The 72,089-nt window shown below is 37.4% G+C and overlaps 3 protein-coding genes across 4 annotated transcripts in view; 2 read left to right on the forward strand and 1 right to left on the reverse strand.

Annotated features, from left to right (window-relative positions):
* Positions 1-12,953: 12,953 nt before the first annotated feature.
* Positions 12,954-60,284, reverse strand: nnt (nicotinamide nucleotide transhydrogenase). Its single transcript, XM_048165542.1, has 22 exons — positions 60,137-60,284; positions 56,979-57,175; positions 53,132-53,361; positions 51,267-51,484; positions 50,547-50,634; positions 50,273-50,361; positions 47,284-47,471; positions 45,908-46,041; positions 42,893-43,084; positions 41,812-41,965; positions 40,223-40,384; positions 37,012-37,122; positions 34,686-34,831; positions 34,085-34,280; positions 33,421-33,654; positions 31,858-32,018; positions 29,004-29,183; positions 27,732-27,891; positions 25,439-25,520; positions 16,689-16,807; positions 16,482-16,597; positions 12,954-14,494 (listed from the first exon to the last, which is right to left on the reverse strand). The coding sequence occupies exons 2-22, from the start codon at positions 57,130-57,132 to the stop codon at positions 14,354-14,356; spliced, it is 3,255 nt and encodes a 1,084-aa protein (XP_048021499.1). The 5' UTR covers positions 57,133-57,175; positions 60,137-60,284; the 3' UTR covers positions 12,954-14,353.
* A 2,343-nt stretch (positions 60,285-62,627) lies between these two features.
* ccdc80l2 (coiled-coil domain containing 80 like 2) lies at positions 62,628-69,165 on the forward strand. Its single transcript, XM_048165986.1, has 7 exons — positions 62,628-65,181; positions 65,265-65,418; positions 67,475-67,608; positions 67,698-67,852; positions 67,934-68,037; positions 68,139-68,219; positions 68,320-69,165. The coding sequence occupies exons 1-7, from the start codon at positions 64,024-64,026 to the stop codon at positions 68,631-68,633; spliced, it is 2,100 nt and encodes a 699-aa protein (XP_048021943.1). The 5' UTR covers positions 62,628-64,023; the 3' UTR covers positions 68,634-69,165.
* A 145-nt stretch (positions 69,166-69,310) lies between these two features.
* Positions 69,311-72,089, forward strand: part of fybb (FYN binding protein b) — a 17,802-nt gene continuing 15,023 nt past the window's right edge. For both annotated transcript variants that reach the window (XM_048165984.1, XM_048165985.1), the window contains exon 1: positions 69,311-69,459. In XM_048165984.1, the coding sequence (XP_048021941.1) occupies positions 69,457-69,459 (3 nt within the window). In that variant the 5' untranslated portion in view covers positions 69,311-69,456. The remainder of the gene's footprint in view (positions 69,460-72,089) is intronic.

Consider the following 72,089-nt stretch of genomic DNA (forward strand, 5'->3'; position numbering starts at 1 on the left):
CGAGAAGAGGAAAACGGCATTTTTCAATCTTCATGGTCAAAGGAAAGGTAGGCCTACTCCTCTCAGAAAACGTACAAATAAAGATACTTTTAGATGTTAATTGTTATTTAGAGCACTGGGATCGCTAGACTAGGACTTGAACTCATTTTTTGTGAAAACCTAAATTTTGACCAAAATTGACATTTTTCACTTGTTTTGCCTGTAATTTGAAATAAGCCTGTGCGCATTCTGACTCATTTTGGCAGCATGGGTCACATATATTTGAGTGACTACGTTATATTATGTTTATTTCAAAAACCTTGAAATAAAAAAATGTATGTCCTAACCCAAATTTATACCTATGATGTATGATAGCTCTGATCCAATGACCCACAACTAAACATTAAGTATTATACTAAATAGTGTTACCAGTGACTAGCACTCACCCGTCACATAAGTAGCCCAGCAGGCTGTGTCAACAATGACACTAAGCTTGTAATCCCCATAACACTGATGTGGTGTCTAATGTACCTCTAATGCATCTCAAATGTATCTTTTATCTGCCGAAGTCCTTGAGCAGTAGCAGACAGCCACAAGCTTGGGTCCAAAGAGGCCAGACGTGTAAACACAGTAGTGTTCTACTCCCGCTGTACATTCGCCATCATCCTATGACTCACACAGAGACCTCTGACATATAAACAATTATCGGAATGTTAAGTTTATTTGATGGTTCTCTCGTCTATCTGTGGGCTGATAGTTTGAACTCAAATTTTGTTTGTTTTACAATTTGGCTTTGCTGTGTCAGAGTAATATGTATTGCTTAACCATTTTTTGGAAATGGCAGCTTTCACGTTTTCCTGTTGTGACCTTTAAAGGATTAGTTCACTTTTAAATAAACTTTTTCTGATAATTTACTCACCCCCATGTCATCCAAGATGTTTATGTCTTTCTTTCGTCAGTAGAAAAGAAATTAAGATTTTTGAAATTACGCCTTTCCCATTCTACTTACGGAACAAATGCGGCGCCAGTTTCGTTTTTTTCCGTAAGTAGAATAGGGAAGGCGTAGGACACACAGCATAAGCGTTTTGAAGAATGCGGAAACCGGAAGTACGTTCAAGGCGATATTTTGTGTTTCTAAAGCATATACAGTTGTATTTTTTCGAAAATGACCTATCGTTTCATTAGATAAGACCCTTATTCCTCATCTGGTATCGTTTAAAGCCCTTTGAAGCTGCACTGAAACTGTAATTTTGACCTTCAACCGTTTAGAGGCCATTGAAGTCCAATATAAGGAGAATAATCCTGAAATGTTTTCATCAAAAACCTTAATTTCTTTTCGACTGACGAAAGAAAGACATGAACATCTTGGATGACATGGGGGTGAGTTAATTATCAGGAAAAGTTTATTTAAAAGTGGACTAATCCTTTAAGATGCAAAAGTTTTATGACTCAGACTTGGAAACATACATATAATTATTATTTGGGTTACATTATGAAATACATTCAAGAAAATTTGTAGCCCAGTATGTAAATAGATAGTAAATGTCACCAGGTTCTATTAATTTATTCTATTCTATTCAGATATTAGTTTATCCTACTTTAAAGTTCAAAATTGAAGTTTTTTAGCTTTTAGAATGAATATGTTAGCCTTAATGTTATGAATAAGCTGGTGTGTTCCAAAAAAATGACAGAATTCGCATTTAGAAGATGTAAGCATTCAAATCTTACAGTCTCTCACTTCTGCTAAAATGGATCACGGATTGTCACATTGCACTTCAGTTTCTCGTCAAATCTTCAGTCCAGTCAAATGCTCTCTAGAATCTGAAGTCCCACCTCCTCCTACACTCTTACAGACGCTGAAGCCTCGGCTGAAATCAGTCATTTGCTCACACATTTACTAGTTTCTACATGGTGAATGGCACATAGTGCAATATATAGAGAACAGGGAACGATTCAGACAGTGTAAATATGCTTTCCATTGACGCGAATGAAGTCCGTTTTCACGTTTAGTGTCACATGAACCGCCGCAACGGACACGAGAGCATAGAGCGGATCATATGCGCGAGTCGGCACAGACCACAAAAAGTATCGGACCCATTTGAATTCTGCACAGAATGCTGTATATAAGCAATATAAAGAAGGAGAAACCGTTATAGATTAGAAGGAAACAGAGGTTTTACTGAGTCTAACGGCTCTGGCGAGCTGTAACATAAACAAAATGCTATTGGCTATTTAAAAAAGGGGTGGGGCTGTTCGATATATCGCCTTGTCTTCCTGTTTCGGTTGAAATTACGTCAACACATTGAATAATGCTGTGCGTTCCAAGACACTTCAGCGGGCCTTTAAATAAGCACACAAAGGCATATGTGGCAGAAAAAGTTTTAAACATTCTAAAAATAATATATCACAGCAACAATAACATCTTATATAGTGTCCTTATACCAACACATACGAACTTGTATACAAGTTTGTGCAAGTGTAAAAGTATAATATGAATATTAGGGTTCTGAGGCACTGATACACTGACATTTCATACCAATCTGATTACAGCAACCTGGAGTTCAGTTTTAGTAGTTATTCAATCTTAGCCGTTAGATCCATGTGTGTTACCTGCACTGCTAATCATCGCCTCATAGACTTGGATTGCATTTCAAAACAGGATAAGGGCTGGGGTCAGTTCAAGGTATGAGCTGCCCTTATATGGTCAACACAATGAACTGAGACATAAAATGAGTAAGATGGTTAAATTGAAGGAAGAACGAGAAAATGAGTATAGGAAGGGTGGTGATTTGGAATGAAGTGAAGTAATCTGTCTTGTCTATTACCTAAGGTCATGATCCTTTTAATAATGTAGTTGTAATAAAAATCAGAGACTTAAATACACACAAGTGCCAGCACATGACTGATGCAGCATATCCATTTTCATCCTCTTTTTTTACCTTTTATCATTGTATTATTTTCCCTAAGACCAAATGCCTCATTCGTGTTTCACTTTAGCGTATCTTAATGACACTCTTGATAAATTACCCATTTGCCCAGATAAAATACTTAATGTTGCACCACTTGATGAGAGATGGGATCAATTTCAAAGGTAGTCCTGGTCATTAGCTTCACCTATGAGAGGAGACCTTAAGAGCACCACATGTTGAAATACTCACTTGCTGCAGAGTTTTCCTTTCGTTGGACATGTCTATTGTGTTGCTCGCTTCTGAGTGATATTCATATCGATCATCAGCATTTTAACAAAAATATTCCAATGATACAATACATTAAATGTGTCATAAAAAGCACTTTGGTTAGCCTCTGAAGCATCTGCATAATTTATACTGCAACGGCGTAGATGTTGCTGCGCACCTCTGTTTCGTGTGAGGAAAACGGCTTGAACGATTAGCTTTGATTGGAAACGTGAAACTAATTATGCAACATTTGTGTTTGATTGATTCAAACAATGTTTGTGTGATAGATTGTGATTGGTGCTGGTATTTCTGCTCATGTTACGCACATTTGATTCAGCGATTAATCAAACAGAAATTTTAGATCAGCACATGCTTCCAAGACACTGACACAATTAGTGAGCGAATCAAGTCGTTTAAGTAATAGCCTCATTTGGGGTTACAATGAGACTCTTACATATTAAACCGATCACATTAATCAGTCATTCGGTGTTTAGCTACTTACAACTGACAACATTAGGTCACAAACCCTTAAACCGCTGTATTTCCTATGTGGAATGAGTTTGTTTAGTAATCTGCTATCCTGTATAAAAAAAAGGGGGTGGATTAGAAACGAAAACATCTGCACTTTGAGAGAACTGACGTTGAAATAAATTTTTGGGACAAGTGGCAAACATAAATCTTCAGTGTTTTTGGCCACTGATGTTTGATTTGACTCAGTGCCTATAAATACGAATTCCAAACTGTATAATCTGTCAGTCGGGCTGATTTAGGTAAGATCATAGACAGATCGTTTTTTGTATAAAACGCATGATGTTTTTAGCAATTTGTGATGTTGGAATGGATCCTTGCTCGCCGCAGTCCCCTCCCACAGCACAGCTGAGGAATATCTAACACTGTCTCCAGCGTCAGGAATGCCGACCTTCTCGGGTTATGACCTGTAATTAATTGTTTTGAGGGTCTGGCTCCACGTTCTTGGCGTTTGGAGTTGCAGTATGGGAAGGGTATAGCGTTCTCTCGAATATCCAAATTAGATTTTCACTGTTGTTCCAGCGGTCACCGGGCAAATTGAGAGAATCCCCCTCCGGCCTTGAAACCGGTCGATAACTTAACGAGACGTCTATGACACGCAAACGTCTGACATGCTGTTTGAGTGAACGTAAAACACACTGTCTGATGGACAGCCGAGGTTCATGAGTGATAAAGCACAGGCCGGAGGTTTTGGAGTTGTGTTTTTCTATTTATTTTCGAAGGTGGGCAGCCAAGACAAATGTTCTAAATGCAATTCAATCTTAAAAATTCAAGGGAGCTTTTGCTTGGACTATCCGAAGCAAACCGTAGAAGCCTCAGGCCAAAATGTAAATCTCTCTCTGACAAATGTTCAGTGAGTCATCGTTTCTCAGCACACAGTTAGCGAAGGTTTTGATTGGCAAACACATAATTGTAGTCATTTAAATGTTTCCTACTAACAGAAGGTTGAGAAGTTGGCTCTCTGATTTGGTTTCTCTAAACGAAGATGGATGCATTACATCCATGTACACATATTCTCTCTTAGATTAGCACTCAAAAAACGTATAATTCTATTTTCGAATCATATTTTAGCCTGCTGTCTGACTTATATGCTGGTATGGCATGACTTTCAGCAGAAAGTGTCTGGTTAGCTCTCGTGTTGTGGTTACAATCAGCCATTTGCAACAGAGCAACGTAAACAAACAAATTAGACCTATTATGATTCCCACTGCCATGCATATGTGTTGTGTATATGTGTGTCTATGTTAATCCAGTCTTGGATGAGGTGGAGATCTCATTCCTTTGTGCTGTGTTCATGAACCAAGCCTTGCATGCTCAGGGAGGGACCCAGAATCCTACACTCTCTTCTCATGGCACGAAAGCCTATTGTATGTCCCCCACCTCTGAAAGAGGCCGACAGATAACCTCCCCACACAAAAGCCATGCGCGATGAGGGCAACACAAGCCTGCCGTGATTCCAAGCTTGCCTCTGGCCCGCTTCAGTCACCCGCGAACACAAAGGCGGCTCAGCTGGGATAAAAGCGCTGAGAAGTGTTGTTTTTGTTTTGGTTTTTAGCAGCCAACCTTACTGATTCATCCTTGACCCTTGACTCATCAAAAAATGCCTCCTTTCAATTAAAAGCGACACAAATGGATCCAATCACTCACTATAGTGGCCGTTTCAGAGAATACCATCAGCGCAAATTCTTCTAGTGGTGTTGCACCATGACCCGCATAAGGGGGCTGAGTTCTTTCACCGCCTGTGAACAAAACAGACGGAGAATGATGTTTTCCTTTTCATGCCCAGCCTCTGAAACCCCATCCCTCTTTTCTGGTGTCAGTCGTTCTTTTGTGTTGGCCAGCGGTGGCTCCCTTTGACACGGCGGTGGTTATCCTCTTGATACATGATTCCAAAGAGTCTGCGCACTCTGTCATTTGTTCTCCCATCACTTTTACTCCAGCCTGTGTGATTGCCAGGCTCTGAGACCCTCACCTACCTACCTGCAGGTCTACCTTGTCAGTTGTGGTCATTTACTGGCTCAACTTCTCACAATGGTTATTAACTTGTTCAGGTCATACGTTTCGGTTACATGTCAATTTATTTCGATGGTCCTCTTTAGACATTCTACTAACTATAAATGACTTTGCAACTACATGTCAACCAACTTTCATTGTAGTATTAGTAGACCGTTAGTCGTTAGGGTTCGGTTAGTAGAATAAATTGCATGTATTTCCAAAGTTACTTATAGCAAAGTCCCTTTAAGACAAGTCATTTCACTCAGCGGCTATCTTTGAAACGCCCCTCGGGCATCCAAGTGCAGCTCCTATCTCTTTGAATGGGGAAACATAAAATTCTCTAAAGCTGTTTGCCAAGCTTTCAATTAAATTTCATATTTGAAATCACCAGTGAAATGTGACAACAGTCTCATAAATTTGGTTTCTAAATGCTCAAATCATGACAAAAAAAAAAAAAAGGTATTTTTCAGGCTGGATCAACCTAATGCGCATGCAATGTAAAGTGTTACCAAAGTTTGTACAAACTGGTCATTAACTGGTGGTCTGTTTGGTAATTAGCTGGATCAAACTGCTCATTACCTTGTTCAGTTAGGTCATTAGCTGTTTCATGGTTAACTTGTTCAGTTTGGTCATTAGCTGGTTCAAGCTGGCATTAGCTGGTCCAAACATGGTTCATTCGGGTCCTTAGCTGGTACTAAATGGTTATTAACTGGTTCAATTTGGCCATTAGCGGTTTAAAAATGGTTATTAACTTGGTCAATTTGGTCATCATGATTAACTTCTCAACTTAAAACAGTAGGGTTTAACTATTGTCGAAGGATATGGATGCACTGGGGAAAAAAATCAAAAGTTGAGAACTTAAAAATTTAAGGCAACAAACTTAAGCAGATTTTCTCAACTTGATTTTTTAGGAGATTTTTGAGGTTTCTCAACTTTTTGTTGTATAAACTGAATACAACAAGTTGAGAAAACTCAACTCTGCTGAAGTTTGTTGCCTTAAACTTTTAAGTTTTCTCAACTTTTGATTTTTTACAGTGTGGGTGGGTTCAGTTTGGTCATTAGCTGTTTAATATTGGTTATTAATTTGTTCAATTTGCTCATTAGCTGGTCAAGCTGAATTTTGCAACATGGTGGCTGTTTTACCAGCTAATAACTCGCTTACACCACTTACACACTGCTTGGACCAACTAATAACCAGCTTAGACCAACTAATGATCACTTTGGACCACTTAAAAGTCAGCTAATGGTCAGTCTGGGCCATTTAATAACCAGTGTAAACCACTTAAATCAGTTTGGACCAGTTAATGGCTACATTGGAACAACTAAAAACCAGCCTAGAGCACTTTAAAACCAACTTGGGATCAGCTAGAAACCAGTTGTTCCAAAAGACAGCTACAAGTTTAAGCTAGATTTCCCAAATGTAACAGAAGGAAAAACAAGAAAGATTATTTATTTGTTGTTTGCATTCAAAGCTCTCCCCAACAACAAGATGAAATGGAGGTCATCTGTTCCACTTTACTCTTCAAATCTACCGTCACACAGACGCACACACACATACATACCTGAAGAACAGACACAAAGGGTGCTCTCCAGGCCTCCCAGATACAGGATACCTCTGGCAGATAAATCCTGTGGGATTTCGACTCCATTCCAAGGCTTCTTTTCAGGCATTTCTTGAGGGATTCTCACGGAAATCTTCTGAACTCGGCAGATAAGAGGCACCTCTCCTGACAATCCAAAGTGGCTGCCATGTCACGGAATGAGATAAGGATTGCGGAGATGTTGCTGAGGGACAGTGTTGAGTGATGGCATTGACTGGAAATAGCTAAACACTTCACAGCTCTTTAAACCACAAGACCAGCATTTCAACTGATTTTCACAATGAGCACATTGTCAAGGAATGTCTATCATAATTCATCTCTCACAATGTGTAACTAGCAAACATTCAAGAATGTCAAAATGTATCTAATAACAAAAGACCTGGATGTTACATGCCCAGTTTCTCAGGATTTAACTTAATAAACCCAACCTAAAAGCCATCCTCTACAAGCTATGAAGAAATTCAGTTTATCTTGACCACATCTGGAACAAGATGCTACCACAATACTAATGTCATGACATTCCTACAATTCATTGTTATTTCTGTTCATCTAGTCTTTGAGGCAACAAAACAAGCTTGCCAATTCCCGAAAAGATCCATTAATCCTTAATACACTTTTCGTATGAGTTGTTTTACGGAGTCTGGAGCTGGTTCAAACAGCTGTGCGGTTAGCTACGGCCCGTGTAAAACACCCTGGCCAGCGTCGATCAACTCCTCACTACTGTACAGATCCTGTATGTAAGGAAACAAACACAATGTACTGAGAAAAAAGCAGCAGTTTATGTTTCTTCACATCTCAGACATACTTCAAATAAGCCTTTAAATGCTGGGATGTAAAGTTGTCTTCATGAATTACCTATTTGTTTTTCTTAAGATGTACATTTAGCTTCTTGACAAACACAAAACAGAGGGGTTTAACTATTCTTGAAAGACATGGATGGTTCTGTTCATTCTGTCAACAAAGACATGGTTGGATTGTATCATTGACAGTGTATTTGCCGTATAACATAGATTTAAAGTCCTGTGAGTCCAATATTTAGAAGTCAAATATAGATGCTTGTCATGTTCTTAAAGCTGCAGTCCGTAACCTTTTTTGGGTTAAAAATGATCATAAGCCAGCCAGTGTATAAAACTATCTTTGTTTTATAATTTGAGTGGTACAAGTTAGTGTTGTCAAAGCGTCACATTTTTTAAATTTCAGTACCGACTAGGTACCGAAGTCGGTACTTTTGACAACACTAGTACAAGTAGGTTTCCACGGGAAATACCTACCTTTGCGTCATTACGTCAAGTCTGTATACAAAAAGGAGTCATAGTCCTATTCTCACAGCAACTGGAATAATTAAACTTGGCATTTTGATGGTGGATTATAATCCAAGAAAGGTCCAAAAGACAATCATTAGTGACAACTGGGGATTCATGTAGTCAAAAGCAAAAGATTCACACCAAATACATGTAGTCACACAATACTGATGTTGTTGACATTAACAATTTGAGAACACAGTATAACAACAATAATTTGGCATGGTTTGATGTGACATGAGCCAAGCGATCGTTAGATTTAATCACCATTGGTAGAGCGAGTTATTGTAATGCTTTTTTTCCTCAGTTTGTCAGAACAAAAGTGGCAGACATGTTACTTGTTCAGCTGACATTTTCCAGTGAAAATTCTTATTTTGGTCACACTTCAAAGACGAAGAATCTGTGATTCCGAAGTACAGTGAATATCCACTGGTGTAGTGACTGACAGCCACATACTCCTTAAAACATTAGATTCATCCATTCCGAAGAGCCGTGCTGATGCACAACCCATGTAAATAATAATTCCACAAATAACTGCAATTGCAGGTTTCAAGCAGAGATGGCGACAAAGAGGCAAAACGTACGGACTGCAGCTTTAAGTAACATTAGTGACTAATGTTTCATTCAAGACACTGTAGGAAGTCTATTATTTTTCTGGAAATGTGACATTTCAGGAGGTGCTGAAGAATTTATGATCTACAATTTTCATCAGTTCATCTGCACCTTTATTTGCTATTATATTGTCAACAAATATATTGCAGTTAAAATGCAGCGATCTGATCTTATTGCTAATAGAGCAAAAGCATGTGAAGAGGTAAAAGACACTGTCAATGAAAAAGCCATCTGTTTACAGCTCAGAAACAGCACTGCCTGCTGGTGAAGACTCAAAATAACCACTTGCCCTGTTCTCATAAAAGTGAGATGGTAAATTCAGTGACATTATCATTCTACGCTTCAGAAGAAGAAGAAAAAAAATTGCACACTTTTATGGTAATGTAACATAGACGTGTCTGAGGTTTGTGTGAAGGTCAGTCAGGCATTCTCTCTGAACTAACATCACAATGTGGCTCCAAGTTTAAAACAACCCTAACCATACTGGCGTAAATATTTTGTCCCTGGCTAATACTGCACAAACACTTTCAAGACCAGGAGATTTGCAGCCTGGACATTATAGTCCTGATCCAAACTTTACACACAACAAAACACCACAGCTGTGAACATCCGGCTATATGTAGCTACATAAACACAGCTATATATGATACACTACTGTTCAAAAGTCTAGGGTCAGTTTTTTTTTTTTTTTTAAAGAAATGAATACTTTTCAGCAAGGACGCATACATTGATCAAAAGCAACAAGCTAAAACTTCACCAAATCAGCATATTAGAATAATTTCTGAAGGGTCATGACACTGAATACTGGAATAATGGCTGCTGAAAATTCAGCTTTGCCATAAATTACATTATTAATAATAAAAAAAAATCAACATGAATTTCTGAATATTTGGTTTGCCCCCTTTTCAAGCTGCAAGGTTGCCTCGCAGTATTCAAACTGCATGATCTCCACAAGTTTGTGTAAAACCTGATGGTCATGTGATCCAGAAATATTTAGACAATCCAATTAAAGAGCATCTTGAGCTTCAATGGAAGCAAGAAAATCTGACCTTTAGTTTAAAGGAATTCATTTAAACGGTGTTACAAATTTGCTTATTTGATTTTTGACCTCAATCTTTATTTCACATTTTATTTTTTATTTTTTCCCTAAAACTCAAAATACATCCAGACTCCCAGATTTTCAACAGCCTAAGGCATGAAATTCAACAGCACCACTGAAGTGGGGTAGTTCAAAGAGACTGTCCTTATAGCACCTTTACATTTGTTATCTTTAGTTTATATACCTACAGTATGGAATAAGTACAAAGCGTTTACATCAATAAAACAGTCCACTATTAAATGACGACCTGCTATCAGACAACATGCACGCATAGTAACATGTAATATCCTCTCCACTTCTAATATACAAACTCACATACACCCTATTGCTGATAACAGTGCTGCCAAATACTGTGCGCTGTTTACTAAAAGCTCCTTTGTACAGAAGGCCAGAACTCCTCTGCAAAACCTCAAAAGGAAAAAAAAGAAAAGAAGAAAAGCTCTACATCTTTGACATTAACCGCTCCATTTTAACCATAGCTTCAGATTCAGGGAATTTAGACAATAAAAGTATCTTAAAAGGACACTTGAACAGTTTGTGTTTCTTAAACGTCAGGCCTAATAGCTAGGATATGGTACGACGAGGGTTGTACCTTGTCAACATTTATCTTTATTTTAAGAGTGATCTGGTTTGGACGAATGCTTTTAAGAGCATCTGCACAGCAGCTTAGAAGAGGACTTTGGAGATACTGTTTGTGCACAGCCATCCCCCGTGTTTTAAATCAGAGTAATGTTCAACCGGCTGGATGATGAAAGGGATTTGCATGCGCTGCATCTGGTGCTCTGTATACTTAAACTGTTAAAAGAGCTGAACAGGTGGAACAGGTGGGCATGATTCAGGACATATAGAGAAGTGATCAACTGTTAGACATCCCTTTTATCTGCAGTCGCAGCTTCCTTTGGAGATTAAGATAAGATGCCACCATACAAACTAAGAGATTCTGTGCAGGCATGAAACTTTTTAATAGTGCTTGCCAAGACAAGGCTAAAGTTTGGAACAAGTATCACCCCATACACGAACAATTCCCTAAATTATGTGGCTTGTTGAGGACAGATGTGCTGTTAACTTCACAGGCAAATAAAAAGCCCATAGGCTTACAACGAAGTATTGATCAGTATAGATTTTTTTTTTTTTTTTTAATTCTGCCATATTGTGTCAATTTTTGGGGGGGGTCTATAGAGCTGTCAGAAGAAGTCGGTACTGAAATTTTAAAAATGTGACATTTTGAGCGCTGTTGAGTGGATTCATAAACACCTTTGATTGGCCATTGTGTTCACGTGCTCATCGGATATGTCTGTGATTGGATTCAATGATCAACGCTTCAAAAACATTGTAAATAGTCAATGACACTCTTCGTCGAGCGCTTGCAAGGATACACACAGGAGTGTTTAAAAGCAGGCGTCTATCGCGGACCAGTCCGCTCATAGACGCCTGCTTTCAAATGCTCCTGCTCTCAAATTCAAACACTTCTGTGTGCTTTCAAACACTCCCGTGCATTGATCATTGTAGCCAATCACAGATATATCTGATGAGCGTGTGAACACAATGGCCAATCAGAGGTGTTTACAGCGCTCAAACCGTCACAATTTTAAAATTTCAGTACCGATTGGTACTGAAGTCTGTACTTTTGACAACTCTATCTACAAATATGCAGGTCACCAAACTTGGTACGCATGTGAATCCAGTGCATACCAAATGGAAGTGAATGGAGCACAAAGTCTAGTGTGAACACACTAATATGATGGAACTGGATCCTACTCAACCTACATCTCTGCTGCAGATAATCCATGGAAAGGAGCATCAGTGATGAGCTCCAGGAATGTAGATTGGGTAACAGTCCAGCAGGGGGAAAAAAAGCCACATCCTTTGACATCACTGAGACAAACCACACAATAATTTTCACATTTGTGGTTAAGAAACACAGTGTGCCTAGCTAGTTCCAATCATATTTCATCTGGTGTTGTTCAGCACTTTCAGCACTGGAGATAACTTTTAGGGTAATGAAACAGTCATGAAGGCCCATTTAAACTGCTTTCGGCACTGTTACAGAGAACGAGCGAGGAGAAACATCAGGCCAGAAATCCTCTGCAAAACCTATTAGCGTGGCCACAAACATCTACAAGACCTTCCAGGACACTGGAAATAAGAGATAAAGCACATAAAATGCTCAAACTGATAGATGGACCAGACACGGAGAACCAAAATAAAAATGAATGAACTTGTAATGGCTGGAATGTATTTTGCCATATAAGTCACAAATGTCCCATACCATTACAGAAAATAAATGAATAAAAGCTTGTTTGAAGCCTTTTATAACGCTTTGAAGCACTTTCCCAATAATCCCTCACCTCTTAAGAGAGATTGGGAGAAGATGCGTGGAGATACCATCATGTCTGAGAGTGCCACTTGTTGCAAAGGTGAAAGAACCCACATGTACTTGAGATCAGATCAAACATCTCAACCCTTAATTCTAGATGTAATCGGGAGGAAAAACTTCAGGTAACCACAAAACTGACAATGGGTAATCACTGTCACTTGTGCGCAGATATTCACTCATCAGAAGATGCAAGTGGCTTCTTCAACAGCCCAATCTAGGCATTGTGGTGCCCGCAACATTGAAGGCATGCGATATTGAGAAAAGAATGATCGTTCGTGCCATCAGTTCTCTTATCAGGATGTTTATTAAGAGGGATGCTCTGTGATACAGTGAAGAGAGAAAAAAAACATTTCACAGTATGACATTAATTCCTCACCATGGCACAATGAAACATCTGAAGATTCACCCTCTTCCCTCCCATGTATTGCGTCTAAGCAGAATTATCAAAGCATCGTTTCTACGCAAGAGCCTGTCAACACAAACACATCCTGAAGAAGCGGGAGGGAATGCAAAACTCTTTATTAACCCAAATGATGTTTGATAAATACTTCCTTTCCCTTGCAGCAATTGATTCCCTTCTCATATTAAAACATTCCTGAATCAAATGATATTCAGCATCTAAGCTGCAGCTTATTTGCAAAGAACGATGAACCTTCCTACATCCACATAATCTACATCGAAGAACAAACTATGTGCCCAATGCAGCCCAGCTCGAGGCGAACATTAGCGGAGGAGTGTGAGATCGGGGAGGTAAGGGATTGTTTTGGTCGAGTTGAAACTGTGGAGAGGTAGGGTCGTTGTAATGGTCTGTCTTGGTTCCTGTATCTCATGGGATCTATTTCATTAGGTCCCGGTTGGTAAAGTACAGTACATCTGTTCAAATCCCTGTCAAATACTGCAGAGGATTACTGCTGAGAACAAATTGGGAGCACAACAGGGCAGATATGCAGTAACTACTCATACTAACATCACCACTACAGTGACATTCGCTTGAATTAAGAGTGGTTGGGGGAATACAAATCATCTTGTGGAGGAGCCACAGGTGTTTGGGATTCTGTGCATAAATCTTTAGTGATATTAGCTAGTACTTTAATTAATCTCAGCAGCGATCCTGCTGGGAAATGTTGCGAAATGGTCCTCTGAAGCTGTATCTAAAAAGGTTTATTCCTTGCTTAGAACACCACCATATACCACCAGCTGGTCACTTAATGCACATGGTAAGTTCACAAGAAATAAACAATTAAGCAAGAAAAAGGGAAAAAAGCATACAGTATGGAGTTGTCTATAGCTTTCAAATGAGTCATATGTATGCTAACACTATCCAAAAAAAACTTTGTTTTTAAAAACAGATTGCTATGTTATATAAAAATTTAACTATAATACATACAAAACCAGATGAGAACTGGTTGGCTTCATTTATTAATGCTAATTAATGTGATGCTGTAATGCTTTTTTTCCTTTGAACTTGATCAACATTTAATGAAAAGAAAAATAAACAGAAGTTCTGGAAATACTGAATAAACTACATATATCTACAGCTTAATAATCAAAATGGGCAAAGAGTGTCATTAAGAGCTTGATCCTATTAGTGCTAATTTATATCTAAGGGTTTATTGGATTTGTTCGATCTCCTCATCTCTGTGACTCATCTGGTGCAAAGCAAGGTCAGATCTTCTCTTTTCTCTCTAGCCCTCGCGGACCTTGGCAGACAGAGCATCACAAGTCTTCTTGGCATCTCCCAAAAGCATGGATGTGTTTGGTTTGTAGAAGATAGGGTTGTCCACAGCGGCATAGCCAACTCCCAGAGATCTTTTCATCACGATGACCTGGAGGGATGAAAACAGATGTTGGATGCATTTTGTCTCATTGAGGAACAAAGAACGATACTTTATGGAATAAGCTGGAAAATTCACATTAAATAAAATCCTGTATGTTGCCTTTAAGATTATCAAATGGAAATTATCAGCTAATACAATCCGTTTCAGCATTATGTCTGTAAAAACACTGCATGCACCTGCACATGAAGTGGCGGAGAATGGCTTTAGGATTTGTACAAGAGGGCGCAAAAAGAGCCTAAGCTTCCAACATGTAATGGCTATTTAAGTATCTGCCATTTGCAAAATTAAGAGTCATTAGTGTCTCAAACACCAGTTTTTAGGCCGAGCAGTTTCTGGGAAAATCGTCGAGAGCAGCGCTTTGATTGGGAGCATCTGTTTGGGAAGGAGGAACACTTGGTAATTGAATAAGTAAAACCAGAGAGGAGAGCCCTTGCCGCTGGTCTAGCTTTAGTGTTATTCAATACACTGAAAGATATTTGGAACGAAATGACCCTCATCTTGAGACTTCAAAATCAGCAGGCGGATCCTTTTAATATCATCATCTGTCCCTCAAAAGCCCTGCAGATGTTCGATGCCAGGCAGGTGATCGGGATGGCGTTCAAACAAACCCAGCCCCTCTTCTCAAAGAGTCATGTGACCACTTTACCCAGGCTCAGCATCCCCCAGGACAGGACAACATCCTTTTGTTAAATTATTCATAGGGCAGCTGGTTTCATTTGGGAATGAGGTTACACATGAAGGTCTCTAACAAGGCTGGGAGCAATCAGCAGGGGTGGATGTTGCACGAGATTGAGGATAACAAAATCAACGGAGACCATTGACAGGGAAACTTCAGATTCGGCTGCGCTATCATGTCATCAAGAGCGTCGCTAGGTTCCAAGTTGGTCGACTTCCCTCGTTGAGACCTGGCTACACATCCAAGTTGCTACAAATAAGGAAGGCTTTGGTTCAAAGCTCTAGCGTTTGTAAATTCCATACAGAATTATGGAACAGGTTAACAAGCTACACGCAATTGCTCGTGGGAGAAGGTCTACGTATTTGCGCGTTTGCAAACGTCAAGCCCCAGTACTCCGAATGATTTCCCCAGAGAAGGTCTGGCCGCAACGGGCCTGTCATGTGGTGAGGAACACCAGCCCTGCATTTTAGGGAAAGTATTGGTCGGATGCTCTGAAATGTCATCATTCCAGAATGAGCGAGTCAGCGCTAATGAAAGCAGCGTGAGGTTGTCTTGCTGGAGACACACCTGGACTGTAGCACGGTTACAGTGGGAACCAGCTGTGGGGATGGGATCGAGATTTTCATATCGCTCTGGGTGGGAGAATGAGGGATGGTCTGTATTACAAAACCTGAGGGCAATTCTTGCTATCTTGGCTTTTATTACAGCTGGGCCATAAAAGTAAATCCTGAAACATATGGAATATGAAGTCTATCATGTACACTATTGTTATTTTTTTAATGTTTTAATCAAGTCTCTTATGCTCAAGGCTGCATTTTTTATTAAAAAATACAGTAAAAACAGTAATATTGTGAAATATTATCATTCAAAATACCAGTTTTAATATATTTTAAAATGTAACTTATTCCTGTGATGGCAAAGTTGATTTTCAGCAGCCATTAATCCAGTCTTCAGTGTCACATGATCCTTCAGAAATCATTCTAATATGATGATTTGGAAATCAAGAAACATTTCTAATAATCCGCATTGTAACCATTTGTGCTGTTTGATATTTTTGTAGAAACGGTGATATATTTTTTTCAGGATTCTTTGATGAATAGAAAAGCTCAAAAGAACAGCATTTATTTAAAATTTTGTCACATTATAAATGCCATTACTTCCACTTTTGAACAATTTAATGCACCCTACCTTTTTCATTCCTTTTTAATGGTAGTGTATTTCATGTGAAATCAGTGATTTTATAAGACTATAATTATATTTAAAGGTTGCCTGATTTTAAAAAACAAATAATATGCTTACCTGCTTGGACTTCCAGACCTCCAAAACGGGCATGCCAGCAATGATCGAGTTGGGGTCCTCCTGGGCTGCTGAATTAACTGTGTCATTGGCTCCAATTACCAAAACCAGATCAGTTTCTGAAAAATAGACAGATAATGAAAGCAAGATTATGGATTTTATGGACATCCCAAAAGATGATGGCAAAAGCACCAAAAATGGATATCATACCAGGGAAGTCCTCATTGATTTCATCCATCTCCAGCACAATATCATATGGCACACCAGCTTCAGCCAACAGTACATTCAGTTGGCCCGGCATACGACCAGCCACAGGGTGGATACCAAACCTGAAGACACAAACACACAACACAGATCACTTGACCTCTTGAAATCACCTGATACACACATGGCATCCAAATAAAGCACTTTCCGGCAGTGCAGGTCAGGATGACTTTTCATACAGTACGAGCAGGAGTCTTTGAACACAGTTAAGTAGAAGTGCTCTGGGGTCAGGCTGTTTGCAAGAGGTTAACAGAGAAGGAAATAAGCAGCGGTTGAAGGTATCTTTTTAATGCCGGGTAGTAAAGTGCATGAGCTCAGGGGAAATGGCTTGAGGAAGACGAGTGGACCCTCAGGGCACGTGGGCAGCTTTACAACTTCACTGTAAAAACAGATCACAGCCAACAGGCTTAGAAGAGACACAGGAAGTGATATTGCTGCATTTGTTCCTGCTTTTTTAACTGATGCAAATTTGTGTTCCATTTCTATTTGATGTTTACACTGCCGTTACATATACCTTTAACCAAAAAGAAATCAATATTTTCATACGTTTGTCTTCAACAAATCCAAGTTACCTCAAAATCTATTTTTTCTTTTTTTTTTATAAATAAACTTTTCACTGTTTCTAAAAGAAATAAGAGACTTTATCCAAACAGCTTGGACGGGACAGATATGGCAACCAAGTAATATATATATATATATATATATATATATATATATATATATATATATATATATATATATATATATATATATATATTTTTTTTTTTTTTTTTTTTTTTGTGTAGAGATTGGCGTAGGATCATTCAATCAAGCAAGCATATTAGTTATAACATTATTTAAATAAAATAAAAGCAAAACCATCTAAATCATAGAGAAGACTTGGGAAAATCTCTTTATAATAATTAACATTATACATATAATTAAAATAGCCACACAGATTTCAATAATCTTATAATTAAAATAAAATAAAAAAAGTAACTGACCATTTAAAACAAACAAACAAAAAAAGGCTTGGGAAATTCTCTCTCTATAATAAGTTTTTATTTGACAATTATAATTGAAAACAGCCACACGGATTGAATTAAAGAACTAAAATGGTAGAATCAGGAAAGTTCTCAGAAAACATCAGAAGCGTAATGATCGCAAGCATGAATTTGCACCTTTAACCAATTTACCTGACCTGAGCAGTCACTAAAACCAGCTCACTTCACTTCTTGTTTGAATTAACATGTTGAGCTGTTTACTTTGTAATTAGTCCATTTCCAGAGCATTCAGGCCAATTTGTGCAACATATGTACACTATTGATATCATATTTGTTTTATTTTACACTATTGTCAATTATTTTCTCTTTGAAATTCTGAAGGCAGAACTACCTCCTTGGAGAAAATGTCCTAAGCGGTTACTGAAAAGTGGACTCGTTCAGTCAAAGGTGGCTATTTTTCCTAGCAGGATGTGCCGTGTCCAGTTGCAAAACAAAGACCATATCATTCTTGCAGTTGCTTTCCATTAAATCCGTCATCTGTTCATCAGTTTACTTCAAGTAAATTTATCAAATAGGAAATGAGGACAAAATATTCAATAATAAACCAAACAGAAATATACTTTAGTGGACAGGCCTCAAAACTTTCGAGACATGAGGTTTGTCAATCAGCTCTGACGCTGGCTTACATAAGCTGCAGCTGCAGTGTGTGTGCAAAACTGTCTGGGCGGACAATGAGTCCAAGCTCAGCTATCCCATCCAAACCAGCCCGATCGTCCTGCTATTCCCATCACACTGCGTTTCACCACGCTGAACCAACACACGCTCTGAAAATAACTGCGATAGCTTGCGGCCCAATGGAAATTCAGACTGCTGTGCTTTCCTGCCCAAACTCCTTTCAACCAAACCTTTCCAAGTCTACACTGCAGCAAAAAAGAAATGTAATGATCATTACGGAGAGACAGACAGAAACATAATGTGAATGATAAGGAGACAGTTTATACAGTGTCAGTTCTACCCACAGTCCTCTCAACAGGGCGACACCCACAGCCAATTATCCCACAGAAAGCGAGGGGGAGAGCGGCGGGTGCGCTACCTAATCTGTCCACTATTTGGCCACCCATCTCCCCTCCTAATCAACTGCAAATGCTCTAATTGGCAGCAGCTGTTGGGCTCTCAGATCAAACAAATGAACGAAAATTACACAAGCTTCCGGTCTGCATCTCTCCTCCACAATCACACAGTGCCCGCAGCTCTGGAGAGAGAAAACAGGAATCTAGCAAATGTGACAGATCTGACAAGGTGGCATCTGAATGAAATAAGTTGACAATTTCAGCTTGACTGTTTAAGTACCCCACAAGCTGCATTATGGGAAATGATACCGAAGCTCACAATAAAGTGGCAGGGAATGATAATCTGATGCAGGACGCAACAGTCTCCATCAATGGCAAAGCACTTTTGAGCAAAACACGCACGGCTGACCACTTTGTGACCAAGTTGCTGACCAGTACTTCATCTTTAAGTGTACAAGACGGGTTGGCAGCACACCATGACATTCTGGGACTGATTAAAAAGTGTTTGTGTGAGTGAGTCCCTTCATGAAAAATGTTGAGGGAACCTTTAAGTCATAGATGATGCTGTAATTGGCTCCTCTGACTGCCAAGAGTGTGGTTAAACCGTGCTAGTGCTGACAACCACTATCTAGTGAGAACAGGGCAACAAAAGCACTGACACCATCTAGTGAGAGAGAAAAGGAAAAGTGAAAAAAGGAGCCACAGTGGTCAGCTGTAGCCATGCGAAGAGTACATTCAAATCAAATGCCCATTTATAAAGTATTGGCCACATCTCTCATTTGGCTTTTTTGCTGCTTTTATGGAGAGACGAGAGGAATGGAGAAGATGGGAAAAAAGAAAAAAGAATGGTATTGTGAAATGTCACAAGCCAGATCTTGAACTTGTGTTGTCCATATGAGAGCTACAGTTCAATATGTGTGCACAATATGTGTTTACCTCAGTAAGTTGACCGAGTGGATCTCTGAGCTCGTGAGAGTGAGTTGAGGCGGGGCTAATTAGAATATTCATAAATCTGCGTATACTAAATGAAGCAAGGGTGTAGAGTTACATTCGAGCTATTTTAAGGCACTTTTTCACAGGAAAAAACATTTAAATGTGTAATTTTGGTGATCAAAGATGAGTTTTAAGGGATAAAATTATTGACTACAGGGGGACTTAAAAAAAAAAAAAAAAAAAAAAAAAAGTGAACAATTTGTAAAGTATAAGTAAATATAAGTTTTAAAGGTGAAGTATGTAATAATAAAGCATATTTTGCAAACAAAGCTTTCGCATTTCACACCTCCCCAACTCAAACATCACAAATACAGCTCTTACGAGTGATTGTGTAGGCAGGTCTCAACAGATAAAAGTACGCTACTTTCAGTAAAAGGTCCAACATTTTAGAAATACTTTTAGGTATGTTGCTGTTTCATGAGTACTCAAATGAGTAGGCTAACACTGTCTTCTAGAACAAACGTGAGTGTCTCGCTTATAATAAAAACTTATTCAACATATCTGTATCAGGTGCATTTTTTGACGATGCGCCACAACTGTTTGAGGCCGTCTACACTGGACACAAAGTAAACTTTTTAAATTGGACCATCTATCTTTCTGATCGGGTGCATGATTCTGCTGCATGTTAAAGAATCATCCATTGTAATGTACAGGTGCTGGTCATATAATTAGAATATTGTGAAAAAGTTAATGAAAGTCCAAAATCCAGTATCTCAAAATATTAGAATATTTCCTAAGATCAATCAAAAAATGGATTTTCAAAACAGAAAAGTTCAAGTTCTTTAAAGTATGTTCATTTGTACACTCAATACTTGGTCAGCAGCACATATTACAGCAAATGACTTGCTCCTAGCACAAATTACAGCATCAGTGAAGTGTGGCATGGAAGTGATCAGCCTGTGGCACTGCTGAGGCACTATTGAGCCTTCAGATCATCTGTATATAGTTGGATCGACTGTTTCTCATCTTTCTCTTGAAAATATCCCATAGATTCGGGGGTCAGGCATGTTGGCTGGCCAATAAAACACAGTAATATCATGGTCAGCAAACCACTTGGAAGTGGTTTTTGCACTGGGGGCAGGTGCTAAAGTCCTGCTGGAAAAGGAAATCAGCATCTCCATAAAGCTTGTCAGCAGATGGAAGCATAAAGTGCTCCAAAATCTCTTGGAAGATGGCTGCATTGACTTTGCACTTGATAAAACACAATGGACCAACACCAGCAGACGTCACGGCCCCCCCAAATCATTACCAACTTCAGAAACTTCCCACTAGACTTCAAGCAGCTTGGATTCTGTGCCTCTCCAGTCTTCCTTCAGACTCTGGGACCATGATTTCAACATGAAATGCAAAATTTACTTTTATCTGAAAAGAGAACTTTCGACCAGTTCACTGTCCAGTTCTTTTTCTCCTTAGCCCAGGTAAGATGCTTCTGACATTGTTTCTGTTTCAGAAGTCCTTTTCCTGAAGATGTCTGAGTGTGGTGACTCTTGATGCGCTGACTCCGGCTTCATTCGACTCATTTTGAAGCTCTCCCAAGTGTCTGAATTAGGGCTGAAACGATTAGTCGACATTATCGACAACGTCGACAATAAAAAATTGTCGACAAATATTTTTGTTGTCGAATAGTCTCTTGATCTCATATTTGAAGGGCCTGCAATAACGCGGTGTAACCAGTGGGGCGCTGTAGCGCAATACTGTAATGCAGCCCTCCCGGATCCAATCCAATAAAAGAAGTCAGCGCTTTGGAGAGCATAGTGCAAACGAAGTCGAACTCGTGAAATGTGGGAGATTAACATAACATATAAACATAACAAACATAACGTTTAGCATAACTACAGAATACTGTCATGCAGGGCCACCAACTCTCATTCAGACTCACTGTTCTCACGCCACACGTTCATTTTCTCACACAGTGAAAGATGCATCGCAGAGCAGAGGACACAGACAACGCACCGACAGATCAGGTTACTTTTGATATAAAACTAAGTCTAAGCTTTTAAATTCAGTCAATATTACTACGGAATTCAAACAATACTTGTGGTGGTGAGTTTAACGTTATGTGGCAGATCGCTGTAACACCTCGGTTCAAGCGGCATGTGAACCTATTCCTCTCTATTACAGCGCGAAATAAACATGAATGAACATCAAAAAGTACTTACTGAAATTAATCCATCTCTATTGTAATCACTTAATCAGAGTTTTAACCGCAGAAAGAAGTCAATAAAACTTGCAAACAAATATATCACACAAAATGTAACATTTACCTCAGGAAAGCCATTCAATGACCATAAACTCGATAGTTTGTGTGTGTGTGTGTATACAGTACAGTCCAAAAGTTTGGAACCACTAAGATTTTTAATGTTTTTAAAAGAAGTTTCATCTGCTCACCAAGGCTACATTTATTTAATTAAAAATACAGTAAAAAACTGTAATATTGTGAAATATTATTACAATTTAAAATAACTGTGTACTATTTAAATATATTTGACGAAGTAATTTATTCCTGTGATGCAAAGCTGAATTTTCAGCATCGTTACTCCAGTCTTCAGTGTCACATGATCCTTCAGAAATCATTCTAATATGCTGATTTGCTGCTCAATAAACATTTATGATTATTTTCAATGTTGAAAACAGTTGTGTACTTTTTTTTTCAGGATTCCTTGATAAATAGAAATCTCAAAAGAACAGCATTTATCTGAAATACAAAGCTTCTGTAGCATTATACACTACCGTTCAAAAGTTTGGGGTCAGTAAGAATTTTAATTTTTATTTTTTTGAAAAGAAATTAAATGAATACTTTTATTCAGCAAGGATGCATTAAATCAATCAAAAGTGGCAGTAAAGACATTTATAATGTTATAAAAGATTAGATTTCAGATAAACACTGTTCTTTTGAACTTTCTATTCATCAAATAATCCTGAAAAAAAATATTGTACACAAATATTTTGTACAATTGTACACATTAAATGTTTCTTGAGCAGCAGATCAGCATATTAGAATGATTTCTGAAGGATCATGTGACACTGAAGACTGGAGTAATGATGCTGAAAATTCAGCTTTGCCATCACAGGAATAAATTACTTTGTGAAATATATTCAAATAGAAAACAGTTATTTTAAATTGTAATAATATTTCACAATATTACTGTTTTTACTGTATTTTTAATTAAATAAATGTAGCCTTGGTGAGCAGACGAAACTTCTTTTAAAAACATTAAAAATCTTAGTGGTTCCAAACTTTTGGACTGTACTGTATATATATATATATATATATATATATATATATATATATATATATATATATATATATATATATATATATATATATATATATATATATATATATATTATATATATATATATATATATATATATATATATATAATATGATATGATATATAATATGTGTGTATGTATGTTGTTGTTTAATTTTTCAAAAAAAACCCACATAATTACATTATATTTTTTTAACCTGAAGGATATTGGTCTATTCAGTTGGCTTGAAAATTATTAAAAATACACTTTTAAAAGCTGAAGTGATTTCCTTGTTTTATTTACTAGTTAAAGTACAGTATAACTCAATATTTTAACTAATTGCTAAAGTAGAATAATCGAACAAAGCCTACTGATTAATCAGTGCAATAATCGATGACTAGTCGATTAATCGACCTAATAATCGATAGATTAATCGATTATCAAAATAATCGTTTGTTGCAGCCCTAGTCTGAATCGGCTTTACTTGACAGTATTCTCAAGCTTGTGGTCATGCCTGTTGCTTGTGCACCTTTGCCTACCCAATTTCTTCCTTCTAGTCAACTTTGCATTTAATATGCTTTGATACATCACTCTGTAAACAGCCACCACATTCAGTAATGACCATCTGTGACTTACTCTCTTTGTGGAGGGTGTCAATGATTGTCTCCTGGACCATTGTCAAGTCAGCAGTCTTCCCCATTAGTGTGGTTTCAAAGAACAAGAGATACCCGGAATTTATACTGTAGGGATGGTCATTTAATGAAACTCAAATGTAAATATTCTAATATTTTGAGATACTGGATTTTGGACTTTCATGAACTGTACGCTCTAATCAACAAATTAAAAAAAAACAAAAAAAAAAAACATTTGAAATGTTTTACTTTACATGTAGGGAATCTATTATAAATGAAAGTTTCATTTTTTAAAATAATTTACAAAAAAAAAAAAAAAAAGAACTTTTTTACGATATTCTAATTATATGACCACCACCTGTATAGCATCGCAATGTCCAATTCACTTTGGCGTGTTAATGACCTGTTTCATTTTTGAAGGTCTCAATGCAGTGAATTTTGGCTTACACTTCTGTACCCGAAGTGGAATGTCTTTTCCATGATGCAACGCATCAGTCATGGTCCCATAGCAGCTAAACACCCTCTGGCTCCGCCCCAAATTCACACGATAGTTTGAGCTGGAAAGTGATTGATGGATCTCAATATTTTAATGGTGCCTATGGTGCTCATAGATTGAAAACAAAAGGAAAGCTAATGGATAGCTCTCTCCAGCTATTACAGACCACCTCGGTGGGACTTCTATGTGGCCGACCAATGTTTGAATCTGACTCATGTCCATCCTTCATTCTACTTCCCTTTTCACCAATCATGTCCTGTCTTTACCATCCCATCTTAAAAAACAAAACAAACAAACAAACAAACAAACAAACAAAAAAAAAAAAAACACTTCCACCATCCACAGTCTCAACTTGAGAAACTTTTACATTATGTTACATGTTCTTCTCATCAATATGACAAATATTGAAAGTGCATGGTTGTTGAAGCATTTCTAGGGTCAGGCACAGTCTTTCCACGCCCTGCAACCTGAGAGGCATCATTGGGACTGTGGAAAGTATTGCGTAGCCCGCACCTATCGCTCTGCTCTTCACCGGCTCTTTCACAGCACTGGGAGGCCTGGGGTACACTGCGCTCTCAGATCACAGGGCATTACACATACACTGGAGAGGCAACAAAAGCCCCAGACAATAGAGCAACTGAATGACGATATTCAAAAGCACTCTTTGAAATGGAGGAGTCCAACATGCAGAGAGAAAGAGAGAGAAGGCTGCCATTCAGAGGTTTACCAGACTGACCTGCAGCTTGCGAGCCATTTAAACACTTGTCAGCCATACTGACAAGACTCAGACCCCCTAAGAGATATGATGAAATGTTTGATTTTTGGCTTTGAACATCGCTGGCCAGACTAATGCCTGAGTCACTAGTCAACAAGAGGTTTAATAATAAAACAATATTAATAAATAACTATATTATTTATAATATATAATAATAATTGTTTTAAAATCTTTTACAGATGGATTAGAACTAAAGAAAAGTTTTAAAGTGCCTTTGTCCAAATCCTCACTCTCCCAGTCTTGTTTTTTCACAAAGAAAGGAGAGATTCCAAGTGTCACACAGTTCAATAATTCATAGGACATTGTTTACTAATAAGGGGTGTGCCCAGCAACCACAGAACAACCGCCACCGAGATGAATGGGAAATGTTAACGGATAGCTTTCTCTTTGTATCACAGATCTCGTGGTGCACACGTGGCTTAACCATGGTGTCGAATCACAGTTGAACAGTAAAGATTTGAAAACGACTGAAGATGCTTGAATGTTTCTTACCTGACTGTCTTTCCCTGCTCAGACAGTGACTTGACAAGATCAGCAATAGGATACTGAGCTTTCGCTGCACACAGACCATAACCTGAAGTAAAAGACACGGCAATTAAATAAGGAACACACCTAAACACAGACATGCAACTATTATTTGAAGCCTGGAAAACTCTAATGAACTCTGCATGATCCCTACAAATCATTTTATACTTTTAGTAATCATACCTCATCTTTTTCACAATATGTCATGAGAATTGATTTTACCATAATAAATAATCCCAACTTCTAAACAATAGGACAAATCTGTTTTGAAAGTAAAGCAAACAAGAGACCTGCTCCCACTCATTTACAATTCAGATAGAGTAATTAAAACTTGAATGACCTGCAGGATTATAAACAAACAGAAATGATGAGAAAATCGCTTCATGTTGAAATACATCTTTAATGAATCTACAGCACCGGAATTCATAATAATATTTCATAAAAGTGTTTATTTTTACACCTTTGGTGCACTTTGAAAGCAGCACAGAATAAGTTGAACTGAAATCAGAAAGAGTAATGTGAATTGTGCAACAATTTAAAAAGACTTCTCTTTCATTAATAAACAATTTAGCACTACGGTGAGAAAAATGAATATAAATTCCACACGTCAGTCAGTTTAAAGCCTCAGTTACAGCTGACACCGTCGGACAGGCCTGTCACAACAACCTTCATATCCTCCCATTTAAACAAGCATGTCACAGTGTGTGTTGACTAACCCTCCTCACTCCTAATGATTTTTTGCAGCTCTCTTTTTGTTAAATAAAAGACATTTCACCTTGGGAAAACAGCCATGGTTGGCAAACTTCAAGCTTAAACAGAAAAGTCTTAAATGTTTTCACAGCTGTCAATCACCAAAAGTGACTATGACTACTTAAATTATACAAAAATGTGGAAATGGAAACAAGGCCATTGCTTACTCAGTGTAAGGACTCTGATCAGTGAAGGGAACCGCATTCAAAATATACAAAAAAAATACAAAAAAAAAAAACAAACAAAAAAAAACACACAATGATGGCTGATGGATTGATTTAGCGGCAAATGAGGGGAGAAAACTTAAGTGGGTTCAATTATGTTATTTAGCAGTCCGGTACTCAATAGTAAGGATGGTCCGATCATCTAGGACCAATGAAAGAGTGTAGCATAGCTGCCATATTTAAACATTGGGATCTTGTAAAATTTGTTTTCTTTAAAAAAAAAGTGAGAAAAATAAATTAATAGGTATTAAATATCAGAACTCTTGTCCCAACTGGGCTAGCAAAAAAAAAAAAAAATTGATTAATAGGGTTTGAACCAACATCCTCGGTAACATCTCATCCCATTGAGGCTCATACCAACAGATCATGGCATTCATAACGGCCAGGCCTGTGTTGTCCGTGAGCACAGGGCTCTCTCAGATATCTTGGCAGTGGCTATACGGGCAACGGTCAAGAGGGAAAAATTTGGATGCCTCAGAGCCTGTTGGACAGCCATTTGTTTTAAATAAAAGGGGCCGTCTCTGTTGTGCTTGGCCCTGCGGTCTTGTTTACTCTGGACTGAGCTGTTTATTATCATTTCTCCTTTTCTTTCTGTTCATATTCCCACATCTAATCGCTCCTCTTTTCCACTGTCCTGTCGCCTCCAAGGTCTTGATCTATTCGACCTGCTGTCGGGCCATAAAACGAAACTATAAAACAGTCCGTTGCGGAGAACAAAGCAGCGTGAGAGTCGCTGCCGTTGCTGGAGGCCATTACGGAGGCCCCTGCTAAGGAACCAGCCATAGAAAAATATTCACTTCAGATACACGAGTCCAACTAAATTATTTGCCAACTGAGCTTGTATCAAAGATAAACACAGTTAAAGTTCGTCTGACACATCTTGCTCAATCAGTCAGCTGTAGCTGGGCAATAGAATCATGCCAGAAAAGATAAACCTGACATCGCCCTCCACAGCTCTACTCACAGGAACAATGCCACAAGAGGCCAACCGCGCTGTTTCACAAAACACCACAACGAAGAGTCGAACCCAAATGGACTGCACACAAATGTGTCTAGGGTCCCCTAGACCACCTCAGAACAAGCTCCAGCATGCCACAGGACGCACTCTAGGGGGGTTATCCCGCACAGGAGGGGTCAAAAAATTACCAGTGATGTAATGGAGGTGAACCAAGGTTGCTTTAACAGCCATAACATAAAGGATCGTTTGAAGTCATTGACGGGACACTCCAGATCTAGTTTAAACCAAGGAGTTTCAGATGTGCGCAGCTACAAAGGGCCTCCATTACCTGGAACGATGATGACATTCTGAGCCTCCTTGATCATTTCCACCGTCTGATCCACGTTGACCTCCGTGTGGGTACCTGTGATCTCCATGGGCTTGCCCGTGCCGGTGGATGACGTGCCGTAACCACCCAGAATAACGTTTGCCAGGGAGCGGTTCATGGCCTAGCAAGGAAAAGACAAATCAGGTTGCAGAGTATGAAGACTGCCTCTCAGCGGAAAAAATAAAGATTGTGTCAAGAACATGTGTCTCCATATGACATTTAGACATTATTAACAGGATATTAAGAAGCGTGCCAGACAGCCAAAATGACCCGAGAGGAATTTACATGTGAGAGAAGAATAAAAGCGGGAACATATAAAATGATACCATCCGTCCATCCTGAAAGAAAACCGTGGTGTTGAATTCCCAAATCCCACAGAGGTTCAAGCCACGGGAGTCATTATAACAGGAACATGAAGTCTTTGCGATCAAGGTTTAGACTCGCACACATGTGTTTTATAACCTAATATTAATTAGTTTATCCACAAATGATTTAACATGACCTTTTAACATTGATAAGTCTGTGATGAATTGATCCACTGATCATATCCAAGTAGAATATTTGCTCATTTTTAAGTTATAACCAATATGTAAACCATAACAATACTTTTTTTTGCATAAATCTAAAGCAAAGTTGTATTATTTTTTTTATTTTTTTTGCTTTGAGAACAAAGGCATCTGGGTTCCAATCTGACCTAAAATAATATACATTTAAATATAATTGTTTAACATAAAAATAACAATAATAAATGTTACTTGAGCACCAAATCCGCATAGAATGATTTCTGAATGATCATGTGACTCTGAAGACTGGAGTAATGGCTGCTGAAAATTCAGCTTTGACATCACAGGAATAAATTACATTTTAAAATAAATGAAAATATGAAAAAGTTATTTTAAATTGTAGTGATATTTTACATTTTTCATACAACTGTTTTGAGTTGATCAAATAAATGCAGAAACTTCTATTAAAAAAAAAAAAAAAAAAAAAAAAAAAAAAAAATACCCCAAACTAGTTCACATTTAATATATTTAAATTTAAAATAATAAATAACTGTAATAGAACTATAAAATTCAAACATTTATGTATAAAAATATTTTGTATTTTAAATAATATTTAGAGCTTGTGGGCTGGAGAAAACTTTGCCACTGTCACTTTCCATGAATAACACAATATCCATTTAGATTGTGTAAACAAAATCAACCATGGAGTGAACTGTGATTGGGAACTTACCACACACATAATGTAGGAGAGGATGGCTCCAGAAGAGCCAATGAGGGCACCCACAATGGTCAGCAAGTTGTTGTTGAGCAGGAAGCCTTCAGCACACAGGGCCCAGCCAGAATAGCTGTTTAGCACCGTGATCACCACAGGCATGTCGGCCCCTCCGATGGCAGCTGTCAGGGTCAGGCCCTACAAAGAAAAAGAAAAGAGGGGTCAGAAGAGAAAAAAGGGTGGAGATCAAAGGTTACGGTGATGACAAGTGAGCAAAGCACAACAGTAACTCGATTCCATCATTTAAACAAAAAAAAGGAAGTCCACCAAAAGAAAAAACACAAGCCCGAGGTATGAGCATTGTACACACGGTTCGTTTTTATAAATCAAGTCTGTTCATTACACACTGGGTGATGATGCAAATAGGAAATGCGATCTAGATCACTCCAGAGCAACATATTTCACACAGATTTGGTTGCAATGGGCTTCAATTAAGGCATGAGGTGTTTGTCAAAACATAGTATTCGTTTCCCTCGTCCATGATATCATTCCTGTATTATCAAACAATGTGCTTTCCTCAGGGAACAGGCTTGAACAAAGCCAGCTACCACACATCATGTAAAAAATACGTTCAAACAAGCAAAAAGACGGAGACTTGAAGAATCTCGCTGTAAAAAGAGCCAGACACCATACTGCAGGTGATTGTTTATCTTTATAGAGGTAAAAGGAGCTGTATAAAAATGCCAGCTTCCTGATTATTGACAAATGACGAAAGCCTCATGACGCCAATGTTTACCGAGACTCAGAGAGCGCTCCCTCGAAATTTCATGATTGCAGTTTACTTCTATCTGTCATCATATGGTGGGGTGCTCTTATGGATTATATGAAATAAATAAATAAAACTAAAGCCAAAGGGAGATGGGTTTCACGAGTTAGGAAGTTTATGTATGAGCCGCCGTTCTGAAGCGCTGAACAGAAGTTGTACATAGTGCAGTTGAACAATCTTTTTCTGACATCACTCAAAATCTTAATCTCTACATTCTCATATCGAGACTAACCAAATGAGCAGTTTTATGAATGACTGCCCCCTTAAAGGGTTAGTTCACCCAAAAATGAAAATAATGTCATTTATCACTCACCCTCATGTCGTTCCACACCCGTAAGACCTTCGTTCATCTTCAGAACACAAAAAGATATTTCGAATAAAATCCGACGGCTCAGTGAGTGAAATCATGTGACTCTGGCAGTTTGATACGTGCTCCGAACCACTGATTCGAAACAAAAGGTTTGTAAAGCTTCATGAAGCAGTATTTTGAAATCGCTCATCACTAGATATTGTTGAATAAAGTCGTTATTTCGTTTTTTTGGCTCACAAAGTATTCTCGACGCTTCGTAACATTAAAGTCGAAGCACTGTAGTCACATAAACTGTTTTAAATATGTCTTTAGTAACTTTATTGCCATTTGAAAGAATTAATCATCTTGCCATCAATGGAGGCCTCACCGAGGATTTCATCAAAAATACCTTAATTTGTGTTCCGAAGATGAACAAAGGTCTTACGGGTGTGGAATGACATGAGGGCGAGTAATAAATGACAGAATTTTCATTTTTGGGTGAACTAACCCTTTAAGCCAGCAGAAAGCAAATATATTGGCTAGCTATAAATATTTTATATATTATATCCGTTCACATTTCCAAACATTCATTTTGCCATTAATTGTAATAATCCAGTGAAATTTTTGAATACACAATAATACTGATAACAGCCGGTGCTCCACATGGAGATCAGAGCTCACCATCATCGAATCCGTCTGTGATTACATGAAGAAACATATGAAACGAAGACAAACCAAATCCAGAAGAACTATGGCCGTGTCTCCAAGAGATTTTAAGAAACCTGCCTCCAAAGCTACCTGAAAAATGAGGTCCAAGTGTACCTGGACAAGACCTGTTTTAAATGCAAAGGGTGGTCACACAAAATATTGTTTTGATTTAGTTAATATAAGTTAAATGATAAATAAAATCTATTTATAACAGTATTTTTTAAAAACATCCTCACTTTACAGCATTTTTACACAAGTGCCTAAAACTATTCACAGTACTGTATCTTTGCAGGCAGGTTTCTTAAAATCTCTTGGAGACATGGCCACAGTTCTTCTGGATTTGGTTTGTCTCAGTTTCATATGTTTTGCACAGTACTGTATATATATAAAAACGAAGAGTTCAGATGCAAAAAATGTATGTTTAGGTTCAGAAATGTTACTTTAATGGCAATGAAAAATGTTATTAGTCAGTTATTGAAATACCTTATTTTCAGAAATGTCACTTTAGTCAATTAATTGGTACTTAAATTTGACTTCAGTTTCAGTTTCTATAAGTTTCTGTCAGTTTTCAGTTTCTGGCAGTTTTACAGCAGCAAAAGGAACACTGTTGTGTTTACTTACTACTCGTGAAATCCTGTCACTGCCACCGTAACAATGGACAATACATGATAAAAACTTGCAGCTCGACAATTGAAAGCCGGCTCATCCGCACACCATCATTCATCTTGAAATCATATGATTGGATTTGTGTCTTCCTGTTCTTCAGTGGACTTAGAGGCTTTTGCTGACAAAGGGATGTGGGGTTTAGCAGTTTCTGCCAACAAACCAGTATTTCTGAATGGGCTGGCACTGGGATTTAGTGGATTTGAAAGCGAAAGTATTTGCGAATGTACCTATAACTAGGTGCGTCATCTCAGTTTTGAAAAAAAGACTTTTGCATCTGAACTTTTCATTTATACACAAACACAACACATTACATATGTTAAAAGAAATACTAGAAATTGACAACCTGGCAAAAATATTTTAGAAAACTGTGAGAAATCCCTTACCATGACTGCAGAGAGCGCTGACACGGAGCCCAGACAGGTCAGGCCAGTGGTATAGCTGGGATCAAGCATGTAGGGGATCATGCCGCCCACACTGGCAGCCATTAGAGTGGCGTTTAGCGCATGACGACCAGGAAGCATAAGGGGAGCGGAGTTCAGAAGACCTGCATGAGGAGGAAGCGAAGCGAGAAGAGCAAAACAATGAGTCTTGGCAAAAAATGGGTTAGCATATACGCTGAACACCATGTGCTGTTTGGGAACACGATGAGTGAAAAGAAATTAGGAGGAGAAGTTCTTGGAAACGAGAAGCTTGTTTGAGTTGTGCTTTAAACAAAGGTACACAACTGCATGTCATGTTGTTAAAGTGCACTTTAAGCAGCTGCTAGCGCTCTGTAAACTATAATAATATGTATGAGACATATCATCAGCGCAAGACAAAGTATGCGAATGCAGGAAAAACTCAGTAGGAGCCGAATCAATTACACTTCAGCATCTGCCGCGTAACAACTTAGCAATACAGTTGGATTGGGCGATTATGTACAGCATTCTACCCCCTTTTTACACTGAAAGAAAAACTCACAAGGATAAAAATGAGACTTCTAATCTGCTTTATCAGTGCAAGCCTGCAGGCTTCAGAGCGGTGGTAGTGGTGGAGGAATGGGAAAGCTCCTGAATATAATGCGTCCCAGCTTTGAGGGACAAGTGGAAAATGACTGGGGGGGCGGAGGGACTAATTAGTGCCAAATTTTGAGAGGTTCCGCCTGGCCAAGCTTTAAACATGAGGCATGTGTGGCACTGGTGGGATGGTGAGTTAAACAAAGCTGCACCAAACAATTGGGATTTATACTAGGACAGCATGATTAATTCAAATAAAATGGAATTTCGATATAGTTTAGTGCGATTATCAAATCACAATGGCTCCGATTTAATTAAGCAGCTTGTTTAAGAGTGAAGCATGCGATTCTGTGTGTTCAGGGTCTCAAAGCGGCTTGGTTCGCAGTAAATGCTGTTACAAGAACACACTAGCTATGAGTTTGGGTCGCTTATAATGTGCATTTGGGGAGGTACTTGTAATGAGAAGCTCTTATAAACTGGCTGTTGTCAACAAAAAAGAAGGGCTCCAGTGGTTTCTCAAAAAAAGCTTGATGTTTAACATTTGAAAATGAACAAATTAAGACAGCAATAATTGTATTTTTTAATCAGGTGCAGTAAGGTCTTTTCCCAAAAACTGCAAAAACGGACACTGAACAGAAATGAAAAAAATAAAATAAATAGCTCATCATTTACTCACGCTCATGTCATTCCAAACCCAAATTACTTTCTTCTGTGGAACACAAAAGATGTGTTTGTTTGTCCATACAATGAATGTCAATGGGGCCTAGTGTTGTTCTGGACCCATTTTGACTTTCATTGTATGGACAAAAACTGCTCTACAAAATCTTTTTTATTGTGTTCCACAGAAGCCATTTAGGTTTGGAAGGACATGAGGGTGACTGAATTGTAACAAAATTGGTCACTTTTGGGTGAACTATCCATTTAAGTGTTATCTGACCAAACAAGCAGGACCTTGAAGTTTGCCATAAGCCACCAGAGATCCACTGAAGGTGACTCCTCCGATGTAGGTCCCCAGGTAGGCTACAATCTTGGTGAGGTTGGCTGCAGGGTCGGTTGCAAAGTGGGGGTACTCCACCATGTACTCAGCCACGCATGTGAGCACGGCAGCCAGACCCACCAGACTGTGGAAAGCGGCGACGAGCTGTGGCAGGTCTGAGATCTGGATCTTCTTAGCGATGGTCAAACCTGCAAAGGTGGAGCAAACAAGAAAGAGGGTAAGCAGGTCACATCCAATGAAGCGGTGTGTGTGTGTGTGTGTTGATGTGAATCTGGAGTTCAGGTTGGGGGAAGGGTGTGTACAGGGCATGTTTGGGGTGGGCTGAGACCTTAGGGTGGAAGCATCTGGAATCAAGCAGATTTCTGGTTTGAGCTGGGGCTGGTCGGGACGGTTTAAACTACGCTCCAGCAGGTTTCCAGGAATAATTAGCAATTTAGATTAGACATGACTGGCTACAAAGAGCGATACCGCACTGTGTGACTCACACAACCTGATGACCATTACCTAGGGTTGCGGGGAAATCACAAGGTCACTTCCAATTTATTTACACACACTAGGTTCAAAGGCTGCTGACTGAAGAAGAAATGCACACAGACACAAGCACACAGATGTACTCACCAGCAGTGCCACCCACCGCCATGGCCGCACTCATTTGTGCCATGAGCTCAGGGGAAGGTTTCAGCGCTCCGAAAGTGGCAGCAATGCCACCGGCCACTCCGATCATGCCTAGGGCATTACCGAGACGGGCTGTGGACTGGGTAGACAGACCAGCCAGAGCCCCTACGCAGCACAAGCCGGAGCCCAAGTACATCATCTGCACACAAAAAGGTACATATAGGAAGTCAGGATATATATCCTCCAAAATACATTTCTCTTTTGCACTACTACAGCACATAACTAGATTTTTGCTATATTAAATTATGTGTTTTTGTCATCTTTTTAAATTTCTATTGAGCTTTACTTTTTAGTACTCCAAGTTAAACTTTTCAGTTAGTTGGCAACAATTTTTTTCCCCATCTAATCATTTTACTTCATTTTTGTCAACTGAAATGATGTTAATGTATAATAGTTTCAGTTTTAGTTAACAACAATGCCTTCAAGACAAAAGTTTTTGTCTTTTATCATCTGCCATGTTGAAAAGTGCAAGTTTGAGCCCAAGCAACTCAACAAGCTACACGATTTGAAGAGTTTTAGTTAACTATAAGTAATGCTGTCTTACCTGTTCAATATTGTAGCCGCTTTGAAGAGCCACCCCATAACCTCCAACAAACAAACCAGTAGGAAGAAGATACAAGTAGTTGTACTCTGGGGGATCAGTGGGCCGCTTGAACATGTCCAACATCCTCTGAGTAACCAAGAAACCACCTGAACAAAACAAACACATCGTAAGAACACAGTATATACACACACTACACTATCTTGGGTTGATATCATCTTAAGCATGCATGCATATATATGGGGTGTAATGGTTCTTTGAATAAAAACTTCATTTTAAACCTGATGACAGATCTATCCGATGATTTCTTGAAAATAACATGTAAAAACAGAGTTCAGCTAATGTATGCTTCTGTCAATGGATACACATTCTGGCATCCCAATAAGGTACAACAGCAATGATCAATAAAACGTGGACAAAACAGTCAGTCTTTATAAACTTTGTTCAATAGGAGTATTGGGCTGTTGATAGATTTGCATGTGTACCCAAAGAGCACATATGGAAATCCGCATCTCAGACAGCGTGCAAATATTGAGTTCTCTTTCAAGTCTTGCGCTTGAATGGACAAATTCAATATGTCAATATTGACATAGTAGGTTATGTCTTAAGTAAATGTAAACAGTCGAGAAAGACAACGCGTGTGTATCAGCATCAGTATTTTGGACCCTTGCATTATATCTTAAAGTGACAGCAGCCTAATATTCCTGCTTTCTGTGTTTTTTAATGTTAATCAAACAACAAAAGACAAGGAAATCACTCACTGCTCTTGACTTAATAGTTTTTGTAACTTTAATGATCAATCTTTGTTTAATTTATACAGTGAAGATTATATGCTACTTTACATTCAATTACTTTTTTTCAATTTCTGTACCTGAAAACTACCTAAAATACCTAAATAACCTAAAAAGCGCCGTTTATTTTATTTGTATATTTACAAGCAACAACACAAAAATAGAGTAGTTTGATTATTTGTTCTTATTTTCTTTATTTTTTTTTGACAGTAGACCTTTTTCACTTAATTTCATTTTTCATTTCTTTTTAAATTATATAATAAAATTATATTATAACATTATATAAAACTAATAATATCAGTCATGTGTAAAATATTCTAATTTCTAATTGGGTAGCAGAAGGATGTCACGAAGAATGACGGGAGTCACTCACCTGCTGCTCATTAGTGAAGTATTTTTAAACTGCCATGTGATTGCATTTACGTTCATTTTCCTGGCTTACGCCGCTCAAGCAAAGCAACTTACTAGGACGATTACCAAACCAAAGCTTTTTATTTTAAACTCAGACGGATATCCAGTTTCACTCAAACCTTAGTGACCCGTTCCTCTAAGTATCCTGGTAAAATATTTAAAAAGTAAATGCACTCAGAAGGTTGAACACAACGTATACAGCATTAGAAAGAACGTTCCGTTTTCCCACAATTAAATGTGAAGGATATCCAGACATTACAGTCGGGGCCAAAGAATAAAATATGTTTTCATTCCTGCCATTAATGGAGCAGGTTCACCATAAATTCCTTGTCTTTTATTGAAATTAAATTGGAAAGGGCAATTGTTATTTTTTCCCTGCATGCACTTGTAACAATAAAAACGGTCGAAAAAAGGGATAGGAAAAAGCGACTAGAATGTCCATATTTCTAACTTCCAAAGGTTTATGGGTAATGGGACTGCGGGACGAAACATCATGTATGAGGAATGGAAATAACAAAAACCATCTTTCAACTGAAATTAAACACCTGCCTTCTGAGAAGATAAATATATAAATTCAGACACTTTATGTGCTGGAACACATAATCAAAAAGTTGTTATTGTAGCATGATGAAAAATGTCTGTAAAAGCCTAGTAGCATGCCATTAAATCACTAACACACCCTCTGACCTGGACTGGCGCCTTGGCCCACCGTACCAAGACTCAGGATGAAGGGGTCACTGGATTCAGGATGGCATTTTGGCCACCTTCCCACTTAAAGCCATTTTTCCCCCTTTTCCTACGTAATGGCCCTATTGGTTGGTTTTGAGCAGAGCCTGATTTATGACATGACCGAGGCTCTTTGAAGCAAAACTGCCACGCTGACATTTCCTGCTTCAGGTGTGAGGTTTAACGAACTAAACTATTCCACCTGGAAGGAACGGAATACGCCACTCTTCTCACGAACACAAGATGCAGGGCAGCCAGAGGGCAGCGGGCGACCCGAGTATAGAGCCCTCACCTGCTCGCATTTGTAATCTTACTCAGCTTTCAGCCTCTGACATTTTAGCAATGTTTTATCTTTCCTTTTGCTGTTGGCAGGTATGGGATCGTGTGTTCAGTGCACTCACCAGCGATGTTGACAGAGGAGATGAAAGCAGCGAGTACAGCCAGGGTCTCGGCCGTGCAGCTAGGGAGATATCCACCACCCATGAGGGAGAGGCCACCAACAGCAGTCAAACCTAAAAAAAAACAAAACAAAAAAAACACGGCATCCATGTTTTAAGTACCTTTTTGGGCATTTGAAAGTGTTAATTATCTGGCTGTCAATGCAGGGCTCACTGAGCCATCGGATTTTATCAAAAATATCTTTATTTGTTTCCGAAGATGAACATGAGGGTGAGTAATTAATGACAGAATTTTAATTTTTGGGTGAACTAACCCTTTAATGTATTTTTAAAATACATAAGTATTTAAATTAGTTTAAATTATATTTTAAATATTTTTTACTTTAAAGTAAAAATGTTTTCTAAAATATTATTGGGTGCTGAGAACAGCTACTACACTATAATGAACTATTAGCGACAAGTTGATTAATTAGCAAAAAAAAATTAGCATTTTATCAGAATACACCATTCATTTTGAAAGGCTAAAATAAATGGATTAAATAAATAATCAAATAAGCAAAAACAAATAAATCATTTCGTTGGGTGCTGATAACAGCTACTACACAACAATGAAATTAGTGACATGTTGACAGCAAAAATGAGAATTCCATCAGAATACATCACTAACATTGAATGGCAATGAGGCAACTAATTATTGAAAATATGCCAGATTTCATGGAATTTGCATTTGTTTCCAGATTTGCTTCTCAATTGTGACTATTTAAAGGATTAGTCCACTTTTAAATAAACTTTTCCTGATAATTTACTCACCCCCATGTCATCCAAGATGTTCATGTCTTTCTTTCGTCAGTCGAAAAGAAATTAAGTTTTTTGATGAAAACATTCCAGGATTATTCTCCTTATAGTGGACTTCAGTGGCCTCCATATGGTTGAAGGTCAAAATTAGTTTCAGTGCAAAGGGCTTTAAACGATACCAGATGAGGAATAAGGGTCTTATCTTGAGAAACGATCGGTCATTTTCGAAAAAAAAAAAATACAACTGTATATGCTTTATAAACACAAAATATCTCCTTGAACGTACTTCCGCTTTCTGCATTCTTCAAAAAGCTTACGCTGTATGTCCTACGCCTTTCCTATCCTACTTACGAAACGAACGCGGCGCCAGTTTCGTTTTTTTCCATAAGTAGAATAGGGAAGGCGTAGGACATACAGCGCAAGTGTTTTGAAGACCCTTATTCCTCGTCTGGTATCGTTTAAAGCCCTTTGAAGCTGCACTGAAACTGTAATTTTGACCTTTAACCGGAGGCCACTGAAGTCCACTATATGGAGAATAATCCTGGAATATTTTCATCAAAAACCTTAATTTCTTTTCGACTGACGAAAGAAAGACATGAACATCTTGGATGACATGGGGGTGAGTAAATTATCAGGAAAAGTTTATTTAAAAGTGGACTAATCCTTTAAAGTGAGAAAAACAAGACAACTGTCCGAGTCATTTTCCACTAGATGAATTCTTACATCATAAGCTTGACACTGGCACAGCACTCAAAACAAGCTGTTTGTAACTCATTCTGATTGGGAATTAACGAGGACAACGCTGGCATCCCAGAGGGAAATCTGATAACCATCACCTCTTTAATCGTTTTCAAATGCTTCCGCGGCTTCGAATCGACTGACCAAACCTGAGGTGGCCCTGTTAGTTAGCGGTATCTTAAGTCAATGAAGTGTGTAACTGTTGGTAAGCATTTCCTCTCACTTTGTAATTCTGCAGTAACAATTGATCACAGACCAGCTTGCAGGCCAAGAGCACGCTACAACAACACTGCAGGAAACGCAACAGACGATTTGTAAACCTACACAGGCACGAACCGCCACACACGCACCCAGACATGCAGAGGTCTGGATATCTGTAAAATAAAACTCTTGGATGAAAATGAAAGATGTCGGAGCTCGCTTAAAATCCACAAACGGATTGCTGCTGTTCTGACGGCTAGATAATATTTCCGACTTTCTGTGATCACGGAGGATAAAGCGATGAGGTATTTGGAAAGAAGGCATGTTTTAAGCAAATGACACATATATTAAGTCATGGTCACATCAGCAAAATGGACCCAAAACCAATATCTAATAGACTACGTTGGTCCGTAAAGATTCCTTGGATCAGGCGAAATCAAGAGATGTGGAGTCATTCTGATTCACCAGTTTCAAGTAGATTAAAGGACGAGAGATGAACTCTATTCCACCGGGAGCAAAAGAGTAACTTTATGCTTCTGGAAAAGTTCTCCCACACTTTCAATGAGAATGAGAAATTCCACATTAGTGGCTTAACGTCTCGGTCACTTTTGTGAAAGCTTCATTACTTTTGGCACCGAAATAAGCAAATTCCAACTCGCTCGCGTTTCCAGGCCTGTGAAAGACAGTCCAACAAGTGTCAAATATGTAACGTCTCACACGCAAATAAGACAAGATAAGCAAGAGACCGTCTCTACAAGACTAATAAACTAATTCACAGGAAGTGTGCAGCAGGTTGAGGGAAACTAATTGCTTCAGATGATTCCCCACACTCTCGATGTGAAGTTTATAGCTTTCTTGACATAAAGGACTCTTTCATGCAGACCACCAAGGACTTGTTAAAAACAATGAAACGTTTCCTGGTTTCTCAGCCCGCTGAGAGAAATGAATAAAAGCTTAATGAAGCACAGAAGCATCCTTGATCTGCCTGGCTTATGATAATGTCTAGACTAACGAAGAGCCGAACTCACCACCTAACGGGTGGGCTATGTCGGTTCATCACAGGCGCTAACTCAAGGGAGGGAAAAAAAATATATATATAAATTAGGTGATATTTTCTGCCCATTAAAGCAAGTAGGTAATTCACATCCACTTGAGAGCTCCCTGTAGCTAAAGGACAAACACAGATTAAGAAAATGGAATGCTTTGACCTGTGCTTGAGAGAAATTTCACCTTTAATTTGCCTCAGAGTACTTTTCACAACTAATTATATATATATTTTTTTTAGTTGTGTGAATATACACACACACACACACACACACACACACATTTCTGATATATACTTTTTTTAATACATAATTTAAAAAAAGAAAAAATACATAGGTGTATATGGCAAAGAGAAAAACATTTAATTTAGCAATAATTTAGCAATTACTGAGCAAATTATATATTAAAAGATATATATGCTTATTTACTAACTTACCAGAAATGGCATTTGTAACGGACATAAGTGGGGAGTGAAGAGCAGGAGTGACACCCCAAACAGTGTGGTATCCCACGATTCCTGCCAGGCCAAAGGTTGTAACCATCTGGGTGAAAGCAGCATTGGGAGCTGCCAGCCCAAGGCCGATCGCTGAAGCCAGACCTAAGTAGAAATAACAAGCCATGTAAAGATTTTTTTTTTGTTTGTTTTTCAGTAAGGATGTAAGATTTGGTCATTTTCACTGCTTGACTATTCAAACAGACAAATAAGCCAGCAATGTGTCCTGTTTATACATCCCATAATCCTCTCAAAACGGCAATATTACTGTGGGTCATGTACACTTGACACCTCAAATCTAATAGTGGGTATGGGTAAAATTGTGTAAAACTGAATACACCATTTAAAATGTTCAACTTTTTAGTTTGTACGTTGGTAAAAAATAAATAAATAAATATATATTATATTATATTATATTATATTATATTATAGTGTTTTATAAATAAATACTAAAATAAAATGCAAAAAAAAAAAAAAAAAATTAGACCCGTATTATTTTATTATACATAAGCTTTCTTATTTATAAATAATGAAGTATGTTATTTTTAATATTTAATAATTCCACTGGAGTGTGTTATTGATGATAATAATAATAATAATAATAATAATAATAATAATAATAATAATACATATTTAGTAGTTATAAATAAAAAATGATTCATATAAAATTAATAATAATAACACTTTTTAATTTTAATATTAATATTTTTGTCATTATTATTGTTATATTATTATTACACTGGTATTGACTGGCATTTTGGTATTGCCAACTGTATTTTGGGATGACCAGCCACTGGCCATGTGGGTGAGAAAACCTCTTCACCACGACAGATATACAAAGCAGGAGGGCAGGACCAACAGCATCACCATTTTATCATCCCAGTTTCCTGGCATTGAGATGCCAGAATAGACCAAGGTGATGTGGAAAATAAAACAGCTTGTGCTGCAATTAGGTGACCAATCGCAATTTCAAAAAGGCAGTGGTTTTGGCCTTTCCGAGCAAGTCAGGAGTCCCTGTACCTAAGCTCATACAGATACAGCAAACCATGAAAGGGCAGGAAGATCTCATTTGCATGTTTGTTTATCAGCCGGTGTTTATTTACGTGCGAGTTGTATTTGTGGCTTGAGTGAGGAAGTGAGCGCTTTGATGTGAAGCCAACGTTGCCTCTCCACACACAAGTGTTCCTCAGGCGTCTGCAACCAATAGAATTCATTTGTGTGCCATTTGGTTTAGCAAGGCTTTGGAGTCTAATCACATCTTGGGACAAAGCGGGCAAACAAGGGAGCTGCTATTTTTGGAATTTCTAAGCAATGCAGATTGCTGAAGTAGATAAAAGGAAGAAAGTAAAAATCGGATTAATCTCAAAAGCAATAAAGGGGGGCTTTTTAAACGTTCACGACAGCCTTATTAACATAGTTCAGTGTCAGAGACCACCAATGCATGGGGAGACGCTTTCATATTAACCCCGGGGGACCCGCAGAGATCCGGTGGGAAGAGAGAGGCCAAGAGGGCAGCCCGGACTGTGATTTACCTCCGCTGTAAAGCCCAGCCGTGGTGAGGGTGGCTCTGAAGGGTGAGATGGCAGCTGCCCTTTCCTTCTGCAGCTCCTGGACAGACTTGTGTTTTGTAGGCGCTGCTACTGGGATGTTGTTAGGTGGTGGTGCAGGGAAAAGCACTTTTCCATCCTGCAGACAGACAGACAGAGTGAAAGCCAGAACTCAGAAAATACCACCACTACTTTGAAAGCTAAATAAGCGCCAGAATGATATTGAGTCATAAATTTTTAAACTGCACACATCCTTGAGCTCAGGGGAGTCAAACTCATTTTAGGTCAATGTTCAGATTGGATAAAACGTCATCTTGTGTGGGCCAAATTTTTGTGTTTTTAAACCTTAGTGTATCCATGGAGAGTGAATGCACAACACAAGTCAATAATCAACTTTTGATGCTTATTTCACCAATATTATGACAAAGAAAAACAAAAAAATATCCCTTTACATCACATACATGGAAAATTGATGATGATATTATTATGGTAACAATTTACAATAAGGTTAATCAGTCATCAGTTAATGTTAGTTAATGCATTAACTAACATAAAAGAATAATAAATATTTTAAACAAAATGTCTATTGTTAAATGTTAAGGTTATTTAGGATAGGTTAATACAACTGTTCATTGTTTGTTCACATTTGCTCAAGACCTTTAAATAATATTAACAGATACAACTTTTAATTTTAATAATGTATTATTAAATTTTAAAATTAACATTAAGATTATAAACTGCTTTAGACATATTTTTTCATTGTGTTTTATTTTTATTATTATGTAATTCACTTTTTTAACTGTTAATATTTTTTCCTTATACCTGTGACTGTCCATGTCAAACCTCAAAGTGGGAAAATACACTTTTTCCCTGGGACAGTTGAGGCACCAACAGATCCAATTTCAGCTGAAACATGTAATTTTGCTGGAAGTTTGAGAGTCAGATGTTGCGTGTAATTGAAAGAAAGGTTCTACCAATTTAAGGTGCGACTTGCAGCATGCAACACAAAATAAAGGGTTTATCTCTCCTCCTGTAGCAAGAGCATTGTGGGGAAAAAAAGGTTTACCTTCATAACTACTGAACCTCGGATGACGTGGTCCATTGTGCCGTAATCAAAGTCGTTTTTGACATCAAAGTAAAAAACTTCCTTGTCCGGGCTGATGGCACGGATGAGTTTGATGATGTTGTTAGAGTATAATGTGCTGGCCTGAGTCGGGAGGCGACTGGGAAGATCAGTATAGCCAACGTGGATAACACCCTAGAGGAAAGTACACAAGTACATTTTATGAAATAAGTCAAACAAACATGTGAATATTCTGTAGATTAAGAAAAATCACAGTAAAAACAGAAATATTGTAAAATATCATTACCATTTAAAATAACTGTTTAATTTAAATATATTTTAAAATGCAATTTATTCCTGTAATGACATTGTGCTGCGTTCACACCATGTCATAATTACCATAATTTCGAGATGACAACAAGTGATGTTTTACTCTGAGCCGTTCACTCGGAATTATGCGTTTTTATGGCAACACTATCAACACCTAAATTAAAGGGGACGTAACATAAAAATCTGACTTTAATTGTGTTTAAGTGCTATAATCGGGTCCCCGGTTCATCTACCTGCCCAGAAAATGTGAAAAAGGACACCCAGTAACTTTGTTTTGGCAAGCATTTCTCTGTGAGCATGTGAAAAAATTAGCCTCTCAGATTTTGCTCCCCTTGTGACGTAGGAAGGGGATCTTATTATAATATTCCTGGTGATTAATCTGCATGTTTCCACCCACGGCCAGTGTTGGGCACATTACTTTAAAAAAGTAATTAGTTATAATTACTAGTTACTTCTCACAAATAGTAACGGAGTTAGTAACTGAGTTACATCATTATAAAAGTAACTAATTACCAGGGAAAGTAACTATTGCGTTACTTTAAAAAAATTAAAAATAAAATAAAAATATGCCAAATAAATTGAATGCCCCCAATATTACATATAAGTCTAAGAATAAATTATTCTTGATGCGACTCCTGACTCATGATCCGCTCTTGCTCACGACAATGAAATTTCTCTGTACTGTGTTGGTAGCCATTAAAGAAAACGTAGTTTCATATTTATGTTTAAATAGTCCTATGTTATGTTTTAAATCCATTAATTCGATTATGAAAAGTGAACAGCGTGAGTAAGATGCATCATAAGATGCGCAAATATATCGGGAGTCATGGAGTGGGTCAGACATGATTTTAAACACTTCATTAAGTTTTGCTTTGTAGAAAGCCTTTCTTTAAAGTGAATTTCGTTTTGTAAAAATTGTATCTTAATTTTAATCAATGTTTCATCAACCAATTGCTGGGATTTAATATATAACAAGCAAATATAGCAGACAATAAAATCATGACATGGAGGCGCGGGCGCGATCACTGGCGCGTGAACTGAAGCGCGTCTTAAATGAACCGAAACTCAGAGGCTGCTTGCCTCGCAAACATGAGAAATATATCTATAGAATGCTTGAAATATCTACTTTAACGAAAATGAAGTAATTAAACACGAAAAGAAAGAGGCTACTTTGATTATAGCCTATAGCCTAATCCGAATTAAATGTGCATTATCTTTCTAGGCGCGTCCATGTGAGCAGATGATCAGCAATGAGAATCAGCAATGTCAACTTTTTAATAAACAATTAAAATGTCTCCTTGCTGTTTTTGTCACGCTCACAATCATTACTTTTGCCGGTTCTTTATGGCAATTATGCGTGCCCTTGAGTGCTATATAGCCTATATTATGTAAACGCTCCTTATTATGGTTTATTCTCTCCAGTAGCCTATTTAAGAAATTAAATTAATATAAATGTGATTAGTCAACTAATAGCTTAAATGAACAACTACTAGTCGACTAGAAAAAAACTCATTTCACATATTTTCGATCAAGCTTAAAAAAGGGTATTCTGGTTTGAGCTTGCGCTTCGCGCGCATGCTCTGACAGACACACACACAGCGCATCATACATTATTATCAGTTTAAAATTATATTTGTGTAGGACTAACCGCAGCACACACCAGAGAAAAAAACTTTGCAGGTCCTATGGCTGAGAGAGAGCCTACTCGGATGAAAACCGCTTCAGTGAGCTCAATTATAGTAACGCGGCATTTTTTTGTAACGGGAGAAAAAGTAATTAGTTTGATTACTCGTTACTGAAAAAAGTAACGGCGTTAGTAACGCCGTTTATTTATAACGCCGTTATTCCCATCACTGCCCACGGCGCCGCCATTTTGTTTTTTGCAAGTGAAAACGGTGTACCAGTTCTAAGGCTATGGCAAAAGTTTGAGCTGCACAGAACACTATTTAGAGTCCCTAGCAATCATAAAAGTTAGCCCGGTGTGTATGACTTTGTTTGGCAAACAGGTACGCTATGTATAGTGGCCGTCCATTTGGGTTTTGCACAAAAGATTAATCAACTCCACAGCAACTACATAAATTTATCCACTAACCATTCAGAAACATCCAGTTGCATTCTAAAAGTTGTAGCTTCTTCCTGAGTCTCTCCATCAGTGTTTGAATAATGTAAGGCTGAACACCGTTACTGACAACCGTCATTTTGGCTGTGTGAGATTTTCCAGCTTTGTTATTGTTGAGCAACCGAAGCGTGAGCTGTTAAAGCTCCGCCCTCTTTTGGAAAGCAGGCAGGGAACAGCAGCTCATTTGCATTTAAAGAGACACACAAAAACGGCATGTTTTTGCTCACACCCAAACGGGGGCAAATTTGACAAGCTATAATAAATGATCTATAGGGTATTTTTAGCTGAAACTGCACAGACACTTTCTGGGGATACCAGAGAGTTTTATTACATCTTGTAAAAATGGGCATAATATGGACCCTTTAATCTGCAGTGGTCATGTGGTCGGAGGTCTCTGAAAATTCCCAGTTTACAAAAGACCAACATTCACATTTATTAAATTAATGCATCCTTGCTGAATAAAACTAATCATTTCTTAAAAAAAAAAAAAAAAAAAACGGTAGTGGAAATGGTAGTGTACCTGAACCTTCCTGACAAACACATGAAGCTCATGTAAGCTGTGTACTCACTTTGTGAACAGACAGTTCTCCAGGAACCGTGGTCTCGATGTTGCCCCCAGCCTCTGCGGCCAGATCCACCACCACTGAACCGTCTTTCATGGTCTCCACCATTTCCTTAGTAATCAGCACAGGGGCCTTCCGACCTGCATAATAATTTCAGCACGGTGAGACTAGTAAACCAAAACCATGACTGATATGCATTTAATAAGACTCCTCTGATGTGCGTTTTATCCATGCAACCTAATATACTGATAAGCTGCTTTGCGGCTTGTTGGTTTTAAAAGAAAAACGCTATTCCGATAAAAGTGGAACAGATTGCATGCGTTTTACCAATCTGAGCGTGCTAAAAACTGCCAGGTATGCAGTTTGTTTAAGAATTAAGTTCTAAAAGTCCAACCGGTGGCTCTATAGCTTAAGGGATGGAAATAAAATAACATTGGAGTGACACCAGGAGTGTGCATGAGCATGTAAAAGTCACAGGAACTGACTTTGAGTGCCAGCGGTACTGAACAAGCAACACAGAGTGGAAAGAACTCTCTGCCAACCTAAAGCAAGAGCAACCCAAAGCAACTCTTATGACACTTTGTAAACATTCTCTGTTATGGACATGGCCTGATTTTTAATAGCTTTCAGTCATGGAGATTAGGACAACACATGCTTCAAATGAACACAAAGCACATCTGCAGCCACAGAGCTGTTAAATTGGCAATTGTGCTGTACATAATTAGCTATGCCGGTTAATCCGTTTCTCTTTTCAAATGCCAATGATATTCATACGTGTATTAAGCCTAAGGATCTTGAGATAAGCCAGGATCACAGTTAAAGGAATAGTTAAAATGAAAACTTAAAATTGACATTATTTACTCACCCTCAGTTCATTCCAATCAATATATCATTATTTTTTCCATGAACAACAACAAAAAAAATGTAAGATTTTTTTCCCCCCGTAAAATGATAGCTCATCGTGATCAGGGACAGACAAGCTCCAAGAAAGCTCTATAAATGCACCATAAAAGTATTTGAGCGCCACAGTACAGTGAAGGTAATGGTTAAATAATGACTTTCATACAGCTTCAGAAGACTTATAATATAGCAAATATAGAATCATATGGACTATTTTATGGTACTTTTTGGGCCTTTGGAGCTTGACAGTCTGTGCGTTTCACAGAAAAAAAAAAAAAAAAAAAAACATTATTTATAATGACATAAGGGTAAGTAAATAAAGAGAATCCATTTCTGGATGAACTATTCCTTTTAAAGTCAAATGATGGAAAAATAAGTAAGCAAACAAGATCACTTATGATCTGCAAGAGTACATACCATAGAGGGCATGTTATGGAAAAAAAAGGAGATGGGAAGGGAGTGAATGTTGCAGGTGTGCGTACCAGGGATAAGTGCAGTAGTGATAATGATGTCAACATCCAAACACTGCTTGGCAAACAGCTTCATCTCTGCCTCGATGAACTCCTTGGACATCTCTTTAGCGTAACCGCCCTGGCCTTCTCCTGACTCCTTCACATCCACCTCTAAGGGCTCGGCACCCAGGGATTTAAACTGCTCCAGTGCAGCAGCTCTGGAAGAAAAGGACAAGACTCCATGACTAATACAACACTGCCCCCGAGAGGAGACTTGCTGGAACTGAAGTTGATGGAACTTTGTGGAATCAAGGAATTCTATAGAATTCTACACATTTTATGGAATTCATGGATTTTACCACCATGAAATAGAAATTGACAATTCTTATTGTACATCTTTTTTTATTTTTTTTATTTGTGCCCTCGTAATATTTTATTAGAATAACTTCCCTTCCCCGTTACAGCTCTTTTCTTTAATTTACTGGCACCAGTCAAACTCAGAGACGTTGTTGCCATAACACGTTGCCATTGGTTGAGTCTTGCTTCGGATTTGACTGACAGATTGGCATTCCGTCACCGCGACTTTCATGCTTTAATAACTTGAATATACTTGAAGTGTGCACAAAGCACTAGGAATATGCAAGTATTGGATTGCAACTCTGTATCGACAGATATTCAATATTTTGATTATTCAAACTTGATCGGGACCCTATTTTTTTTCTCCAAACAATAAATACACTGAGCTTGGCTCTAATGCTGTAAGATCAGTCTTTAGTAAAATAATTTTAGCAGGATTAGCTGTAACATCACACTTTTCTTACAAATATTTTTTATGTTGGTTTTTTTTTTTTTCACTTCATTTTTAAATAAAGAAAAATATAACTAAAATAAGTCAGCACATTTAAAGGGGTGGTTCATTGCGATTTCACTTTTTTAACTTTAGTTAGTGTGTAATGTTGCTGCTTGAGCATAAACAGTATCTGCAAAGATACAGCGCTGAAAGTTCAACGCAAACAGAGATATTGTCTTTTAAAGGTGCCGTAAAACGTCTTTTCAAAAGATGTAATATAAGTCTAAGGTGTCCCCTGAATGTGTCTGAAGTTTCAGCTCAAAATACCCCACAGATTTTTTTTTATTAATTTTTTTAACTGCCTATTTTGGGGCATCATTAACTATGCGCCGATTCAGGCTGCGCTGCCCCTTTAAATCTCTCACTCCCTGCCCTCCCGAGCTCGACTACAAGAGCAGTTATACAGTGCATAAACAAAGTTCACACAGCTAATATAACCCTCAAATGGATCTTATTATACATATTAATGATCCTGACTGTTACGTAACAGTCAGTGTTATGTTGAGATTTGCCTGTTTTCCGGAGGTCTTTTAAACAAATGAGAATTATATAAGGAGGAAGCAAGCAATGGAGTTTGAAACACTGTATGTCTTTTCCATGTACTGAACTCTTGTTATTCAACTATGCCGAGGTAAATTCAATTTTTGATTCTAGGGCACCTTTAAAGTTATGGCAGTTTAATGCCTACAAAAACGACCGGTTTGGACTACAACGAGCTTCTTCCCCGGTTGGTGACATCATAAACCCTGCAATTAACATAAACACTGCCCCCTGCCCAACACGCAACAAAGTAGGCAAGGCCATGTCGCACGGCATTATGGAAGCGGAAGAGTTGTCTACACCAGCCGTGTGCGACATGATGCATCAAAAGAGAACCCATTATAATCAGTGATACTGTCTACTATTACTGAAAGAAGCAGTTCCCACTTTAAAAGCAAAAGCTGCTGTTTATGGGCCCCTAACTGTAAGTACGTTTTATTGTTTGTACATGTCTTTTAAATGTATAGTTCTGTTGCCAATTTTTGGTTGCATCAAGGACGTAAACAAAGACCAACACATTTTGGCTTCGCTAACCAGTTAGCTAAATTCTACTGCATACTTCAACAAACTTCTATGTTCATAGACAAACAGTTGTTCATGCTATAAATTAAATGATACCTTTACAAAAATGCTACTACTCAGTCATGTATTCGGCTACAGTAAAGCTTTAATCAGGATAAAACCGTATATATTGAAGGGTAACAAATAGCAGTAACATTTACAAGTGACAGCATATCTAAACACTTTGACACAAGTACAAACGGAAATAATTACCATTCAAAAATATCCTTTAAAAACCGTGCTTGCAGATGTTCTGCTTGACCCTCTTCATCAGTACTGCTATCTGGGTCTGATTCGGGCTCAATATGATACGGCAAAAGACGCCATTATTTGCACGTGTAACAATTAATGGTAAGGGGCATGGAGTTTCTGGACACTTCAGTGAATCATAATACACTGGGCCAGCTGATCAATCTGAACACATTGCGTATTTTGGAGGGAGTGGTATCATAGAACCAGGAAGTCAAACTGGCCATTCAAATGACAATGGAAACAGCGGTGTAGAATAAAGGTAAAATATATGAAAAATACGGCTTTAAAAAAAAAAAAAAACACGAAGCATTAAGACATGTTATATTATAGCACCACCTAATGTTTGATGGATGACTGTGCACGTTTCATTTCAGGTTAGATCAAAATAAAACATTTTTTGAATCAAAAATACAGTAATAACAGTAATATTGCAAAATATTATTAACTTAAAGTTTTCTATTTTAATATATTTTTCAAATGTAGTTCATTCCTGTGGCGGCAAAGCTGAATTTTCAGCATCCACTACTCCAGTCTTCAGTGTCACATGATCTTCAAAAATAATTCTAACATGCAGATTTGGTGTTTAAGAAACATTCCTTATTATTATAAATGTTGAAAACAGTTGTGCTGCTTAATATTTTTGAAAACAGTGATACATTTTTTCAGGATTATTTGACGAATAAAAAGCATTTGAAGCATTTTGTAACAAAGTAAAATTCTTTACTGTCACTTTTAAGCTATTTAATGGATCCTTGCTGAATAAAAGTATTCATTTTACAAAAAAAAAATACAAGTAACTAAGTTATGACTTTTTACCTGGTGTCAAAACCCCTGACTATGGCACCCATAGCACGGGCAGAGCCAGCAGCAGCCAAACCAGCCACTCCACCTCCAATGATCAACACCTGCCAATAAGAACAGCCTTTTTAAAAAAATTCTAACTCTGAAATAAACAGAAAAATCTAATTTGGGAAAGTATGAACAGTACTAATATCTTCATCCAAGAACTAATGTGAGAAATGTACAGCAATGAATCAAGCAAACTCAAAATAAGCACTCAGGACATGTGAGCAGTTATGCCAGCACATACCTTAGCAGGAGGAACCTTCCCCGCGGCTGTGATCTGACCCGTGAAGAAGCGGCCAAAGTTGTTGGCTGCCAGTACCACGGCTTTATAGCTGCCAAAAAAAAAACAAAAACAAAAAAAACACATCAGTCATGGCCACTGATGAAGCAGGAATCAAGACATAAAATATATATAAATTCTGTATTACAATATAAATTCTATATTTCCTGCAATGTTATACCTAAATATGCAAATGAGGGACATCTAATTAAAAATGCAGTAATTTGCATACATTTCCAGAACAAAAATCTTATATTGGATTAAGCCAGATTCAAAATTATTATTTAAAATGTAAAGGTCTAAAGGTTTACAGAGAGGATTTTTGAACTTTTTGTTTTAATCACTTTTAAAATACAGTCAGGAAAAAAAAAATTGGTGGAGAGAAAATAAACGAAATTGGCAAAAGACCTCGAGCCGGGAAACAAACTCAGTCTCAGGAGGCGCAGTTGCACTATATGTCGGAGCGTGCCCACAAGGCTACTGGCTCTGACATTATTATTATTTTTATTATATAACACGGTATATATATATATATATATATATATATATATAAAAATGAATTAACAAAACAGTCAATTCAGTCAATTACTGAAATTAAAACATTCATGCAAATACAAAATGCTTTCCATAATTATACAAATTAGGCAGCTAGTCTTTTGTGTTTTTGGTTTTAGATGGCCTTACCCAGCAATGTTGGCCATGGAGCTGAGGGCATCATAACCCTGAGCAATAGTAACACGGGGCACCTGGTCCATGGCCAGGACGGTGGCTTTGCGCTGGGACAACAGGTCCATCAGCTCAGGGTTCTGAGCAGGATAGATGAAACTGACAAGGGTGGATCCTTCATTCATGAGGTCAGCCTCATGAACTCCCAGAGCAGAGTTCAACATCGGAGCACGCACCTGTGGCAAAAAGGGGGAAGAGAATGAAGCCTGGTTTATACTCACAGCATTCACATGACAAAAATGAGGTCAACTCAGTGGTGACCGTTGAGTGCACAAGACCTTACAAGACCCCTAGTAACTTTGCATGAGGCTCAGCTTCTGAAGGTGCACAACTTTGAGGTGATTCTGGCCAAACAGATATGTCTGTACTAGCACCCAGTTTGTGCTTGCCCAAATTAATTGCTTTCATTTACAAAATTAACCTACAATAGCAGAAATTTCAGGTTCCAGGTTTTGTAAAAATGTTCATGAAATGAAAATGTTTAATGAAATTAGAAAACATGGTCACACTTTGGTATGGGGAACACATTCACTATTAACTACGACTTCTGCCCCAATAAACTCTTAATTTACTGCTTATAAATAGTTAGCTAAGGTAGTTGTTGTAGCGTTTAAGTTTAGGTATGGAGTAGGGCTGGGCGATATATCGCATGCGATTGTCACGCGCATTTCGTCAGTAAAGCCGGTTCCCTGATTACCGCTAAATCGCCATCACCTGCTTTCAAATGGAGCGGCATTTAATAGACAGAACCGTAGATGACTGACAAGCCACGCAATATCGCGTTCATTATCGAAGGCGATTCATCTGCGATAATGAACGCGATATTGCGTAGCTTGTCAGTGAACTACGATTTACTGACGAAATGCGCGTGACAATCGCATGCGATATATCGCCCAGCCCTAGTATGGAGTAGGATTTAGGGATGTAGAATATGGTCATGCAGAATAAGGCATTAATACAGTATGTGTTTTATAAGTACTAATAAACAGCCAATATGCAAGCTAATAAGCAACTAGATAAAAGTGAGAACTGCTCCCCACACTAAAGTGTTACCAAAAATATTAAAAAGATTGTTGTTTAATTTACTTTTATACGCATGTTCTCACATCCATACATTTTGTTCCAATGTCACAAATAATAATCTCAAGATTTATTGGGTTTTACACAATTCTTTTGTAGTGTGGGTTTGGTGAAGTGTACTAACAACAAACAGCGTCACATGTGTCCTCCAAACTGACCAACAGCCTAATCAGTTTATACACTTGTATATAAAATAATAAAAAAAATAAAAAAAATTAAAAAAGAGTTAGCGTCCCCGACAGAGATGAACAGATTAAATAGGACTATAATACGATCAGGGATTGTTCTATGAGCATTTTGGTACTTTTTATATAATGAATAAATACAAAAAATAGGTTTACGCTTTGTTTTATTAGAGCTGTTGTTTAAATGACTTTTGCATCAATAAAAAAATATTTTAGAGCCCAAAAAATAGACATACAGCACATAACAACAACACCACTATTCAATTACTTTGGAGTTTGCCACACTACTGTTGACAGCCCATTCTGAGTCCTGCCAAAGTACAAGTCTTGAGCACCTTACTTCTCACTGCTGCTTCCTGATGGTTTAGAGGACAAGTACTCCGAGTCGCCCCTCTGTCATTTTAAAGTATAGTACAACGGCGAGCGCGTCAAGTATAAACACCTCGTCCGTTTGGGGAAGTGCACACGCAATCAGCAGAGGCTTGCATTGCGGAGACAGGCGGAAATATAAACAAGGCTTGTGTTAATGAAGACCCTGTTTAGACTAATGAACAATACCTTAAGCAGAACATCAGATGAAAAGACATCTTTGACGTCCTTGATGGTGGCTCCTGCCTTTGTATACATGTCATCGGAGAACTTGGCAGATTCCCCAGCACCAGACTCCACCACCACATTAAAGCCCTGCTTGATGAGAGCTTCCACTCCGGCTGGAGAGATGGCCACTCGACGCTCATTCTGAAAGATTTCCTTAGGAATGCCGACAGTCAGCTGTTTGTATGGAATGCCTGCAGAAAATAACAGAATTACAGAATCAAGCAGAGCCTGGAGAGGAACATATTTCTAAGTGCACATGTCAAATGCAAAAGTTGAACAGGTGGGCCCTGCACCGGTAGCACTAAAGAATCTTTACATTGTATTTATAACACAATTACGTGGAGAAAAAACAAAAAAACAAAAACAAAAACACAACTCTTTACTTTTATATTTTTTTATTTAAAAAAAAAAAAATTACAATATTTACCTTATATTATAATGTAAAACAAACTTTTTATTTTATTATTTGTATTTAGAATACAATAAAATATTATTATAATTATTATTTATTATTATTATTATTATTATTATTATTATTATTATTATAATAATAATAATAATAATAATAATAAATTATTTTATATTACTTTATATACTATAAATATTTACACAGTATTATGTAAAAGAAACAATTTATTTATATTTATTTTATTTAGAATACAACTACAATAATACATTTTATTTTATATTTTCTATACTATAAAATATTTACATTGTAATATAATGTAGAAATTCTTTAGATTATTTTATTTAAAAAATACAATATTTACATTGTATTATAATGTAAGATAAATAATATATTTATTTTATTTGTATTTAGAGAACTACTACAATAATAATATATTTTATTTTATATTACTTTATATACTATAAAAATATTTACAATTATATAAAACAAATAATTTATTTTTATATATTGTTTTTTATTTTGAATATAACTAGAATAGTAAATTTTATTTTGTTACTTTACATACTATAAAAAAAAATTGTTTTTCAAATAAAAATAAAATAAACATTTTCATATTATATACACTACTTTTTTTTTTTTTTGTATAACTGCTTAAGTCATTTACCAATATTGTGATCCTTTAATTTTTTTAATTGTTCATCTTTATCAGCTAACCTCAGATAAAATTAAATTACAATTTTAGAGAAAGTAACACCTCAGAAGCAACATAACTCTCATGGCCAATATAATCTCTCGAGACTATTTCTAAGTCAAAGAGAGGTCAAAGAGTAAAGCTGTACAATAAAGATAAGCACCATATACAGGGGCAGACACAACTGGTGAAGCAGTTTATAAAGGGTGGTAAAAAGAAACGTGTAAAACCTTTGAGACCTTTGTGATAGACCGGAGGTCCATGCAGTCACTGTGAGACTTGTGGTTTTACACCTGCGTGCATTTTTACAGTAAGACAAGACCTTGTGACTTTTGCAGCAGCTCCAATTCTGCAGTCATATTTTCAAAAATAGAATTCAAGCAGTAAAACAGAGCATAACTGGGTTTTGGCATGTGTAATAAAGTAAATCAAGTTGATTTCTAATGCACAGCTTCATTTTATGCGTTTTGGTCTGTAAAAGATGTGCAAACAACATATGGTCTAGACAGGCTGAATATGCATCAAGAAGTCATCCAAGTCATGTCCTGCTACTGGTATCAGGAGGTCGCTTGTGGAAAATTCCACCACAGGCCTGATCTATAGATAACAACAACATGAGCTCACGTGAATCACAGGCTTGAGCTGCCTGGAAGTGGTTAAACTGGGCCACAGACCACAAAGACAATTCAAAAAGTATTTGGACTCTGCAGCCATATGTAAAATTTATGAATGCCACTGCATTGGATATCAAACAACAAACCAAGTGGCATTTATTATTACAAAAATTACATTAAGTTGTTGACTGTGACTATTCTTTTGCTGCCTTGGAAATTTGTGCTTCTAGTGTGATATCTTGTTATCAAAAGCAATTCAATTCAGTATAGCATAAGTATCTTAATGTGTTTGAGGACTTTGTCACCAAGGTTAAGTTTTACATGGGTTTTTTTATAAAAAAAAAAAAAAAAAAAAAAAAAAAAATCCAGGATGCATTAAACTGCCCAAAAGTGACAGTAAAGGCATTTATTATGATTTCTATTTGAAATAAATGTTGTTCTTTTCTGCATCGATAATAAGAAATATTTAAGCAGCAAATTAGAATGATTTCTAAAAGATCATGTGACACTGAAGACTGGAGTAATGGCAGCTGAAAACTCAGATTTGCCATCACAGGAATAAATTTCATTTTAAAATTAACAACTTATTTTAATAATATATTAAATATATTAGCTATTTTGATAACATTGTAAAGCGTTATTGTTATTTTAATTAATAATAAATACATATATTTGTAATATTTCACATTACAGTTTGTACTGTATTTTTGATCAAATAAATGTAGCCATAGTTAGAATAATACTTTTTTTTTTTTTTAATCATACCGACAGACACTCTATGTACTATAAATAAAAGAAAATAATTAAAAATTAGTCCACTTTTAAATAAACTTTTCCTGATAATTTACTCACCCCCATGTCATCCAAGATGTTCATGTCTTTCTTTCGTCAGTCGAAAAGAAATTAAGGTTTTTGATGAAAACATTCCAGAATTATTCTCCTTATAACGGACTTCAATGGCCTCCAAACGGTTGAAGGTCAAAATTACAGTTTCAGTGCAGCTTCAAAGGGCTTTAAACAATACCAGAAGAGGAATAAGGGTCTTATCTAGAAAAAAACTAAATTGGCGCCACGTTCGTTCCGTAAGTAGAATAGGGAAGGCGTAGGACATACAGCGTAAGTGTTTTGAAGAATACAGAAACCGGAAGTACGTTCAAGGCGATATTTTGTGTTTATAAAGCATATACAGTTGTATTTTATTTAGAAAATGACAGATCGTTTTGCTAGATAAGACTCTTATTCCTCGTCTGGAATCGTTTAAAGCCCTTTGAAGCTGCACTGAAACTGTAATTTTGACCTTCAACCGTTTGGAGGCCATTGAAGTCAACTATAAGGAGAATAAACCTGGAATGTTTTCATCAAAAACCTTAATTTCTTTTCGACTGACGAAAGAAAGACATGAACATCTTGGATGACATGGGGGTGAGTAAATTATCAGGAAAAGTTTATTTAAAAGTGGACTAATCCTTTAAGTAGTTTTTAAATATTTTTGTTAAAAAAATTTGTAAATGGAAACAAAGTGAATATCTGAGGCCCACAAACTTCTTATGGCAGTCACCATAGACATGTGTTACTTTTCCCAGTAGGCATGCTCCTGCACAAGCTGTGTCAGTCCCGTTTCCTCAGCTGATACAGTGCCAGAAATAACCTGCCCCAGCTGTCATTACCATTCTTTCCCCTTTCAAAAAAAATGTCTGCCATTAATGGCTGGTCCAAACACGTGCTGTATCCAAGCAGCCAGCACGCTACACAGGTCACTTACAGTACACTCATTCATATACTGGGACCTTCAACGCAGATAATAGAGGTAGAACAATCAGGGCAGGGACACAGTGACCTTGAAGGTCACTGCATACGTACATTGACTGCTACATAAATATTAGTAGAAGGGTAAGAAGTTTGGAAATGTCTCATTTGCTTTTGTCGTACTTTAAAACAACATCTGAGGTAAAACAAATTATGTTTATACATAAGCATAAGTGAACCATATTCAAGGTCTTTCAGTCAACTCGTTCATTAATGTATACTGAGGGAAAAATCAAATGTCTGAAACAGAACATGTTTTATAACAATTTAATATTCCAGTAAGGTTACCTGGACTAGCGAGACGACTGAGGGCTTGATGGGTCCTAAAGAACCGCACACATGGTGTCTTCACCGTCCGCACACTATGCAGCTTAGCACAGGCCAGCCCGGAGAACAGGGGGCTGGAACAGCTGGTGGCTACCACACGCAGAAGACTCGCCATCGGAGACACAAGGAGGAGCCGTGCAGTTGGAATAACCCTCCTCCTACATGTGAGGGAGAGTGAGAGGAGGAAAAAAAAAAGTTAGCCTGATGACATATCCCACAATGCTCCACTTTGCCCCAGTAACAGCAGCTCAGCTGTTTACCCACCTCCAAGGTGACACACATATGCTCACAATTCACACAAGTGAGTGACTGGGCATATTAAGTCACTGTGTTCTTACACATTCATAAAGTAAATATCTTACAAACACTACAGAGAACATCACATTCTTTAAAGGAAATAAAACAATCAAAATAAATAAATAAATAAATAATAATAAAAAAAAAAAAAAAAAAAAAAAAATATATATATATATATATATATATATATATATATATATATATATACACACACACACACACACACACACACAATACTGTTCAAAAGTTTAGGGTCAGTCTTTTTTTAAGGAAATTAAATATTTTATTCAGCAAGGATGCATTAAACTGGTCAAAAGTGACGGTAATTTATAATGTAACAATGTTGTTCTTTTGAACTTTCCATTCATCAAATAAACCTGGAATAAAATGCATCATAGTTCCTAAATAATATTAAGCAGCACAATATTTTCAACATTATATTATATTATATTTATATAATATTATATTATATTATATATTACAGTGCTTCCCACAGGTTTGAAATAAAAAACTCTCCTATTACCCACGGCACAAAAATGGTCTACTGCATGTGACAAACAAATAAAGTGTGATTTTGAACAGTATTTTTATTTATTGAAATTAATTTTAATTACATAGCATAGCATACTATTACATTTAATTACATACTAATATTATGCATTATTATGCATTGTAAATTATGCAAAATTACAGCATTTAAATGGTTCTCCTTTTCCTATGTTATCCTTGCTGTCATATAGTGTCTCTCAGGGAATGGGACACAGATTTTACTAGTCAAATTTATATAATGAATAATATGTGTGTCAAATAAGTCTTAGTCTTTTCTTCCTGTGGGGGAGACTACAATAATTTACTATGAATTAAATGGAAATCAAATTAAATACAATTTATTGTGTAACCAAAATACCAATAATGCCCAAAAGAAAAAGAAAAAAAAAAAATAGCGAAATTAAAACGTATAACTTAATTATAAACAAGCCCGAAATACACTGGGACTCTTATTTTGAAATGTCCGTACTATTGCAGGCTGATCCTTCAGATTCTTACAACCGTATAAAACATTTTATATAAAGGCCATAAAGAAGACATTGTAATAATTCATTAACTTGAGTTCATTATCAATCGCTTGGCATAAATCTGCGCTTTTCATTGATTGAGAATCACTTTGAAGCAGTTTTGTGACTTTGCAACATGCAGCGCCCGTGGGAATGTTAGCGGGAGTAAACTGTTCTGACGCACACATAACAAGCAGGTACAAAACGACTAGTTAATCGATCGCGGATGGTTTCATTATTTTGGGCGGATATAAAAGTATAAGAGGATAAAAATAATAAAAGCAAAAATGTGTCTCTAAATATACCTGGGCGGCCCGCCCAAGTAAAGTCTATGTGTGGGAAGCACTGTATTACACACACACGGAGAGAGAGAGAAGATTTTTTTACACATTTTTCCCCTGTTTCTCCACTATATCTCCAGTTTCTAAACATCTTCATGGATAAACAAACATCAGAAACACAGAACCAATCAATTAATCCACAGGGTAAAACAGTCAAGGGCACACAGAAGCAAACACTGAAATGTGAAGTGTATTTGTTTAGGTAAGGACTATCTTATGTAAATGTGATAAGGGTTTTTCTCAGTGGGCCAATGTGGGTCACACAGTAGCGGTTTACAGACAGGAGGCCTTTTACTGTAGGTCTATGACACCATAAACACCGTCTGCATATATTCCAAAAATATACAATTTTTTGTTGTTTTGTACATTTCGATCATTTTAAATACAATTTGATGAATTTTGTAATATTGAACATTATTATTCTTTAATTAATTTTCTAAACATCATAATGATGACATTTTACATTTTAGATACTGACAATATGGTCAAATATCTCTAAGGTCGAACAGGTCATCATAACTTTAAAGGGTTACAGACACTTGATGCATTTAAAGTTTAAGTTAGACAAATACTTTATGAAACATATCTAGTAGGTCTCACAACAAAATAAAAAAGAATTTGTGCTTAAAAAGACACGAGAAACCCAAAGCGTACTGTATTCATGGAACGTACCAGTAATACACGGTTTCCTTTTTTAAATATACATGCATCCCACACATAAAGCAGTGCAGTAGTTATGCGTGTATGAGGGCGTGGGAAACAATCAAATCACCGATTTAATTAAACGCGTGCAGACAGACTCTATTGGATTAACTTATCCTGCAAACTACAATCCAATTCCAGCACCACGTCACCTGACCACAGAAGTGACACAAGTCTCTATCAGATGTGGGGCAACACTTATTGACCCGTACACTAACTTTAAATTTAGAAACTGCAACGTTTGAATGAAAATTGCAATATTCAACATATACGGTGAGGGGAAAACGAGTAACTGTAGCGCCAAAATAACGGTGACCGTCCTTGTGTCTAGAGTTTGTTATTGGACAATGCAGAAGTCATTCATTCAAACAACTCAATGGCACAAGGCACAGAATTTCCGGATGGCGTATTTTCATTCTTATCATGCGGCTCAAACAGCTATATTCAATAAACTCTGTTATGAACCACTAATTCAAAAGCATGAGTTTGCATGTATTTTTTCCGGCAGAGAAATGCGGCTTTGGGATCGACAGAAGGCGGGCACAAGAGCTCATTTCCCCTTCTTTCCTTTTCGTAACACACACTAGCTTGATAGCTAAGCAGAAAGCAATAACAACATGCTATCGTTTGCATTAAGGAATCAAAGCAATGCATGCCCTAATGCATTTCTCACGATCAATTGACAACGTGGCGGGGATCGATAATGAACAATTGAAATTCTCACCGACTCGAGACAGAGCATCAATGAGCGACCTTTGAATTGCAGGACGCAGAGCTTACAGCCGCCACCCGGAAGCACTCGCGCTCACCTCTCTCTGCACCGATTCTGTGGTTTCATTCGACCGTCGCTCAACATATGCAAATCAGTCATGTGCTGTGGGCGTTTGTTAACGAGACTGAACACAAACTAGTTTATGATAATTAGGTATATTTTAGCATATTTATTATGTCTATGTATTTTAGGCTTAAAAATGATTTCGTACAGAATATTAGCAAAAACAAAGTTTGTCGATGTGACATCAAATTGTGTTTGAATTGTGTTGCTTTTGAATTGGGGAGGAAACTATGGTATTTTTTAAGGAAACTTGACAATTAAAGATTACAATTTTGATGTGAGAGAAATAAGTCCCAGCTGTGACCCTGAATAAATTTACGTGTTCTACTTTTAATAGTAATATTTGACCAAAATCTTTGATGGACGTGTCTGAATTTAAAGGGACAGTTCACCCAAAAATTAAAACGGTCATCACTTACTCGGCCTTATATCGTCCCAAACCTTTCTTCTGCTTAACATAAAATATTTTGAGAAATATTCTCCATCCAAAACTGCTTAACGTTTCTCAAATGACCTTGTTTTGTGGTCTGCAGAAGAAAGAAATGGCGAGTAGAATTTTAAATTTTGGGGGTGAACTATCCCTTTAATGCTGCCTTCACGTGCTCTCGGTCCCATTTCTAAACTTGAGCTCGTAATCAAATTTCCGATAGCACGTGAAGGCAGCAAAAAAAAACAAAAAAAAACATTTTATTGTTTTGTGATTGTGTCCTTTTTTAATGATGCATTCATTTTGATTGGGTCTATGCAATTTTGTACCGCACTTTTGTCAACTAAAGGATGTTTTAAAGGCAGGGTAGGTAAGAAATTTTGTTCCAAATTTGTTTAAACTTTCTATATATATACATGCATAATTAAAATGTAAGAACTCTGATAAAAAGAGTATAAAAATCGAGTGACTCTAGACCGTTTAATCTGTATTAAACACAGCTCATTATTTCCATCCGGGACGAAACATAGGATTGGCTTAGGCGGCTGTCACTCTCTCGCAACCATGGCAACCACCCTTTTGCCACACATGACCTGCCCACTTGCGCGCGCACGTTTGATTTGGGGAATCCAAGAGGCATGGATCCTAGGAATACCAAAACAATGGCAGAGAAACAGCAAGCTAAATTCACAGTATCGGCCTATGCAGTTAGTGAAGGCAAACCAGGCAAAAAAAGGAAGACAGTAACAGTACAAGAAAAGGCAATGAACAAAAAGTCTTTGGATAAACAAAGAAATAAAACGCGAGTTAATATCGGCGTGGCTTTCCAGCGATGGCGAGAACTGAGGGAACTCAAGGGGCTGAAAAGTGACTCCTTGATGGCTTTATTTCTGCTGGACAGGTAAATCTTTCTTTTTGTATTTTGATCATACATATTTTTTTGTTTATTTTTTCATGAAGCATGTGTCATTAGCACACGTAGCTGCGTAATATAGCTAACATAACATTACTTAGCGAGCCGTAGTAGAGACGATAAATAATGATAGCTATAGTGTTGAATTGTGCATAATTTTACCCTCTGTCTAACTCTTTTACCATGTTCACCTGTAAGTTTACCTGCACGTTTTTTTTTCGCCTTTGTTTTGTTTTTATATTCTCTACCTATGTTTACTGATGTCTTTATCTTGTATCTGTGTGTGTCGTACACACTTTGTTGTATGTGTGTGTTATTATTTTGTGTCTGCAATGCAGTTGTGAGTTGATATTTGAGTGTATGTTACTCTGTTTATCTGTAGAACAACGTATATGTTATGAATCTTACACGAAATTCATCTTCATCACAGTGTAAATGATGGTAATGGAAAAACGTGTATCATGCAACCTGTTTTTAGCTTTGCCTTATAGATAGCTCGTTAGCGAATCAAAAAATATATATTTTAAACTTTACCAATATCAATATGCTAGCTTGATAGTGAGTACTAAAATACATCTTGTTTGTTTATCTTCATAATTATAAAGTTATTTTTATTACATGTGATTCTGACATGATGTCACTACATGCCGTGCTCCTTCCTCTCCGCTCGTCTCAGGTAAATAATGCGTCTTCCAGCTCAGTGGTCGGAGTCACACGTTCATGCGTTTTGGGGGCGTGGCTTTGGAAGGAGCCCAGAAGGGAGGGGGTGGAGTGAATGGAAATAATGAGCTGTCTTTAAAACAGTCGTGAGAGGTCTACAGACACTCGATTTTTATACTTTCTTTTTCAGAGTACTTACATTTTAATTATGTATTGATATATAAATAAAGTTTAAACAAATTTTGAAAAAAAGTTTTTTATACATTTTTTTGCCTACCCTGCCTTTAATAGTGCTTTATAAATAAATTGAACATTAAACATGTTCTTATGGCAGATACGCATTTCCAGCAGGGGGCGGTAGTAGACAAGGACAATCCTTCAACACTAAATGCAACTGAAATAACAAAGATCTGAGAAATATTGAGAAAGATGCCCTAGAGGTTCTTGAGTTTTACTGCAATGTACACAGTGCAATTACGATTCGACATCTGTTCGAAGTACATCCATATGAAGCCCCTAAACCTCACAATTTCTGACCTGATGAAGTATGTTTTAGCCTATGAAAATTTCTTAGACCCTTAAAAAATAGACTAATTGATTAGTGAGTGAAACTCAAAGTAGAGGAATAATAATAATTAAAAAAAAAACAGTTGGCTAATAGTAGTAAACTGAAACAATTCAACAAGTAACACTGATATATGCTAAATATTTATTTAATTAAAAATCATGAACATAATTAAACAACTTTTGCATTAAAATACATCCTTTCCTTATGTTCTGTCAGCATTGGATGTTTTTTTTTTTTTTGCCTCTCATATGTTTCTGTTCAACTAAATCCGTTCGTGGAATGTCTGTGTACCATGACTGTTAACCATTTACTCTTCTCTCAGACTGCAACAGCCGCTTCTCACAATTCTTCTCACACCTGGAAAAGTTTTAGCTTTGCACTATATGACAAATTCATATTCAACGCATTAATTAAAACAATGCTTTCCCACCTTATTTATAGATCTTTTGTAATGTACTGTATATTATAATGTACATTTACATGAAAAAAAAGGTTAATTTAAGGAAGAACATATTTAACACATTCAATACCGTAACCTTATCTACATTTCTATCTAAAAATGTAAGTTTTACACTTTCAACCTTGATAACATCATGTGGGTTGGACATGCATTTCTCAATTCATGCTGATTAATAAGAAACAAATTTTAAAGTGTGTCATGGAAAGTTATTTGGAGAACAAAACAAGCATGTAGTTGTCTAAAAAAAGGCAATCTAAAAAAAAAAGTATAGATTTGAATGCTATTTAGTTTTACAGTTCTGGTACTAATCATAGGTTTGATGTCTGTTTTGCAGATGCATGGATTGCAAGTGAGCGGAGACAACAAAGACTGGTTTGCCTTTGTGAATAAATGAAAAATGATTCTTATTTAAACTAAATATAGAACACATATTAAAATTGTCCAGATATAATTTACAATAATAATTATTGTCCAGAAGAAATGGCTAAAGCAAATTAGGTGTTGACCACTAAGGTCAAGTCACATTAAAGTTGTAAAGGGGTTGGGTTTCAACCTGCCCTTCCATTCTTCTCCTAAAAAAGCTCATCCTCCATGCAGACAAAGTTTGCCTTGCATGCCACACAGCTCAAAGTTGCTTTGAAGTTTAGAAATTCCAGAAGTTTCCTGTAATAAGGTCAAACTCTAATGTGAACCAGAAGCTGCTTTTTCTCTCTCTGCCTCCTCACTCTGGAGAGTGTGAAGTCTTGATATGTCTCGTCTGTGGATTCTCCTGCTTCTGCTGGCAAACTGGATCAACAGCCCAGTGCTTTCTGCAAAAGCAGGCAAGAAAAAACACCAAGTGAAGAATCAAAGTGACTTTGCGACTCCCAAGGAGGACGTTGGGTCAGATGGGGCTCGCGAAAGTACACCAGAGTCTGACTTCTTGGCTGATTTTTCTGGGAAACACCGCCTGTGGGTGATCACCGCGCCGTCGCATGGTGACAACTATCTGCGTATGATGGAGAAACAGATTCAGGAGTCTGAGGGACTAAACTGTCGCTTGGCAGAAAGAGACACACTCGTCGTCACTATTATTCAGAATGCCATGATGGAAGGCAAAATCCAACGCACAACCTTGCAAGGAGAAGCAATTGTGGAGGCCATGGACTCTGAAATGGTGAGCAAACTTCTCCATTACCTTGAGGTGGAGGACCATACTTTCTCCATGTTGATTCTGAAGAAGAACATGAGGGTTAGCGAGAGATTTCCTTACCCGGTTCGTGTTGAGGCAATCCTTGAGGTCATCGATCAGCTGCCTGTACGAAAGTTGGAGAAGGTCGCCAGAAAGGGCTTACCAGTTAAATGCAAGATCACAAAGAAAAGGTTAGTGATGAAGAAACAGGGTTCCAACAAGCGTAGGACCTTCAGCCCACAGAGGCAATTGAATACCACGTCCATCCTCACTCAGAAGATACGTCTAGACAAAAAGGCAACATTAAGAAACAAAGTCCAAGATATATTGAGCGGACGTTCGCGATTCATCATCCGTAAAACGACGGGCGGCTCAGGCAATAGCAAACCATCAGCTAAAGCAGGTTCAAAATCTGGATCTAATGGAAAGCATGACGACCAAAAGAAAACTCCAGACAGTGACAGAAACAGAAAGCCAGTAACAGAAGTGAAAAAAACTCCAGAAGCAGATAAAACGCATGCAAGTACAAAATCTAATTTTGACACCCTCAATGAAAATTTCAAAGGAGAACAAACCGTTGATCATTCAACCTCTAAAAACAAAGGCAAAGGAAAGGATGGCAAGAAGAAAAAGGGAAAAGGAGGGAGGAGGAAGTCGCAACGAGAAGCAGATGATAAGGAAAAGGCAGCTCTTAAAGAATTCATGCAAAACCTCAAAGGGAGAAGAAGACTTCTTGTAAGTTCTTGATTGAAAATCCATACATATTTGCAGCTCACAATGGAAGGGTGGAACTGACTGAGTTTTTTTTTGTGATGCAGGTGATTTCATCCCCAAGTGATGTCTCAAGTCAGTATATCAAACAGAGAGATGATAATGAGCTATGTAGCTGTGAGTTTTCCCAAAGAAAGGTCTCAGTGCTGTCCATCATGGGTTCAGAACGTAGTCCTACGCTACACATCCAACACTACCAAGGTAATTCAACTGTGTAAACCCTGACATTACCAAACGGCTAGTGAAAATGTTTATGAAGATAGATTATACAGATTTGTACAGAAGAGTCATTCGTTTGAAAAATGAAGCAGACTTGTTATGGTTACTGTACGTTTTTGATTCACTAAAAAGAAGAAAGTCATTTGTTTCAGGAATCAGGCTACACGTTTTCACGTTTACATGTTTTTCATTCACTTTTAACAATCGGTTCATTTGTTTGCGAATTGAATCGCACTTGTCACACTGTATGTTTTTGATTCACTTAAAGTGGTGGTTTATTATGATTTCACTTTTTTTAACTTAAGTTAGTGTGTAATGTTGCTGTTAGAGCATAAACAACATCTGCAAAGTTACAATGCTCAAAGTTCAATGCAAAGGGAGATTTTCTTTTAAAGAATTCTCTGTTCAAGGACTACAACAAACGTCTGGTAGGGACTGCAATGAGCTTCTTCCCGGGTTAGTGACATCACTAATTCTAAAATTTACATAAACCCCGGCCCCGATAACACAACAAAGGGGGGTGAGGCCATGTTAGGCTGCTTTAGAGAAGAGGAAGAGTTGCTGTAGTAGAGTGTTGTTACCATGCCGTCATTTTACGCCGGACTGCTTCACAAACGAGGGTCAATTAAACGCTGGTTTTGCACAAAAGATTAACATGACGGCACATGCTAGTCAATGAGTTGAATCAACTCCACAGCAACTAAATAAATTTATTCACGAACCATTCAGAAACGTCCAGTTGCATTCTATAATTTGTAACTTCTTCCTGAGTCTCTCCATCAATGTCCGACTCCGGTTTGAACAATATAAGGCTGAACATGTTACTGACAATAATCATTTTGGCTGTGTGAGATTCTCCAGCTTTGTTGTTGAGCAACCAAAGCGCGAGCTGTTAAAGCTCCGCCCTCTTCTGGAAAGCGGCCGGTAGCGGCAACTCATTTGCATTTGAAGGAACACACACAAATATACCACACATAATTATGACTTTAGAAGTGGAAATTATCAAATTTCTGATAGCACTTAAAGGGTTAGTTCACCCAAAAATGAAAATTCTGTCATTTATTACTCACCCTCATGTTGTTCCACACCCATAAGACCTTCGTTCATCTTCAGAACACAAATTAAGATATTTTAGTTGAAATCCGATGGCTCAGTGAGGCCTGCATAGGGAGCAATGACACTTCCTCTCCCAAGATCCATAAAGGTACTAAAAACGTATATAAATCGGCTCATGTGAGTACAGTGGTTCAGTATTAATATTATAAAGCGACGAGAATATTTTTGGTGCACCAAAAAAACAAAATAACGACTTATTTAGTGATGGCTGATTTCAAAACACTGCTTCATGAAGCATCGGAGCACAAATGAATCAGTGTGTCGAATCATGATTCAGATCGCGTGTCAAACTGCCAACGGCTGAAATCACGTGACTTTGGCGCTCCGAACAGCAGATTCGATACACTGATTCATCTGTGCTTTGAAGCTTCATGAAGTAGTGTTTTGAAATCGGCCATCACTAAATAAGTCGTTTTTTTTTTTTTTTTTTTGGTGCACCAAAAATATTCTCGTCGCTTTATAATATTAATATTGAACCACTGTACTCACATGAACCGATTTAAATATGTTTTTAGTACCTTTATGGATCTTGGGAGAGGAAATGTCATTGCTGGCTATGGAGGCCTCACTGAGCCATTGGATTTCAACTAAAATAACTTAATTTGTGTTCCGAAGATTAACGAAGGTCTTACGGGTGTGGAACGGCATGAGGGTAAGTAATAAATGACAGAATTTTCATTTTTGGGTGAACTAACCCTTTAAAGGCAGCATTAGTTCAGCAGAATGCAGTGAAGCATGCCTGACACTGAACAGCACTGTATGTTTTCACGCACTTAGGCCTATTGAAATAAGTGTTTAAAATTGATTATAGGATCAGTAATGATCATTCAAATGAAGACCGCGATTAATAAGAAAATTTGTCTTGCGGTTACTGAGACACACTTTTGTCAGAAATGTATGCTCAATGCTCTTTTTGAAACAGACTCTGAGCCACTACAAGCATCCTTGCCAGAAAAGTTCAGAAACCCCGAGTTAATCAGCGAGATCCGCAGAGAATATGGGCTGGACTCCAAAAACTTCTCAATGGTGTTGACTGACTATGACCTGAGGCCAAACGTAAGAACACTTTATTTTCTTCTAATTCACACTTCACAGTGACTTTGAATGACTACTGAATCAAAGGCATACATCTTGTGCTTTTTTAGCTCAACAGGGTTTTCAGCAAGCCAACAGCTCCTTCTGATTTACTGGATTACATTGACGGCTTTCCTTCACGTCAATCTGAGAAGGAAGAGGAGCGAAAAGCTCCATCACCCTGCTCTAAAGACGAAACAAACAATCAGGAGAACTCGCTTCTGAGGTAAACACCATGAGTTTCATCCTGTTTTGAATGATGATTACTAATCTTTCTAATTACTCTGATTATCATATGAATTTTTAGGTTTATGTCCAAACGAAGACTTCTAATCATCTCAGCACCTACTGTAGATGACTACTCATTCCATCAGCAGCTTCAGGCACTCAATGGACAGGAGTGTCCAATGGGTAAGCATCATGTTTTCTGAGCTATAATCTGGATATTTCTTTTAAAATGACTGATTCCCTATATGCTTTGCAACCTATTAAAATTTAATCCACATGGACAGGTATCCGTCATTTTGCCTTGTTGAAGATTGTGGGTACTGGATCGACAGCTTCAGGAACAGTGGAGTTTTTTCCATTGAATGGTGAGATCATAAAACTCTTTCTCATTTAATGCAAGTAATACCCAAAGATTTAATATTAAATATTATGAAATGAGGATGGAATATTGATCATGCCCTACAGGAAAAAGTCAACCTGAGAAAGAGACACTCTCGCAGGATGTGGTGGAGGGTCTCAGAAATCAGTTAAAGATAAATAGGGACTACTTCAGCATGCTGGTGGTGGGTAAGGACGGAGACGTAAAGGCCTGGTTCCCATCTCCAATGTGGTCTTTGGGAAGCATCTACGACCTTGTGGACTCTATGGAATTGCGTCAACAGGAACAGAAACTGCAGCAAACACTTGGAATTCACTGTCCAGATGAGAATACTGGTACTTACCATGGTTACACAGAAGAGACAGAGGACAGCTACTTGTACCACAGATCTGAGGACTAAAAGTCATCCAAACAAAGACATTAGACATGCAAATAATGGACACGGCATGCAATTGTACATTTGTCATCCCCATATCATGCGATGCAAAAGTTTACCTCTATAATAAACAGGTCTTGGATGAAATTCATACACATTCATCTTACCTGTTGTTGCCGTGTACTGTAAAATTTCACTTCCTGGCACCTGGTTGCACATGCTACTATGCTTAGTATAGCTTTTTTTCTCTTTTTTTTTTAAAGCTTCTGATATTAAATGATATTTTTCTAAGCTGGAGAAAATGTCTTTATGAGTTTACTATTCAAAAGTTTGAGGTTGGTAAGATTTTTTTGGCAAGAAGTTTCTTACGCTCACCAAGGCTGCATTTGTTTGATTAAAAATACAGTAAAACAGCAATATTGTGTGAAATATTTTTAGTTTTCTATTTTAATATATTCAAAATGTACTGTGATTGTGTTGTAAAATCACTAACATATACTAAAAAGATAATAAAAAAAATAATAAATGAATATTGCTCCTGTCAACAAAGACTAATAAGCTTTAGTGTACTTAGTTCTTATAGTATTTAATCATGCACAGCAGGGAAGCATGTGAGTAAAGAAAGAGCAATTGTCCAGTGTGGGATAGGCAAATAGATTTGATGAGGAGAGTGATAGGGCTTCCTGTGATGACAGTGCAGCAGACTACCAGCAGATAGGGGAAGTAGCCAGGAGTGGGCAGGCATTTACAGTCACAAATAAACTGAAGCAGAAACAGAAGCACGTTCATTTGTCTGGACGTGAGCTACCAGTCCATACGAAGGATCTTTTTTTTTGGCTCTACCACAATGGTGAGTGTTCTTTCATGGTTTCATCGCTAAATTGTCATATTGTAATGGTCGGCATGTAACTTTATGACAGTTTTTATAGAAATTAGTTCAAAGAAAATGATTATATAAAATCAGAAGGTGAACTTGTGATGGTGCAGGAGTTTTTCTGTGCATAAATTGTTTCTTCTAGCACACTATGTTAGTATCATATAGTTTGTCTACATATTAACTCGTTATGTTACTTTTTACCTTAAATATTTCTATTGGTTATGTATGTGCATGCACTTTCCATTTTCATAGGCCGTTTGTTCGGCATCAGTAAAAGATAAGACGCAAAAAAAAACTAAACTAAATTGCTATGAAATGAAATTTAGGGGATTTTATCATGTATTTTTGCGTAAAAAAAAAAAATTGTGTAATGTTTGGCCAGTTTTTGCTTCACCAACACAACTTAGTTCCTCTTTGTCTAAAAAGAAACACTCGAGTTCTTGAGAATTCATCTGACATCTGGTTTTGTAGCTATATGTACCTTACCGCCAATTAACCGCTCTTTTAATCCATAGACAAACTGTGTCACAAACCGGTTTATATTTATATCTGGTTCTGCTCTTTGTGGCCACAGCAACCCATTCTGTTTCAGTTTAATAATACCACATTATCAGTGTGAAACTATGGCAGGACACCTGTTTCAGATTGCATCACAGTCACATTGTGGGATCTCCCAAATCACCTTCTCATGGTCATCTAAGGTTCATCATAACCATCTGAGAAATACACACAGAGACCTTCCATTGGTTCTTAAAGCACGTGTTAACGCACGCAAGGTCTAATATTCAAAACACATCATCCATCTAAAGAACGGAACTGTGGACTTTTTGTGTGGCTGCTTTGCATGTGGGGAGCCTTCAACAGTTCAGCTGTTGTTATAGCAATGACCATAAATAAATAAAAATGTATTCTGTATATATCTTTGTAGCTATCAGGACTCATTTTTGAAAGCATAAAAACTGAAAGCTGGAATAACATGAGAAGACATCTCGTCTCTGCTTATGTTCCATTTGAGGTTATTTGTTATTATGATATTAATTGCTATTTGAATAAAGAGAAAAACAGTTTAACTATTACAAAATAAACAATATATCACAATTCAAAATTGCCCCGAGCAATATTATTATTACAGTGCACTTTTAAAACTGTTATATACAAAAATACACTTATTTTGACACGTATGAATTGCATTTACTTCCGACTCTGGGTCTTTACTTCATTTGAGCACAGCTGATTTTTTCATGAGAGCTGTTTGATGTTAGTTGCACTATACCTGAGGCCATGTCTAAGATTACACAGACATGCTCTTTGTGTGATCTCACTGCATTAGATAACAAACGTTCAATTCAAGTGGAATGTGTCAAGGTTTTTTGGTGTAAGTGTTCTCCTAAGAGAGTAAATAGAGGCGTAGTTCATCACATTCAACTATCAACTTGTTCAGACTAGAACTAGAAAGTTAGAAGTCACATTTTAACATGCAAAATTGCACAGCGTAAGAAATGAACCAGAAATTATATATTTTAGGCCTATCTGGTCTCCAGCAGATAGTATACTGGTGTCTCTAACAAGCTCAACCAGCAAAATAATCAGAAACGCTATAATAATAATAATAATAATGAAAAATAATAATTACACTACACTGCAAATGAATATGGGCAAAAGAATAGTAAAATTATAAAATAAATATCATCATAAAACAACATTAAAAAATAAATGATAAATAGCATAATAATTTACAATATTAAAATATACAAACAAATTCACTCTCACACAAAACTACAAACCCTGGAGCTTTCAAAGCTGAATTATTATTAGCTAAGTTGTCAACCTGGCCAGAGTTCACCAAACACGAACTTCCCATTGTTCCACTTTCTCATTCACGCGAACGTTTTGTTGTTTTACTCTTTGAAACCTAACAAATTAGTGTGTGCTATGTCTCTTTCAAATAAATGCAACCTCATCATTGTAAAAATGTTAAAAATATAAAATGCAAAAACCTGATAATTGGTTAAGTGTAACTTACCTTACCATAAACCAACGGCAACCATAAATGGTAAACTTTGCGTTAAAACTATTCCGTATAATTTAGTGAAAAACAGTAAAAGACATTCCCAGAAATCTCTGCATGGCATATCACACATGATTATTTTTCATTAAATAGTTTTGTGGTTTATTTTTGTTATAGTAATGTACATTAGGATGTTCTGCGTTACATTTTCTGTTACTTAGTCAATTTTTATTGCATTATTTAATTTACAATCATGTGCAGGGGTCCTATTGAGGTTTTAACTTTTCTGGGGCGTGATGATGGGGGGGGGTATGGAGGTGGCTGTACACGAGTATTGACCATGTTTTATGGGCCGACATCTTATGAGTGGTTTTCTACTGAAAAATATACAGGCATCTTGAAATACCAGAAACATTTTTTTTTTTTTTTACCGTAAATTTTTCAGGATTTTTCGACACATACAAAGACGTGGCCTAAAATGTCCATATAAAGTACTGTATGTGGTTTAAAAAATGTCTGTGTTGCTGTTGTTTGTCAAGAGCGTACTGATATTGTAATTGGTTGGCCAATGTCAGTTCCTGTGTCTAACAGTTTC

Source organism: Megalobrama amblycephala, linkage group LG18, assembly GCF_018812025.1.
Source record: "Megalobrama amblycephala isolate DHTTF-2021 linkage group LG18, ASM1881202v1, whole genome shotgun sequence".
NCBI classification, from domain to species: domain Eukaryota; kingdom Metazoa; phylum Chordata; class Actinopteri; order Cypriniformes; family Xenocyprididae; genus Megalobrama; species Megalobrama amblycephala.

What these genes read in the sequence shown, in the direction of transcription:
- ccdc80l2 (XM_048165986.1), top strand. Translation starts at nt 64,024, where the DNA reads ATGTCTCGTCTGTGGATTCTCCTGCTTCTGCTGGCAAACTGGATCAAC. An exon ending in ACACATCCAACACTACCAAG is followed by an intron (nt 65,419 to 67,474) that starts GTAATTCAACTG and finishes TTTTTGAAACAG; the next exon opens with ACTCTGAGCCACTACAAGCA. An exon ending in GGAGTTTTTTCCATTGAATG is followed by an intron (nt 68,220 to 68,319) that starts GTGAGATCATAA and finishes CATGCCCTACAG; the next exon opens with GAAAAAGTCAACCTGAGAAA.
- nnt (XM_048165542.1), bottom strand. Translation starts at nt 57,132, where the DNA reads ATGGCGAGTCTTCTGCGTGTGGTAGCCACCAGCTGTTCCAGCCCCCTG. An exon ending in GAGAACTGTCTGTTCACAAA is followed by an intron (nt 43,085 to 45,907) that starts GTGAGTACACAG and finishes ACTTTCCTCTAG; the next exon opens with GGTGTTATCCACGTTGGCTA. An exon ending in AGGTCTGGAAGTCCAAGCAG is followed by an intron (nt 14,495 to 16,481) that starts GTAAGCATATTA and finishes TCATCCCTCCAG; the next exon opens with GTCATCGTGATGAAAAGATC.